General features: G+C 41.5%; 3 protein-coding genes across 3 annotated transcripts; 2 read left to right on the forward strand and 1 right to left on the reverse strand.

Annotated features, from left to right (window-relative positions):
* Window positions 1-5,931: 5,931 nt before the first annotated feature.
* rgra (retinal G protein coupled receptor a) lies at window positions 5,932-32,590 on the reverse strand. Its single transcript, XM_063070137.1, has 7 exons — window positions 32,461-32,590; window positions 29,123-29,279; window positions 23,346-23,467; window positions 14,276-14,429; window positions 13,688-13,805; window positions 8,553-8,666; window positions 5,932-6,367 (listed from the first exon to the last, which is right to left on the reverse strand). Exons 1-7 carry the CDS (start codon window positions 32,537-32,539, stop codon window positions 6,224-6,226), a joined length of 888 nt encoding a protein of 295 aa, XP_062926207.1. The 5' UTR covers window positions 32,540-32,590; the 3' UTR covers window positions 5,932-6,223.
* A 6,723-nt stretch (window positions 32,591-39,313) lies between these two features.
* lrit1a (leucine-rich repeat, immunoglobulin-like and transmembrane domains 1a) lies at window positions 39,314-57,116 on the forward strand. The gene is made up of 4 exons (XM_063070624.1): window positions 39,314-39,339; window positions 45,665-46,137; window positions 52,439-52,744; window positions 56,020-57,116. Exons 1-4 carry the CDS (start codon window positions 39,314-39,316, stop codon window positions 57,114-57,116), a joined length of 1,902 nt encoding a protein of 633 aa, XP_062926694.1.
* Window positions 57,117-60,131: 3,015 nt separating this feature from the next.
* Window positions 60,132-64,616, forward strand: lrit2 (leucine-rich repeat, immunoglobulin-like and transmembrane domains 2). The gene is made up of 3 exons (XM_063070625.1): window positions 60,132-60,232; window positions 60,427-61,208; window positions 63,811-64,616. Exons 1-3 carry the CDS (start codon window positions 60,132-60,134, stop codon window positions 64,614-64,616), a joined length of 1,689 nt encoding a protein of 562 aa, XP_062926695.1.
* The last annotated feature ends 7,473 nt before the right edge of the window (window positions 64,617-72,089 follow it).

Here is a 72,089-nt window from a genome sequence, read left to right on the forward strand (position 1 = left end):
AGGATGTACAGAAGCCTGAAGGCACACAATTAATGATTCAGGAACAGCTTCTTCCCATCTGCCATCCGATTTCTGAATGGACATTCAACCCATGAACACTACCTCAATACTTTTATTATTTCTATATGTTTGCACTACATATTTAATTTAACTATTATGTATAAATACTTACTGTAATCAAAGTTTTTTCTCCCTATTACTATGTATTGCATTGTGTTGCTGCTGCAAAGTGAACACGTTTCATAATATACGCTGGTGACATTAAATCTGATTCTGAATAACCTATCCAATGCTGTACTGTTCTACCTAAGAATTTTTTTTTTCAGTTTAATATGTCAAAGTCAAATGACAAATATTTATAGCTGCGTTTTGAATTGCTCTGGTGTTTACACAAGTATTTGAATAATCTTTTGTAAGTTCCATCAGGATGCCAGTCCACTTATCAAGGGATTTCAGTGAGCTTATGAATGTCTACAATTCATGCTAATGCTAAAACCTCTTCTGCTTAGATGCTCAACATGGAAACATTGAAGTAAAACATTGAAGCCTGAAGGCACACACTCAGTGATTGTGGAACAGCTTCTTCCCCTCTGCCATCAGATTCCTAAATGGGCATTGAACACTACTTCACTACTTCTGTTATTTCTATTTTTGCATCGCTTATTTAATTTAACTATATATATACTTACTGTAATTCACTGCTGCTTTTATATTATTATGTACTTCATTGTACTGCTGCTGCAAAGACAACAAATTTTACAACATATGCTGGTGATATTAAACCTGATTCTGATTCTGAAGATACTCCTGCTCAAGAACGACTTGTTTGGTTTGTGTTGGATTACAGAAGTTAGTAGGCTGCAGTTAATTAAAACCAGCAACACGAGGAAAATAATATTTCCTTTGCTGAATGTTGCTTCAACCTTTCTAATGTGTTTATAACATTGTGATATTTTAACACATTTTCTAAATTAATCTTAAGATTGTTTTGCCCTCTATTTGCATGGGTCATCAGTCCCCATTTTCATCTTTGAGTACACGTAGTAATTCTTTATTAGTGTGATACTGTGTGGTGACATTTAATTGAGATGCATTGTTGAAAGCCATAAGCAAAATTGGGTTGATGCTGTAAGTGAGAAATACTATAATATTGCATTTACTGCTCACAGTGAGTGGGTGGGTGCGACCTCTGTCCGTCTGGGTCGAGCATGGATGTTGCATCTAAGCTGTCTAGATACGCAAGCCAGGGCAGTACAATGTGGAGAACAAGCTGTTGCCCATGTAGCAAACTCCCTCTCTGAATCCAAGGGAACGGCAGAGAACGATACAGTTTGTCACCAGCGAAGTCGTGGGAGTTGCCAATCAGCATTGAACACAACATAGGACTGCCATAGGAACTCCATCTCTAGATTTTTACCTCAGGGTTTACTCCTGAAGCCTTCCCCATAAGTGGGTATAGTCACAAGGCAGCAGAGGTTTGAGATCAGAGCTTTCCTTCTTCTTGGTGAGCGGCCAACCACAGCCAACGAGCCCCATCTGCCCGATGCAACTGGTTTTAAGGTGCCAGTAACCCGGCTGTGAGTAAAAACACTTCCACCAGGTTTAGTAGCTGAGCCATGCATAAAGGGCAGGGTCCTGCCAAAGGGTTTCAGCCCAAAACGTCGACTGTACTCTTTTCCTAGATGCTGCCTGGCCTCCTGAGTTCCTCCAGCATTTTGTGTGTGTGACTCAGATTTCCAGCATCTGCAGATTTCCTCTCGTTCATGAAGAGCAGGAGCTGGACTTGGTTGTCAGAGGCTATTTGAAATGCACGCCACTGGGAGCATTTAATCTGTAGTGGGAGTTTGTCCCCACTACCACCCCAACCCCCTCCAGCCTTAAGGTCTGTTCTACAATGAGGAAAGCAATCATAGTTTGGGTAATCACTTTACAGAATATAGAGACATGAGAGACTACAGGGTAACACATAAAGCGATGGAGAAGCCAAACGGGTCAGGCATGAACAATGGAGGAAAATGGATATTTGATGCTTTAAGTCAAGATCCTTCATCTGGACTAAAAGAAAGAGGGGAGATAGCCAACAGAAAAAGGTGGTGGGAAGGGGAGGAGGAAGAGTTGCTCCAAATTTCCCACCTGTTCCCTTCTCCACCTCCCTCCCTTTTTTCCATACTCTGCCTTGCTCTCCAATCAGATTCCACCTTTGTCACCTCCACCTATCACATTGCAGCTTCTGACACCATTTGCATTTCATCCCTCCTCCTGTCTACCAACCACTCTCACCTGGGTCCACCTATCAATTGCCATCTCTTGGACCTGAAACAATGACTGTCCATTTCCCACCATAGACGTTGCTGGACTTACTGAATTCCACCAGCAATTTGTGTGTTGTTTTACGGAATAAACCTCCTGAGTCTAAAAGATGACCATGAGCCTGTAAATTCTATTGCATTCCTGTTTTCCCTGTAAATTCCTTTAAGAAAATGAATCTTAAGGTATTATATGGTAACATAGATGCCATCATCATCATCATCATCATCATCATCATCATCATCAGGTGCCGTGCCCAGATTGAGCTTTGACCGCCATGGCCCACACACTCCTGTTTCAGGTCAAGTGGATCAATTCATTGGTATTCATTTCCAGTTCTCTGGCTGCTGTCTCCATTATCATTTGTCTTTGTCTTCCTCTTGCTTTCTTCCCTTCAATCTTTCCCATAATTACCGTGCATTCTAACTCCTCTTTCCTCATCACATGTCCGATGAAGTTACGTTGCCTTTTCATGATCTCATACATTATTTCTCTTTTTGTGTTTGCTCTGTTCATGACATCCTCGTTAGATATTCGTTTCGACCATGATATTCTTTGCATCCTCCTCAAAAACTGCATCTCTGCTGCTACAGTTCATTTCCTCATGTTACTTGATATTGTCCAACATCCAACATAGATGTACTTAGTTTATAAACTTAATTGGAACTTTGAACTTTGCTCTCAGACTTGCTGAGGATTTCAGGCAAAGTGAGGAACTAATCAGGTAAATCCTCACAAGATCAGTGTGTAATTGCTGCTGTGCCGTTTATTGCCAATGCTAAGGAATATTGTAGAGGTACAGGGATAACATAACTTAAGACCATGAGACACAGGAGAAAAATTAGGCAATTCAGCCCATCTAGTTGGCTCCACCATTCCATCATGGCTAGTTTATTTTCCCTCTCAACACCATCCTCCCGCCTTCTCCTCTGTAACCTTTGACACCCTACTAATTGTGACCATCAGACCAGAAGACCACAAGAGCAGAATTAGGCCGTTCAGCTCATCGAGTCTGCTAAGTCATTTCATCATGGCTGATCCATTTTCCTCTCAACCCCATTCTCCTGCCTTCTCCCCATAACCTTTCACGCCCTGACTAATCAAGAACCTATCAATCTCTGCCTTAAATGCTCCCGGTGACCTGACACCCACAGCCCCTGTGGAAACGAATTCCACAGGTTCACCACCCCTCTAGCTAAATAAATTCCTCCTCACCTCTGTTCTAAAGGGGCAGCTTCCTAATATGAGGCTGAGTCCTTTGGTCCTGGACTCCCCCATTATATGAAACATCCTCTCCTCATCCATTCTAGGCCTTTCAATATTTCGTAGGTTTCAATGAGATCCCCCATTATTCTAAACTCCAGTGAGCACAGGCGCAAAGCCATCAGACATTTCTCATATGTTAAGTCTTGCATTCCCAGGATCATTCTCATGTACCTCCTCTGGACTCTCCAGTGCCAGTGCATCCTTTTTTAGATAAAAGGCCCAAAACTGCCCACAATACTCCAAATACACTTTGATCAACGCCTTATATAAATGTATAAATTCACTCAATAAAGCTCGTAGAACACCCTCAATCCCAATCTGTTTATGGCTCTTTCCGACAGATGTTACCAGTGACGAAATGTGTAAGTAGAAAACCTGCATAAGCTTCCTCACAGTGCAGGAAACATCAATTTGATTATTTTTCAAGGTAATACATATTGCTTTCCTCGAGTGATGTTCACATTAATTTATAAATCTGATTAAAAGTGTTACATTTATTTATATTGTCAGCAAACTATTTCTTAATGTGACAATGTTGTCGTACATTAATTTTGCATTATAGTCTCAGAAATTTGGACGAAAAGGGTATTACCCTCTGTAAATGTTTTATGTTGTAGGTTTTGTTCTCATGCCAGGGGTGGCTCAACTTTTTCATTCAGAGACACAACACGGTAGCAGGGCCAGCAAGTTCACACCACCCAGTTACACCCCTGTGACCAATTAACCTAGTCTTTGGAGTGAGGGAGGAAACCCCCACGGTCACAGGCCACAGTGGGATTGAACCCGGATTGCTGGAGCTGAATATTGTTACACTAACCACTGAGCTACTGAGCCACCATTTCATCCTCCAGTTCCCTCAGGCCACACTGCTGACAATTTAGAACATAGTACAGAACAGGTCCTTCAGCCCACACAAAGTCTACGCTAACCATGATGCAAATCTAACTAATTCCCTCTGCCTGCTCGTGATCTATGTCCTTCATTCCCTACCTACTCATGTCGAAATGCCACTTAAACATTGCCATTGTATCTGCTCCACCTCCCCCAGCACAACATATTCCAGGCACTTCCCAACCTCCATGTACGTAAAAAAAAACACTTGTCTCCTTTCTTAGATCAAACATTTCTTCCTCAATTTGGCAGATTTGTTGTGAAGACTAATTTCTAAATGGAGAGAAAATTCAAAAATCTGAGGTGCAAAGGGTCCTCATGGTTCCCTGAAGGTTGAATCAGAGCTGAGGAAGGCAAGTGCAATGTTAGTGTTCATTTCAAGAGGACCAGAATATAAAAGGAAGGATGTAATGTTGAGGATTTATAAAGTACAGGTGAGGTCTCACTTGGAGTATTGAGCAGTTTTGGACCCCTTATCTAAGAAAGGATGTGTTGACATTGGAGAGGGTTCAAAGGAGGTTCACAAAAATGATTCCAGGATTGAAGGGCTTATATGAGGAGCCTTTAATGGCACTGGGCCTGTACTCACTGGAATTCAGATGAATGAGGTGGGATCTCATTGAACCTATCGGATGTTGAAAGGCCTTAATAGAGTGGATGTGGAGAGGATGGTGGGGGAGTCTAGGACCAGAGGACACAGCCTCAGATTAGAGGGACGTCCATTTATGAAGGAGATGAGGAGGAATTTCTTTAGCCAGAGAGAGGAACTCATTGCCACAGGCAGCTGTGGAGCCCAAGTCATTGGGTTTATTTAAGGCAGAGGTTGACAGATTCTTGATTAGTCAGAGCATGAAGGGATACGGGAAGAAGGCAGAAGAAAAGGGAGAGAGGGAAATGGATCAGCCATGGTGAAATGGCAGAGCAGACTCGATGGGCCAAATGGCTTAATTCTGCTCCTATGTCTCATGGTCCTAATGCTAAGGAATTATTTAAATGAACCATGAAAATATAATGAAAACACCTGACTCTAAGGAAGAATTGAAATAATATCTGTGGCATGCTGGAATCCCTGCACTCGGTTTAATCTGAAGCTGTATCTGACAGTCTGTTTGCTGTGCTGGATGTCAAAGTCAACCAATTAGTCTGACATAAAAGGTACATCTATTCAAACTAGAATTAATGGTTGTGTAACGATGACTTAGAATATTTGTACGGTAGTATATTTTGCCCTTCTGACAACAATAGATTATCATTTTAAAAATAGCATGAAAAATAATTGAAACCCGTTTCTTAACATATAGAATTGAATCTGTTTAGGGCACTGCAGATAAACTTTAGCAAAAACCACATCATATACGGTATTTCTAATTGTGCACAGCTCCACCTGACATTAAAACAACAGTAGATATTTAACAAAACAAATGAAACACAGTATGCCAAAAGTCTTAAACACAAAGAGAACAAAAATCATTTATTTGAAATACTTGTAATCCTCTGGGTTTGAGGAAGGTTGAAGCCAAAAGGTATACATGCATATTCATGTTGTTTAACATGAAGTGGATGGGCTACAGCAAAAGCAGACCATGAACATACAATCAGTGGTCACATTATTAGGTACAGAAGGTAATAAGTGGCCACTCAATAACATGTCATTGATTTTGATACATTAAAGAATAAAAATGCTGAGGAAGTAATGTAATGTGCAGTTTTGTTTTACATTTTGATCATTTCCCATTGATTATTTTGTAACTAGTTTTATTTACTTAGATTTACCATCTATTTCCATAGGTTCCATTTTTTGTCCTGTTAGGAAGGACCAGATTCCTCCTCTGTAATTCGGATTTCCCAATGCATACACAAGAGCATTGGCTATGGGGGACGTCTTTGCAAGAATGGCAGGAAGCTGAAACACAGGAGTACATCAGGACATTGTTATATTTACGTCAGGCTTACAAAGTTATGAGATTCTTGAGGAAAATTAGATGAGCTTAATTTGTCACATGTACTTTGAAACATACAGGGAATTATATTGTATGCATCAATGACCAACAGAGTACGAAGAAATGCTTCCGGTGCCAACACGGCATCCTCACAACTTACAAATCCTAATCATACTTCTTTAGAATGTGGGAGGAAAGTAGAGCAGCCAGAGGAAATATGCGCTTTCGCTGGGAGAAAGTACAAACCTTTTACACACAGCAGTGGGAATTAACCCCCGATCTTCTGATTGCTGGCACTGCAAGGTGCTATGTGACCATGTCCAATTAACCCATGTGCTGTATCGCAAAACTGTGACTGTTCCAAACTAAATCTAGGAAATGACAGATTTCTTTACAATTTTACTAGTTTGTTTTGAAGTCCATGCATATTTCACCTTTCGTAATATGTACAATATTTTAAAGGTAAGGTCCAAAGGATTTTCAAACTTTCTCAATTGTTAACAAGGCAGGGATTTATTGCCCATCCCTAACTGTCCTTGAGAGTTACCTCCTTGACTCACTGCAATATTTCAAGTAAATGTCTTCTCATGGTGATTTTGGGAGGGGGATTCAAGGATTCAGACCCAAACTCCTATATATTTCCAATATGTTTCCAATATACACTCAGTGGCTGCATTTTTAGGTACACCTATACACCTGCTCATTAATGCAACGATTTGATCAACCAATCATGTGGCAGCAACTCAATGCATAAAAGCATGCAGATATCTTTCTTTTTCAGTATCTCTGATCACACACATTTCAAACATTGAAGTGGATGGGTTACAGCAACACAAGACCAAGAAGATGCACTGAGTGTATCTTTCCAAGTCAGAATGAAGTGTGACTTGGAGAGGAAAATGACGGTGCTAAGTGCCTGTCTGCCTGCAGTCCTTGTTCTTCTTGATTTGTGCCTGGAATGTACAATTAAATAAGTCTTGATAATAACTACAATATATTTTGTAGGTGGTACACACTGTAATGGTAAAAGATTGCGTGGAAGTTTTGTGTCAGGGACAGTCAGGCTACCAATTGTACCATCCAGCTGGTCTACTTGTAAGTATTCAATCTTGCAAGTAGATATTGGAAAACTTAAGGGAATTGTTTGCTGAATCTTTTGTGACAGGATACCCAGCTTCCAATAGCGGCAAAATTTCTGTGGATGGTTTGATTGTGGGACACGAGATGTTGATGGTGGGATCTTGGTGATGGGACTGCCATCAAGGGTGGACAGCTGTACTGAGCTGTGGACACTGAGAGTGGACAGCTGGACCGAGTTGTTCAATTGCTTGGCTCTTGTATGGGGGCAATTTTTAGTAGCAATTGATCATCTAGGTCTTTCTGCAGACATTTCTGAGGAGGTGGAATTGTTCAACCATCAGCAAAAAATACTAATTTCTGACATGACTGAAGAAAGATCAATTGAAGAGGCTTGGCCTTGATCACTGATCCGATGAACTCATGCTGTTATGTCCTGGACTGAGATTACTAACCCACTTTACTGGAGTCATTGGGTCATAGAGCACTGCAGAACAGAAACAGGCTCTTCTGCCCATCCAGTCGATGTCAAACTATTAATCTGCCTAATCCAATTGACCTGCACCTGGATGATAGCCCTCCATAACCCGCCCATTCATGGGCTTGTACAAAGCTCTGTTAAATGTTGAATTTGAACCCACCTCCACATCAACAGCAGGCAACTGATTCCACACACTCACCACCCTCCGACTGACCTGTCCAGTCCATATTGCACCAACTGTCGCCGCTGGGCTATAAATGTGCAGGAGCAATGTGTGGTTAAGTGCCTTGCTCAAGGACACAACACACTGCCTCAGCTGAGGCTCGAACTCACGACCTTCAGATCACTAGTCCAACGCCTTAACCACTTGGCCATGCGCCAACACATTGCGTTGAATGAAGAAGATCCCCCTCAAGTTTCCCTTAAATAATTTACCTTTTACCCTGAGCCAATGACCTTCAGTTCGAGTCTCATGCAAGCTCAGTGGAAAAAAGCCTGCTTGCATCTACCCATCTGTACCCCTCATAGTTTTGTGTATTTCTCTCCTGGACATTTGCCTTTTCAACATACCCATAAACAGTCTGACTTACCATTCTAATTTTAGGAGATAGGACGGTAACATTTTCAATGACAGCATATGTGCAGAGGAGGCTGTAAGGTCCCCAGCAAATCAGAATGATTTTAAAAGGCAGTCCTGTATTGAACTGTTCAGAAACAAAATAATTGTCAGAATGGTTCAGCTCAACAAACAATTATATCGCACAAAGCAAAGAGACAAATTTTTAACATCCAGATCAATAAATCTCTCTGGAAGTTATGCATACTCCCTTGAGCATCATTATTTGTTTTACCCCACATAATTTAAAACCAACTCATTATCATTGGCTAATCTGAGAACCTTTTATCAGTATAAGACCATAAAACATAGGAGCAGAATTTGGCCATTCAGCCCATCGAGTCTGCTCTGCTATTTCATCATGGCTGATCCCGGATCCCATTCAACCACATACACCTGCCCTCTCACCATATCCCTTGATGCCCCGACCTATCAGGAAACTATCAACTTTCACTTTAAATATACCCACGGACTGGGCCTCCACCACAGTCTGTGGCAGAGCATTCCACAGATTCACCACTCTTTGGCTGAAAAAATTTCCTCATTACTTCTGTTCAAAAAGGTCGCCCCTCAATTTTCAGGCTGTGCCCTCTAGTTCTGGATACCCCCACCAGATGGAACATCCCCGGAATCATCCTTGTGAACCTCCTCTGGACTCTCTCCAATGACAATATATCCCTTCTGAGATAAGGGGCCCAAAACTGTTGACAATACTCCAAGTGTGGCCTGACGTAGTGTCTTATAAATGATGCACTATCAATTACTCCAAAAGACTGGGAGTAGAGTAAATACTGAAAGGCTTTTATTAACAGTAAATGGACCAACGTCCATGCTGAGTATCTGTCTTGGACTGTGGGAGGAGCAGTGGCACAATCGCCTTTATTCAGGGGTCTGTGGGAGGAGCCACAGGAGCAGTCAGCAGAGGGGCGTGTCCAGACAGGTAACCCAGTTACAACCTATATATATATATATACCACAATAAAGCTTCAGCATTATCTCCTTGTTTTTATATTATATTCCCCTTGAATCTTTGCCACCTTTCTCTCTAAGCTTTCCCGTCTTCTTTTGACAGGATAGATTCCTTCCCAGACTTAAGGTCAATTAACTGAGATTCCCAAAATTCTTCTAAATATTCAGCTCCTTTATGTTGGTGATTTGGCATGAGATACCAGCATGCTACAAACTCAATAAAGCTGACGGAACTGTTATTTCAGAAGCAGAGTACAAGTGCAGATACAATTATGTTGTCTTAGAGCAGGGCTTCCCAAATTTTTTTTGTGCCATGGACCAATACCGTTAAGCAAGGGGTCTGTGGACCCCTGTCTGAAAGAGTATGCCTCAATAAGTATTTTACCCCCTTGAGGCTTGACCTCAGCAAGTGCAAGTGGAGAGCCTAGCAACTGAACTTAGCGTCACTGCATGACGAAGACTGACGGAAGCCAGGTTCACAACGCTATTTTTTTAATTTAGAGAAACAACGTGGGACAGGCCCTTTGGCCCAAAGAGCTGCACCGTCCAACAACCCACCTAATTAACCCTGCCATAACCACAGGACAATTTATAATGTCCAATTAATCTCCTAACCGGTACGTCTTTGGAACGTGGGAAGAAACTGGAGCACCCAGAGGAAACCCACACGTTCATGGGAAGGACGTACAGACTTCCTACAGATGCTGACAGAGTTCAACTCCAAACTCCGATGGCTTGAGCTATAGAAGTGTTGGGCGTTTATACACAGTAACAATAGGCTCAGTAGCCCACAGGATATCTATTTATTTATGTAGAAAATATTTGTCTAATTTGTTTCCTCCCACAGTCCAATGGCATACCGGTTGGTAGGTTGGTCGTTGTAAATTGTCCCGTGATTAGGCTAGGATGAAATTGGTGGATTGCTGGGCATTACGGTTCAAAAGGCCAGAAAGGCCTATTTCATGCTGGATCTCAATAAAATTAAACATAAAATCTAATTAATTAATTCAAATCATCAATCAATGGCCATTTACACATATTAGATTGGGATAATATGCTGATGGTTTTAGGCATTTAAGATCACCAGGCTTTTTCATTAATAATAATACGTTAGGCTTTTTTTAAGTTTTCCTCTCTGGTGCAAGGAAGGATGTTGCATCAACGTACAGCTGACCAAACATGGAACAATCATTACACTAGAGTTTTGATAGTTAAAGACGTTAAATTTACTTCAATACAGTGAGAGTTTACTCGGAGTACGGTCTGAAATTTTGATTTCAATTGAAAGGTAATAAGAGTCCTTGCCTAAAATGCTCTTAGAAGGAAAAGCCTTCACTACTTTTAAAAGGCACTTGAATGAGCATTTGAAGTGCTGTAGCCTGTAGGTCTGTGGACATGAGTTTCCATGTGAATGAGCCAAGAAGAAACCGGGCTAATTACAAAATGAGAGCCAGCGTACGCAAATTTTCATCCTTTGCTGATGACATTAGCCATGTCAAAGGATGAGACCTGAGGGAAATACATTCAATTCTCAGAACCATGTAAAATGCCCTGATGGAGCAGCTGGGAAGAGGAACATGATGGTTTCTAAATCCTCAAGAATCCATGCTTCACCAATCAAAAGATATCCCCAGGACACTGATGTCTTGCGACCTAATGTTTCTGACATCTTTGGATCTTAATGGAGTGTAAGTGCTTCACCTTGAATCTTCTCTACAAAGCCAGAGGGATTGACATTTCTCCTGTCAGTTGTATCTGGCATTATTAGAAACTTCAGCTACTTTATCTCTGGGTCATATTAAAACCAGATGATTTCCTTTTGACTTTCTGAGACCCCTTGGGCTTCTCTCTCTAGTTAGGAGAGTTTTCACTCTCAACGGCTCCGCGTTTAAGTAAGTTTCACCTATTACATACAGCAACGGTGATGGAATAGATGTGGATATAGCAAGTTTGAGAATATGAATGTAGGACAGACCCGTCAGCTTCAGATCTCTTAATTGTAATCTGAGATAAGAATGGTGATAGCTCAGGTTCTGCTCATGTGTGGAGTCGTTCAGCCAGAGAGATCAGAAACAGGTAGTCACCCTTTCACTCAGAAGATGGCCGAATAATGTCTGCAATGTGGTTAGACATAGAAATAAGAAATAAAACTATGAGGTTGGGTTGAGCTAGCCAGAGCTTTTTTCTTTGGAACAAAGGATGAGAGGTTACTTGATAGAGATATATAACATGATAAGATACATAGATAGAGTGGGCAGCCAGGGACTTTTCCCCAAAGTGAAAATGGGTAATACAACATGGCATAAGTTTAAGGCGATTGGGGGATATCAGGGGTAGTTTTTTTTTTAACGTAGTGTGTGGTGGATACATGGAATGCAATGCCAGGGTGGAGGGGAGGTGGTAGAGGCAGGTATATTAGGAACAATTAAGAGACTCATAGACGGGCACATGGATGAAAAAAAAGTGGAGGTCTATGTGGGAGGGAAGTACTAGATTGATCTTGAAGTAGGTTAAAATGTTGGCACAACATTGTGGGGCAAAGGGCCAGTACTGTGCTATTCTGTTCTATTTTAAAACTTGCCTTTCTCAATAGTACATCATCATTGCCTCTCTTAACTCTATCTAGTTTAGCTCTTTTGAAGACACCCCAACATATTGTGTTGGCCATTACATAAAATGGTCAACCATTTTATGTGGTCATGTTTTCAGCTATCATTGAATTTAAAATCATTCTCCTGTCACAGCTAACCTTAAAGGGATGTATAAAAAGGCAAACCTCTGCAAAATAATTCTCTGTTTTCAAGAGTTTCATGAATTACCCACAAACTCAAACTATGTGCTATCCAGTTTGTCAATCACTTACACTTCTGGGCTCTATAATAGTTCAAAACTGGTCCAGTTGCTTTGGAATTTGAACCCAGGTTTGATCCAAATTAATAGGATGAAAGTTTGCTCTCTTTTTCTTATGGGTGAAATGCTCAAACTACCTCTAGGTAAATGATCAGTAAGATGTAAGACTGATAAACAAAAAGATACTTAATGTGAAAAGATGATTAATATTGTAATAAACTATCATTTGAATCGTGCTACTGTATTTAGAGAACTTTCCTCATGATGTGATAAAGCAGTTTCCAACCTTGGCATGGGAAAGGTTAGATAAAGATTAGCTTTATTTGCCAGGCGTACACTGAAACATCACAACATACAGTAAAATGTGTTGCTTTTGCATCAATGACCCATACAGTTCGAGGATGTGCTGGGGGCAGCCACCAGTACCAACGTAACATGCCCAGAACTTACCAGCCTTAACCTATACATCTTTAATGGTAGTGTCAAGCAACACACACAAAAAATGCTGGTGAACACAGCAGGCCAGGCAGCATCTATAGGAAGCGGTACAGTCGACGTTTCGGGCCGAGACCCTTCATCAGGACGTTTAATGGTAGTGTAGTGGTTAGCACAGTACAGGCAGCCTGGGTTCAATTCCCGCCACTCCCTGTAAGGAGTTTGTATGTTCTCCCCGTGACCGCGTGGGTTTCCTCTGGGTGCTCTGGTTTCCTCCCACAGTCCAAAGACGTACTAGTTGGTAGGTTAATTTGTCATTGTAAATTAGTAATGAGACTAGGAATAAATCGGGATTGCTGGGTGGCATTGCTCGAAGAGCAGGAAGGGCCTATTCCACATAAATAAAAATAAATAAATAGAATGTGGTGGCATCTAGAGAAAACAAACATGATCATGGGGAGAATATACAAGCTCCTTACAAGCAGTGGTGGGAATTGAACCCAGGTCTTACAGCCTGCACTATAAAGCATTATACCAACTGCTAGACTACCATGTCAGGTGCTAAACATTGAATACTTTTCTTCCTCAGGGTTAACTGAATCCTCTTACTCACAAAGGAATCATTTAGAAATTGTTAGTAATTCACATTTTACTCACGGGAGATTTAAAATATGAGCCAGAAATGTAATTTCCATCAAAAAAAATGGTGGGTTTCAAACCCAAAAGATTATGATTATGCACTGAGAGTACACAGAAGAAAACCATCATAAAATTAAAATGTGTACTATGATGGTGAAAAACTTGAAAGGTTATTGGTTATAATCTTACTAACATCATGTGTTGTTTTTTCTTTACCTTGGTTTGTCCAGTTTTCCTGAACTTATTCGCACAAGATTGGTAAGAAGTCAACAAGATGAAAAGTGGAAGGCCAAATTCAAAAAGTGCCAATGGAATGAAGAATGAGACAAAATTTCTGGAAAGAATAAAGGATGGAGTTATACATCGGTTTCCAAGATACTTAACACAGTGTAACGATCTTCAGTATTCTGCAGATTGTATCCTTCTGATACTGGTTTGATTTCACATAATTCGAGATCATTTTGTCAAGATATCCTCAATAATACTTTCCCATGTTTCGTTTTCCAAAGGAACAGGTACTTTATTCTAACAACAAAACTGACTATGCTAAGGATGATTTATAAACAAAAGAAATTCTATAAATGCTGGAAATGCTGAACAATATGCACAAAGTGCAAGAGGAACTCAGCAAGTCAGGCAGCATCTATGGAGGGGAATAAACAGTCAACATTTCTGGGGGAAACCCTTCGTCCGAATCTATGCAATTCTTTTGCAGGACATTTGGAAATGGATAACAAGTACTGGCTTTGCTAGCCAGAACAACTTCCAGGGAACGAATTGTGCTAAAGGAAGTCGTGCACCAACCTGTCGCCTTTCGAGTAGTCCAAAGTGCAGCAGGTTCTCAATGGCTCGTAGTCATATTCACCCCAGCCCAGCAATGGCATGACTGACCAGAATCCAGCGAAAGCCCAGTTAAACCATATAACAAATACGGTGCTGCTCCATTGTAATCTCGATCCTAAAGTATAAAGCATCAATGCTCCAGCTTGGTGAATAAGAAATTTAAGTCCTACTGCTACATGCCAACTGGAATTTTAATATCATAAACCAACATCATAGCTTCCTTCTTCTTCTTGCTGCCTGAGTAAAACAGCCAGCATAATCAGAGACCCTGCCAGCCCCGGATATTCTCTCTCCACCCCTCTCCATTCAGGCAGAAGATTTAAAAGCCTGAACGTACATACCACACCATAAGGCTCAAGGACAGCTTCTGTACCACTGTTATCAGACTCTTGTACATTACCTGGGACTCTTGACACCACAGTCTATCTCCTTATGATGTTGCATTTTATTGTTTACCTACACTGCACTTTCTCTATAGCCGTTATTGTTTTACCTGGTTCTGCCTCTGTGCGATGTGTAATGATTTAATCAGTACGAACAGTATGCATGACAGGCTTTTCACTCCATCTGATTGTAACGTGAACAGTTTGTTTACTTGTTGATCAAAAGACGTTTCTGCTGTGCCCAGCATCGATTGGCCTGATCAAAGGATGCAGCAGCTCTTTCCGATTGGTTGCCTTATATACCACGGCACCGGTGTCCGGTCCCAGGCTTTCCTTTATCTCCGGGCACTCAACTGCACATTGTGGTCATTACCAGTGCTGAAGATCCATTGGGAAAGTATGCTGCAGATACAGGAGGGCCCACGCACACACACACACATCTAAGTATATGTTTGTTGAATGTTCAGATTTCTAGTTGTGTAACTTGGAGAGACTTAATGAGGTACCCGCTGAGTTTGAAATGTTACTGAAGGTTAAGTATCATAGTGTGTGTAACCTATGGTTCCTTAGATGTTTGATTGAATGTTCCATTGTTTGTCTCTAAATAAATAGCTAATGTGCTTATTTGGAATCAGTGTCTTCTATCTCACTTACCAAATCTGTGAACCTGCTTCCTTTTAACACTGTTGCATATGACAATAATTTCAAACCAAAACAATGCTTTCAGGTCATGAGCCAGGCAGCATCATACTGTAATTCTGGAGCATCAATATGAAGTGTTAGGACCTCAAGTGTTAATTAACTATATTCACTTATCAGCCAAATGCTGTCAAAAATAAAACAGAACTGAGCATGTCGATATTAAGAAAGAGGATGTGCTGGAGCTTTTGGAAAGCATCAAGTTGGATAAGTTGGCAGGACGGGATGAGATGTACCCCAGTCTACTGTGGGACGTGAGGGAGGAGTTTGCTGAGACTCAGGCGATGATCTTTGAATCATCAATGGGGATGGGAGAGGTTCCAGAAGATTGGAGGGTTTCGGATGTTGTTCCCTTATTCAAGAAAGGAAGTAGAGATAGCCCAGGAAATTATAGACCCCAGAGTCTTACTTCAGTGGTTGGTAAGTTGATGGAGAAGATCCTAAGAGGCAGGATTTATGAACATTTGGAGGGATATAATATGATTAGGAATAGTCAGCATGACTTTGTCAAGGGCAGGTCATGCCTTATGAGCCTGATTGAACTTTTTGAGGATGTGACTAAACACATTGATGAAGAAAGAGCAGTAGATGTAGTGTATATGGATTTCAGCAAGGCATTTGATAAGGTACCCCATGCCAGGCTTATTGAGAAAGTAAGGAGGCATGGGATCCAAGGGGACATTGCTTTATGGATCCAGAACTGCCTTGCCCACAGAAGGCAAAGAGTGGTTGTAGACAGGTCATATTCTGCATGGAGGTCAGTGACCAATGGTGTGCCTCAGGGATCTGTTCTGGGACCCTTGCCCTTTGTGATTTTTATAAATGACCTGGATGAGGAAGTGGAGGGATTGATTAGTAAGTTTGCTGATGACACAAAGGTTGGGGTGTTGCGGATAGTGTGGAGGGCTGTCAGAGGTTACAACGAGACATTGATAGGATGCAAAATTGGGCTGAGAAGTGGCAGATGGAGTTCAACCCAGATAAGTGTGAAGTGGTTTATTTTGGTAAGTCAAATATGATGGCAGAATATAGTATTAATGGTAAGACGCTTGGCAGTGTGGGGGATCAGCGAGATCTTGGGGTCTGAGTCCATAGGACGTTCAAAGCAGCTGCGCAGGTTGACTCTATGGTTAAGAAGGCATATGGTGTATTGGCCTTCATCAATCGTGGAATTGAATTTAGGAGCCAAGAGGTAATGTTGCAGCTATATAGGACCCTGGTCAGATCCCACTTGGAGTACTGTGCTCAGTTCTGGTCACCTCACTACAGGAAGGATGTGGAAACCATAGAAAGGGTGCAGAGGAGATTTATAAGGATGTTGCCTGGATTGGGGAGCATGCCTTATGAAAACAGGTTGAGTGAACTCGGCCTTTTCTCCTTGAAGCGACGGAGGATGAGAGGTGACCTGATAGAGGTGTATAAGATGATGAGAGGCAAGAGGGCATAGGTTTAAGGTGCTTGGGAGTAGGTATAGAGGAGATGTCAGGGGTAAGTTTTTTAAGCAGAGAGTGGTGAGTGCGTGGAATGGGCTGCTGGCAATGGTGGTGGAGGTGGATACGATAGGGTCTTTTCAGAGACTTTTGGATAGGTACATGGAGCTTAGAAAAATAGAGGGCTATGGGTAACTCTAGTAATTTCTAAGATAGGGACATGTTTGGCATAACTTTGTGGGCTGAATGGCCTGTATTGTGCTGTAGGTTTTCTATGTTTCTAGAACTATCAATGCTGGAAATCTGAAATAAAAACAAAAATGCTGGAAATGACACCATTATTTGCAAAGAGATGCGGTATTATCATGTTAAGTTGGAGAGTCTTCATCAGAATTTGGAATAAGAAAAATAGAGATTACTATAGGATGTAGAGGACATGCAGAAAGCATGATGGAACAAAGAGAATATCAGCGATAGGGTGAGGACAACTAAAAAAAAAATGTCTCTTTGTATTAGAGAGGGTCCCAAGGAGGTTCACGAGAATTATCCCAGGTATGAAAGGGTTAATGTATGAGGACCGTTTGATGGCCCTGAGCCTTTGCTTGCTGGAGTTTAGAAGAATGAGAGGAGATCTCACTGAAGTCTATCAAATATTGAAGTATCTATCGAATAGGCCTAGGTAGAGTGGACATGAAGAGGATGCTTCCTCCAGTGGGGAAACAAAGACCAGAGGGCAGATCCTTAGAATACAAGGACTCCCCTTTAGAACAGAGATGAGGCATTTCTTCAGTCAGGGGGTGGAACTCATTGTCACAGACAGCTGTGGAGGCCAAGTCATTGGGTATATTTAAAGCGAAGGTTGATAGGTTCTTAATTATTCAGGGTGTCAAAGTTTACGGGGGAAAGGCAGGAGACTGGGGTTGAGTGGGATAATAAATCAGCCATGATAGAATGGTAGAGCAGACTCAATGGCCTAATTCTGTTCCTGTGTCTTATGTTCTTTGTCTGTACAATCATTCTTTAGCTGCCCTACTTGTGCTAACTCTATTCCCTCTGTTCTACCCATCCTTCTCGGCAACGTAAAAACACTTTTTTTAAATCTCTTTCCCAGCTCTGTAGAAAGACCTCTAACCCAAAATGTTAACTATATTTCTCTTTCCACAGACCTGTTGAATATTTCCAGCCCAAGTGTTTTTTTTAACCTATGCTACGTAGTAGCCCTGGATGGATAAACTAGGGTCAGTTAAGGTGAATTTAAGCAAGATTCCTATTCCTAACAGTTCTCTCGCAAGGTTCTTTAAAAGAACAAATGTGAACAGTCTCAAGGTTGGCCATGAATTTATCCCTGTTATAGCTTGCTAATGATTCGCTGGCACATTTCACATGGGAATAGAGGTCCCTTGACTGACTGCACAATATAGAGAGAGCATCCATGTGGCAGGAATGAAGAATGATGCTAATGTACAACAGAAATCAGCCTTAGCAATCAGCTGAGGAAAGGAATGGGATTATTTCCGCAAGCTTTACAGAACTGAAGAGCTTTCAGACTGCTGGGAATCACATACCTTATTTAATTAAATCAATAAAGTGATGAAAACAAAGCTTCCATCTATGTGGCAAAAATAAATTCAGAGATTATTAGAACAAAGGCAAACTCCACAAAGTGTTATAGTCAGTCTTTCACTAATCTTTAATGTGCTCACAAAGAGTACATTCAAATGAGCCTGTCTGTGAAGTCCATTTTAAGGTCTCGCTGACCACAGCATCAATAGACTCAGTGGGTTTAGACTTCTTTCAGCTTTTTGTTTTACAACGTATTCACATCTCTGATATTCAGATAAATAAAGTTGTTTTTCTTCCCTGAGATTTCAATAAGGCTCAGCACACTGTTACACAAGTCGTCATGTGCTTCCCTCAGCTTCACTCACCCCAACGCTGAACTGATTCCACACACGATGGACTCACTTTCAAGGACTCTATATCTCATGTTCTCAATATTTATTGCTCATTTATTTATTATAATTATCTTTGTTTTTTTCTTTTTACATTTGCACAGTTTGTTGTTTTTTGCACATTGATTGTTTGTCCGACTTCGTTATATGCATTTTTTGGTGATTTTTTTGTGTTTCGTTTTATTTACTGTGAATGTCTGCAAGAAAATGAATCTCAGGATTATATATGGTGACATATTTATACTTTTATAATAAATATACTTTGAACTTTAAACATAATATACAAAATTATGAGGGGTATAGGTAGGATATAAGCAAGCGGGATTTTTCCACTGAGGTTCTATGAGACCCAACTCGAGTTCACAGGTTAAGGATGAAAGATGAAAAGTTTAAGGGGAACATGAGGGGGGACATCTTCACTTAGAGGGTGGTGAGAGTGTGGAAATGCCAGTGGAAGTGGTGTATGCGGGTTCAATTTCAACATTTAAGAGAAGTTTAGATATGTACTTGCAAGGGAGGAGTATGGAGGGCTATGGTCTGGGTGCAGGTCGATGGACCTAGGTAGATTAATGGTTCAGCACAGACTAGATGGGCCAAAGGGCCTATTTCTGTGCTGTGGTTTTCTATGATTTTATAACTTTGAACTTTGAAATACTTAACAGTACTTTGAAATGCTTATGTTCTTGACTGTTTTTGAAGGGTTTTTTTGTCTTCCCTAAAGTAAAACTCTTATTAAAATAACATAGGTACAGTATGTGATGATTCCTTTTAGTTTCAAAGTTTCCTGAAATTTTCCCCTGAAATTAAATTTGCAAAAAGCAAACTAAAAATAAAGTTAAAGAGCTTTAGCTAATTTAATCAGAGAAACCTATGGTTTAGTATGTAGACCTATCAGCTCCTGTCTGAGTGGCGATGTGGATCTGCTCCAATTTGCCTACCAAAGCACCAGGTCTACAGCAGATGCTATCTGGTTGGCTCTTCACACAACCCTGGAACATATGGACAGCAAAGATGCATACATCAGGATGCTCTTTATCAATTACAGCTCAGCATTTAACACCATCATCCCTCTAAACTAATCAGTAAACTCCAAGACCTGGGCCTCAAAACCCCGTTGTGCAATGGGATCCTGGATTTCCTCACTTGTGCATCCTAGTTCATTCGGAATGGCAAAAACATCTCCTCCACAATCTCCATCAGCACAAAAGCACCACAGGGATGTGTGCTTAGCCCCTGCTCTTCTCGCTTTACACCTATGACTGTGTGGCTAAGTACAGCTCCAACACCATATAGAAGATTGCTGATGACACCACTGTTGTGGGCCGTTTGAAAGTTGGTGATGAATCAGCATACAAGAGGGAGGCTGAAAATTTGACTGAGTGGTGTAATAACAACAACCTCTCACTCAAATGTCAATAAGACCAAGGAACTGATAGTAGACTTTCAGAGAGGGAAACCAGAGGTCCATGAGCCAGTAATCATCAGAGAATCAGAGGTGGAGAGGGTCAGTAACTTTAAATTGCTGGGCGTTGCTATCTCAGAGGACATGTTCTGGACTCATCATATAAGTATAATTGCAAAGAAGGCACAACAGCGTCTCTGCTTCCTCAGGAGTCTGCGGAGATTCGTCATATCATCAAAAACCTTGGCAAACTTCTATAGATGTGTGGTGGAAAGTGTGCTGACTGGCTGCATTATGGTCTGGTATGGGAACACCAATGCCTTTGAGTGGAAAACCCTACAATAGGTAGTGGATTCGGCCCAGTACATCATGGGTAAAATCCTCCCAACTATTGAGCACATCTACATGAAACGTTGCCATAGAAAAGCAACATCCATCTTCAAAGATCCTCACCACCCAGGCCATGCTCTTGCCTCACTGCTGCCATCAGGTAGAAGGTACAAGAGCCTCAGGACTCACACCACCAGGTTCAAAAACAGTTACTAACCCTCAACCATCAGGCTCTTGAACAAAAGGGGATACCTATACTCATTTAAGGACTCTTTTATCGTGTTATTTCATGCTCGTTAATTTTTGTTATTTATTTATTATCTGCATTTGCAGAGTTTGTTTACAGTTTACAGATCCTGATTACAGTTACTATTCTACAGATTTCCTAAGTATGCCCCCACAAAAATAATCTCAGGATTGTATGTGGTGACATGTATGGACTCTGATAATAAATTTTACTTTTGAACTTTGAACTTTAATATTTTTGGAAATTTACAACACAAATGAAGGCTAATTTACCTATCCTTTCTGTGCTATTTGAAACTGAGATACCTGCCTAATCCCAGCTCCCAGCACTAGCTTCATAGCCCAATGGTTGTACGTGTTCAAGCATACCTCCATTGTTTAATTGTGATGATGGTTTTTCCGCCTCCACCACACTTCCAAACAGCTGGATAACTTGATACAGCACTGCGCAAGAGTCTTAGGGACCCTAGATTTTTTTAATATGGTTTCAGATGGTATGGAGCCCTGATCTCATTATCATCAAGGCTGTCTGGTATTACCTGGAAAGCCAGAAGCAAGTGAGACATCCAAAGTCTGCAGAAGAACTGTGGCAAGTTCTCCAAGGTGCTTGGCACAACCTACCAGCTGATTTTCTTATAAAACTGCATGACAGTGTACCTATGAGAACTGATAGCAATTTTAAAGGCAAAGGGTAGTCACGCCAAATATTGATTTGATTTAAGTTTTTTTTTACTGTTTACTGTACTTTACGGTAACTTTTTTGATATTTAGAAAATTTTCATTTCATTATTTTTGAAAGTTTCTTCATTTTACAGAGTTTTTTTTACATGCGCTTAAGACTTTTGCACAGTATTGTATTTTAATGTTGATTTAGACTGAAGTATCAGCCAGGACACAAGGTATAATTTTTATGCTCTTCCTTGAAAGAGTGAGACACCTACTACCCTCATGGTGAAAGTTTGTCCTCATCTCCCCTTTACTTCTTCAATGAATCATTTTAAACCCCTACGTATATTCGTGGTGTCTCGTCCAAAGGAACTAGGTCTTTCCGATAACAAGGCCTGTCATAAAATTATGTACCATAACTAGATCTCTCCTCAAACTCTTTTGTTCTCAAGAAAATAAGCCGAGCATGTCCAACCTGTTTACATACCACAGTTCTCCAGTGCTGTTGGAACATTTGCACATCTCCTCTACACTCTCTCCAGAGTTATCAAAGTTGGAAGTACATTTATTATCAAAGTATGTATACTTTAGATGTTATCACAACTTTGGAACTGGTTTATTATTGGTTCATGTACAAAGATACAATGAAAAGCTGGTCTTGCGTACTTTTTTTACAGAACAAATCATTGCACTGTGTATTGAACTAAAATAGGGCGAAACAATAACAATGCCGATTAAAGTGTAAAAGCTATCGAAAGAAAACAATGCAACTAAACGAGAAATCTAGAAGATATTTAAAGAACATTATTTCTAATTCGTAGAAATAGAGAATTTCGAATTAAGTGAGTAAAACAGTAATAATAGAGTAGATCTGCAAGCAGAAATGTGCAATGAGTCAGCATGCTTCAGAACACTCGAGCTAATTTGTAATTTGTGTCTTAGCTAACAAAGGAAAGCATCCATATGCCTTTTTAATTACATTATTGAATAGTCCCAACCAGGGATGAATGTACATAAATTTCCTCCCTGTATAGCTGCCCCATTAAATACTGCCTATTTACTCACTATTACACCTCCTCTTTGGTTGGTCACTCCAACCCCCATTCTGACTTATTTACACCTGTGGCTCTACCTTTAAGGGCTATGCGCAAGTGATCCAAAGTTCCTCTGGCCCTGCCCATTACTCAATATCCTGCAATACCCACAAAATGTTGGAGAAACCTAGCAGGTCAGGCAGCATCTATGAAGGGGAATAAACATTTGATGTTTCAGACTGAGACTTCTCACTCTTGTACTTCCCCTCCTCCCACCTTCTTATCCTGGCTTCTTCCCCTTTCCTTTCTGAATAAGCCTGAGATGTTGACTCTTTATTCCTTTCCATAGATGATGCCCAATCTACAGAGTTCCTCCTGCATTCTGCGTGTGTTGCTCGAGGTTTCCAGCATCTGCAGAATCTATTGTTATAATAGAATATCCTGCAGGTTATTATATCTGCCCTTACTTCACATTTATGTTGGTGAAATTCCATTGCCACGTGGTCAGGCTCTCTGTATCGTCCTGCAGTCTGAACCTTTTGTTATCACCGCCAACCAAGTGGCCAATTCAGCTGTCATGGGGTAAGGATGAAAGGTGAAATGTTTAAGGAGAATGGGCTGATGAGTGGGCTACCAGCAGAAGTGTTGGATGTGGGTTTGTTTGCGACATTTAAGAGAAATTTGTATATGTACATGGATGGGAGGGATATGGAGGAATATGGTCTAGGTGCAATTCAATGGGACTAGGCAGATTAATAGTTCAGCACAGACTAGATGGTCTAAAAGGCCTGTTTCTATGCTGTCCTGCTCTAGGATTCTGTGACACAATCTGCAAACTTCTTCATCATGGTCCCTTTTGTTTCGGCTGGAAATGGCCAGAATTACTTACTGCTGCAGTTTAGATGATATCTGTCCCAGGCAATGGCCGCACAGGCATTAATGCTGGCCAAGGCCGTTAGAAAACCTTGGAAGCCATGGGTCTGGCATCCCTCTGATCCATAAGGCCAGTACCTGTGAGAGAGGCAAGCAGGAGAGGTGATGTGGTGGGAAAGTGGGGTTGTTAAAGTCCGTTTTTGGGCAGTGCAGGTACACTTAAAGATCCAAAAAAGTACATTTTTATTCAAATTCAGATTCAGAATCATTTTATTTACATGCAGTGGGATGCATCATTTGCATTCATAACCACCACCACATAAGAATGTGCTGGGAGCAGGCCCCAGGTGTTGCCACACATTCTAAGATTCAAGACTCAAGTTCACTTATCACATGTACATCAAAACAAACAATGAAATGTGTTGGTTATGTTAACAAGCAACACATCCAAGGATGTACTGGGGACAGCCCTCGAGTGTTGCTACACGTTCTGGCGCCAACATTGCATGCCCACCAGGCTCAGCAGGACAACACACAACACAACAAACAACAAAGCAACAACAGCAAAACAAGCAACTTGCCTCCCTCACACCCAGCCACCTGCCTACCCACGCACACACTCTGTCCTCCAAACCAAGGCCAGGTATTTCCAGCCTCCAGCGGGCTTGCAGATTCACCGACATTGGGCTTCAGCTTCCTAATTGGACTTGCACACCCAGGGCTCTGGTCGACTGAATTTGAGTACATCCAATCGACCTTCGGTATGAACCCCAGGACTTCCTGATGGCATGTGATCTGTTAGTACAATATCGATGGAGGCTTCATGTTCAGAGATGCTGTTCAGGAAGATCATGACATATGGTTTGTAAGACTAATGAAACTCAATACCACAGCCACTGTTCTCTCTTTCAAAGAGCATAAAAGTTATAAAAGGATTAAAAGTTAAAAGTTATAAAGGATACTCCACTCAACATCAATATTAAATTATCTGGTCATCCAGCCATAGTGACAGGCAGTCAATAAGTTTCAAGGCTATGAAAGGGCAGATTGTGAGGTCAATAGATTTCAATAGGTACATTTAATATCAGAGAAATGTATGCAATTGTCCTTCTTATTATGAGGACCGGCTGTTCAATTGTGTTATAACAGAGGGATAAAAGCTGTATTTGAGCCTGGTGCTCATGCTTTCAGGCTTTTCTATCTTCTGCCTGATGGGAAAGGGGAGATAAAAATGTCTTGTGTGGGTGGGTGGGGTGGGTCTTTGATTATTTTGGTTGTTTTACCGAAACGGTGAGGAGTGTAGAGTCCATGGTTTCTATGATGTGCTGAGCTGTGTCCACAACTTCCTGAAGTTCTAATGGATGAAGCAAATGGAGAAATTCCTCTGATTAATATCCAACCTACAGGATGTGGGATCTGATAAATTCACTAACCTCAACTACGTGTGAAAGGTCATTGAACTCTTTGGGAACTAATTCATCATCTGTGGAGCTGACCTCTGCTCCGTCTGTATAAGATGATAAGAGGAATAGATGGAGCAGGCAGCCTGCACCTGTTTCTCAGGACATCACTGGCTAATATGTTAAGGAAATTTGAGGAAAGTATGGTGCGGATGTCAGAAGTATGGCTTTATGTGTCAATGCAAGGAGCATTCGTAATAAGGTGGATGAATTGAAAGTGCAGATTGTTATTAATGATTATGATATAGTTGGGATCACAGAGACATGGCTCCAGGGTGACCAGGGATGGGAGCTCAACGTTCAGGGATATTCAATATTCAGGAGGGATAGACACGAAGGAAGGGGAGGTGGGGTGGCGTTGCTGGTTAAAAAAGAGATTAACGCAATAGAAAGGAAGGACATAAGCCGGGAAGATGTGGAATCGATATGGGTAGAGCTGCGTAACACTAAGGGGCAGAAGACGCTGGTGGGAGTTGTGTACAGGCCACCTAACAGTAGTAGTGAGGTCGGAGATGGTATTAAACAGGAAATTAGAAATGTGTGCAATAAAGGAACAGCAGTTATAATGGGTGACTTCAATCTACATGTAGACTGGGTGAACCAAATTGGTAAAGGTGCTGAGGAAGAGGATTTCTTGGAATGTATGCGGGATGGTTTTTTGAACCAACATGTCGAGGAACCGACTAGAGAGCAGGCTATTCTGGACTGGGTTTTGAGCAATGAGGAAGGGTTAATTAGCGATCTTGTCGTGAGAGGCCCCTTGGGTAAGAGTGACCATAATATGGTGGAATTCTTCATTAACATGGAGAGTGACGTAGTTAATTCAGAAACAAAGGTTCTGAACTTAAAGAGGGGTAACTTTGAAGGTATGAGACATGAATTAGCTAAGATAGACTGGCAAATGACACTTCAAGGATTGACGGTGGATATGCAATGGCAGGCATTTAAAGGTTGCATGGATGAACTACAACAATTGTTCATCCCAGTTTGGCAAAAGAATAAATCAAGGAAGGTAGTGCACCCGTGGCTGACAAGAGAAATTAGGGATAGCATCAATTCCAAAGAAGTAGCATACAAATTAGCCAGAGAAAGTGGCTCACCTGAGGACTGGGAGAAATTCAGAGTTCAGCAGAGGAGGACAAAGGGCTTAATTAGGAAGGGGAAAAAAGATTATGAGAGAAAACTGGCAGAGAACATAAAAACGGACTGTAAAAGCTTTTATAGATATGTAAAAAGGAAAAGACTGATAAAGACAAATGTAGGTCCCCTGCAAACAGAAACAGGTGAATTGATTATGGGGAGCAAGGACATGGCAGACCAATTGAATAATTACTTTGGTTCTGTCTTCACTAAGGAGGACATAAATAATCTTCCAGAAATAGTAAGGGACAGAGGGTCCAGTGAGATGGAGGAACTGAGCGAAATACATGTTAGTAGGGAAGTGGTGTTAGGTAAATTGAAGGGATTGAAGGCAGATAAATCCCCAGGGCCAGATGGTCTGCATCCCAGAGTGCTTAAGGAAGTGGCCCAAGAAATAGTGGATGCATTACTGATAATTTTTCAAAACTCGTTAGATTCTGGACTAGTTCCTGAGGATTGGAGGGTGGCTAATGTAACCCCACTTTTTAAAAAAGGAGGGAGAGAGAAACCGGGGAATTATAGGCCGGTTAGCCTAACGTCGGTGGTGGGGAAACTGCTGGAGTCAGTTATCAAGGATGTGATAACAGCACATTTGGAAAGCGGTGAAATGATCGGACAAAGTCAGCATGGATTTGTGAAAGGAAAATCATGTCTGACGAATCTCATAGAATTTTTTGAGGATGTAACTAGTAGAGTGGATAGGGGAGAACCAGTGGATGTGGTATATTTGGATTTTCAAAAGGCTTTTGACAAGGTCCCACATAGGAGATTAGTGTGCAAACTTAAAGCACACGGTATTGGGGGTAAGGTATTGGTGTGGGTGGAGAATTGGTTAGCAGACAGGAAGCAAAGAGTGGGAATAAACGGGACCTTTTCAGAATGGCAGGCGGTGACTAGTGGGGTACCGCAAGGCTCAGTGCTGGGACCCCAGTTGTTTACAATATATATTAATGACTTGGATGAGGGAATTAAATGCAGCATCTCCAAGTTTGCGGATGACACGAAGCTGGGTGGCAGTGTTAGCAGTGAGGAGGATGCTAAGAGGATGCAGGGTGACTTGGATAGGTTGGGTGAGTGGGCAAACTCATGGCAGATGCAATTTAATGTGGATAAATGTGAAGTTATCCACTTTGGTGGCAAAAATAGGAAAACAGATTATTATCTGAATGGTGGCCGATTAGGAAAAGGGGAGGTGCAACGAGACCTGGGTGTCATTATACACCAGTCATTGAAAGTGGGCATGCAGGTACAGCAGGCGGTGAAAAAGGCGAACGGTATGCTGGCATTTATAGCGAGAGGATTCGAGTACAGGAGCAGGGAGGTACTACTGCAGTTGTACAAGGCCTTGGTGAGACCACACCTGGAGTATTGTGTGCAGTTTTGGTCCCCTAATCTGAGGAAAGACATCTTTGCCATAGAGGGAGTACAAAGAAGGTTCACCAGATTGATTCCTAGGATGGCAGGTCTTTCATATGAAGAAAGACTGGATGAACTGGGCTTGTACTCGTTGGAATTTAGAAGATTGAGGGGGGATCTGATTGAAACGTATAAGATCCTAAAGGGATTGGACAGGCTAGATGCAGGAAGATTGTTCCCGATGTTGGGGAGGTCTAGAACGAGGGGTCACAGTTTGAGGATAGAGGGGAAGCCTTTTAGGACCGAGATTAGGAAAAACTTCTTCACACAGAGAGTGGTGAATCTGTGGAATTCTCTGCCGCAGCAAACTGTTGAGGCCAGTTCATTAGCTATGTTTAAAAGGAAGTTAGATATGGCCCTTGTGGCTACAGGGGTCAGGGGGTATGGAGGGAAGGCTGGGTTCTGAGTTGGATGATCAGCCATGATCATAATAAATGGCGGTGCAGGCTCGAAGGGCCGAATGGCCTACTCCTGCACCTATTTTCTATGTTTCTATGTTTCTATGTTTCTAAGTAGGTTTTTTACACAGAGTGGTAGGTGTGTGGAATGTACTGCCAGGTGTGATAGTACAGGTAGCTATGTTGAGGACATATAAGAGACTCTTAGATAGGCACACAGATGAAAGAGAAATGCAGAGCTACTGTATGTGGGAAGGAAGGGTTATATTGATCTTGGAGCAGGTTAAAAGGTCAGCACAGCATTGTGGTCAAAGGCCTGTACTGTGCTGTTCTGTGTTCTTTGCTCCCACCGATTTTTCAACATATCCCCTGGTGAACCACTAATAAACCCAGTAAGAAGTTCAAGAGGAATTCATTTATGCAGAGCTTCATTAAAGTATAGAAAACAGCACCAAAGGAATAATTGCAGTCAGTGGTCTAGATCAGGGGTTCCCAGCCCGGGGTCTACAGACCCTTCGGTCAATCGTAAGGGTCCATGGCACAGAAAAGGCTGGGATCCTCTGGTCTACAGATACTTCGGGGTAAAATGGATAAGCAAAAGAGGAAGATGGAACACAAGGTTATGCTGGGAAGAAATAGTACATGAGGATGTGAGTTGGGAACATAGTTAAAGTTCAAAGTTCAAAGTAAATGTATTATTAATGTACATACACTCAGTGGCCACTTTATTTGATACACCTGCTTGTTAATGCAAATACCCAAGTATGTGGCAGCAATCCAAAGCATAAAAGTATGCAGACACGGTCAAGAGGTTCAGACCAAACATCAGAATGGGAATGAAATGTGATCTAAGTGACTTTGACCATGGAATGATTGTTGGTGCCAGGCGGGGTTGTTTGAGTATTTCAGAAACTGTGGATCTACTGGGATTTTCACGACCAGCAGTCTCTAAAGCTTACAGAGAACGGTGCATGAAACAAAAGAAATATCCGGTGAGCGGCAGTTCTGCTTTGTTAATGAGAGAGGTCAGAGAATGGCCAGACTGGCTTACTCTGACAGGAAGACGACCAGTCACTCAAATAACTACACGTTATAACAGTGGTGTGCAGAAGAGCATCTCTGAATGCACAAAACATCAAACTTTGAAGTGGATGAACTTCAGCAACAGAAGACCACACACATACAGAAATACACTCAGTGGCCGCTTTATTAGATACAGGAGGTGTATGTGTATGTGTAGACACTGAGTGTATGTATCACCATATATTATCTTGAGGTCCCTTTGGTGGCATAAACACTGGTGTGGATTACTTTGCCCAAGTGGCTTGCTTCTGTGCTACATATTCTACACATTCATGTTCAATCCAAACTGTTTTTACCTCAGAAAGCTTGAAAATGCAGCGATTAATGCATTCACACAGATGCCTGAGTCAGATACAGCCAAACTGGCGACCAGGAGATTACTTGGTGTCTGGATTTCCTTTATCTTATAAAAGGACAAAAGTGTTATGCCGTTCAGGATTAGTCCAATGAGTGCTGCGGAGCAGAGCAGAGAAAAACACAACGTGAGTGTGGGTCGAACTCCTGCAATGTAAAGCATTCCTGTCACCGTGAGGTTTGATTATAAAATTCCAGTCAAAATATCTTATCTAGCTTTGATGAGAAACAGAAATTGCTTCAGCCCATTGAAGGATAGATGCAACCAACTGAGATCTTGGGAAATGGGTATCAGAACACCGCAGTATGCACGTTAAACCTGCACTCAGTAGCCTTTATTAGATTAATGCAAATATCTAATCAGCCAGACATGTGGCAGCAGCTCAGTGCATGAAAGCATGCGGACCTGGTCAAGAGGTTCATTTGTTGTTCAGACCAAACATCAGAATGGGGAACACAACTCTCACAACACGCTGGAGGAACTCAGCAGGTCGGGCAGCATCCGGGGAAAAGATCGGTCGATGCTTTGGGCCGGAACCCTTCGTCAGGACTGTAGAGGGAAGGGCAGAGGCTCTATAAAGAAGGTGGGGGGAGGGTGGGAAGGAGAAGGCTGGTAGGTTCCAGGTGAAAAACCAGTAAGGGAAAGATAAAGGGGTGGGGGAGGGGAAGCAGGGGGGAGGTGATAGGCAGGAAAGGTGAAGAAAGAATAGGGGAAAACACAATGGGTAGTAGAAGGAGGCGGAACCATGAGGGAGGTGATAGGCAGCTGGGGGAGGGGGCAGAGTGAAATAGGGATAGGGGAAGGGAGGAGGAGGGAATTACCAGAAGTTGGAGAATTCTATGTTCATATCAAAGGGCTGGAGACTCCCTAGATGGTATATGAGGTGTTGCTCCTCCAACCTGAGTTTAGCCTCATCATGGCAGTAGAGTGACTTTCACTGTGGAATGATTGTTGGTGCCAGTTGGGGTGGTGTGAATATGTCAGGAACTGCTGGTCTCCTCTGATTTTCACACACAACCGTCTCTAGAGTTTACAGAGACTGGTGTGAGAAACAAAACATCAAGTGAGCGGCAGTTCTGTGGCCAAAAATGCCTTGTTAACAAGAGGGGTCAGAGGAGAATGGCCAGACAGGTTCAAGCTGACAGGAAGGTGACAGTAACTCAAATAACCACACATTACAATAATGTCGTGCAGAACAGCAACCAGAATCCACATGTTGAACCTTGAAGTGGATGGGCGACAGCAGCAGAAAACCACGAACATACACTGAGTGGCTATTTCAACAGGCACAAGAGGTCACTAATAAAATAGACTCTGAGTTTATATTTTAATATGGAAGCAGAAGATTTTGAGTTGCTTTCAAACTAGTTCTACCTCTTACACACATAGACACAACAGCAATCATGCTTTTATTTTATTTAGGTATTATTGAGGTACAGCACAAAACAGGCCCTTCCAGTCCTTCAAGATGCACCACCTAGCAATCTACCAATTTAACCCTAGCCTAACCACAGGAAAATTTGCAATGACTAATTAACCTACTGAACGGTATGTCTTTGGACTGTGCGAGGAAACCGCAGAAACTAGAGCACCCAGAGGAAGCCCACACACTCGTGGGAAGGAACAGACAAACTTGCTTACAGAGGATGCTGGAATTGAATGCTGTACTCCGACGCCCCGAATTTTAATAGCAGTACACTTACAGCTGCAACCTTGCTGTTGCACACCGGAATATTGAAAATGCTTGCAATACCTGACAGTTATGAAAGGCAAGTATTTAGCTTGCTGTATAACCAGTCCACAAATCCACCTAAAGTGAACCAGAAATGTTACCTTGCTTATACTGAAATATGTCTGCACATATTGGTATCAGACACATTGCATTATGATAATGACCACATAAATATTCTATAAAACAGAAAAAGAAAGTGAAAATAAATATGATAGATCTGACATAAGATTGATATTATCGATTATACCATTAGGTAGGATTATATCATACAAATATGACTGCACCTAATCAAAGTACATTTATTTAACCTACAACTGGAAAATCAAATATAAAATCCTCTTCCTCTCTTGAACACCCAGCTCTGGTTCTCTGCTTGCTCTGGATCTTTCCATCTCTAGTTGCCAACGAGACATCAACCAGTTTGACTTCACTCCTTTCTCTTCCTCGAACCTTACCCCCTTTGAACGTAGAGTACTGCCCTCCACTCTCTCCACACCAATCTCAACCTTACTATCGAACTGGTAGACAAAAGGGGTGCTGATGTAGCTTGGTGAACTGACGCCTACCTTGCTGAAGCCAGCCAGCAACTCTCAGACACTTCTTCTTACTTACCCCTTGAAAGGGACGCCACTTGGGAAATTATCTCTGACACCATTACTAACCTCATCAACTCTAGAGAACCCCCATCCACTGCCACCAAACCCATAGTTCCCTTATCCAGCACTGCTCATTTCTACCTCCTACCCAGGACCCAGGATCCACAAACCTGACTATCCAGTAGGCCCATTGTCTCTGTCTGCTCCTGCCCCCTGAACTTGTGTCTGCATATCTAGACTCCATTCTATCCCCCTTGGTTCAGACCCTTCCCACCTACATGCGCAACACTTTACATGCTTTTGATCTCTTCAACAACTTTCAATTCTCTGGCCCTGACTGCCTCATTTTCACCATGGATGTCCTGTCCATATACACTTCTATCTCCCATTAAGAAGGCTTTAAAGCTCTCTGCTTCTTTATCAACAAAAGACCCAACCAGTTCCTGTTGGCCAGCCATTTTAATTCCTTTCCCCATTACTACTCCAACATGACAGTCCTTAACTTCCTTTTTTGCCACAATGAAGCCACTCTTAGGGTGAAGGAGCAACACCTGATATTTCTTCTAGGTAACCTCCAACCTGATACCATGAATATCAGTTTCTCCTTCTGATAATAATCTTTTTCCCTCCCCCTTCACCACTCTGGCCTCTTATCTCTTCTCCTCACCTGCCTATCACATTCCACCCCCCCCCGAGATTCCTTCTTCTCCAGCCCATTACCTTTCCCACCCACCTGACTTCACCTGTCACCTTCCAGCTAGTCCTCCTTACCCTCCCCCCCACCTCCTTATTCTGATGTCTTCCTTCTTCCTTTCCAGTCCTGAAGGAGGGTCTCGGCCCGAAACGTCGACTATTAAATCATTTCCATGGATGCTCCCTGGCCTGCTGAGTTCCTCCAGCATTTTGCACGTGTTGCTCAGGTTTTCCAGCATATCTTGTGTTTAAAATTACCTTCCAGTAGCAGAGCAGTTCCCAGTGCAAAGACTTCCAACTCAGTGAACCCCTCAGTCAATGGCTGGGAAGTTACCATCTTTACACTCTGTAACACTGCTTATCAAGAAGAGAGAGCTGCTTCTTAAATACAATTTGTTGAGCTTGAAAATGTGCCAAAGGTTTATGTAAACTCTGAGGGGGTGGAGCAAAGGGACTTCTTAATCCTGAGAAAAATGTCTCATGACTGCTTTGTACTTTAGGCAATTAAGTCATGTTTTTTTTAAGTCTGAAATGTATTTTTGTTACAACAAGGTCTTTGTGAAGAAGTGTAAATCACATCTGCTGTGGGAAGGGTTGAAGACTGCTTCAGTTCAGATGCTCCCCTGCCACTTTTGTACAAAGTCAATCTCCATGAGTAATTCTTGATGGCATGGTAAAGTTATATGTCATATGGTCACCATGTGACCTAGTTCTTAGCAGCCATCAAAGACATTTATGTAAATAATATGCACAGGAGCATGTGCAGCAAATTCAATCTCACTGCTTTTAAGGGTAAACCTTTGAAAGATGCATATTTTATGCGTGTATTCAAATACACATACCATTTGTCAGACGTGCCTTATGTACAGACAGTTCTGTGCCTAGCGTCGCTTTATAGAGATTCCGTCAGTCTATGTATATAAGCTAATGTCTTGTATTCATATTTATTGATTTTTTAATTATTGTGTTTTATTTGTGCTGCATCAGATCTGAGATAGCAATTATTTTGCACTTGTGTACTGGAAATGACATTAAACAATCTTGACCTGTCAAGAACTGTGTGGAATACTACCCTTTTGCTATGCGTACTGCTGAATTAATTGGTTTTATTCCTAAACTATCAGTGTTGATGATTGGTGAAGAAACAACTTGTGAAAGAAGTCTTTGACTCCGCTCCATGTTTGTTGTGCTTGGTAAACCTTCAGTAACATTGGTGTTTTACTCTATGCCTTCTCTAAGCCCTGCTAATTTACACATGCCATTATGGACGTGTGCCTATTAATCAAGTGCCCAATGCAGAATGGGCTGTAGGTCACACCTCTGTAATATTAACTCAGCTTCTCTTCCTCTACTCGTACTGCCTGATCTGACAAGCATTTCCTGCAATTTTGACCCATATTTGACACATTTCCATGTGCCTTTGCTTGTTTACTCTCTCTAACTCTCTTCATCACTCTACTGCGGCATGGTAGTGCAATGCGTTACAGTACGAGCGACCCAGGTTCAATTCCCACGGCTGCCTGTAAGGATTTTATACACTCTCCTTGTGACCGTCTGGGTTTCCTCCGGTTTTCTCCCACAGTCCACGGATGTACCAATAGGTAGGTTAACTTGTCATTGTAAATTGTCCCATGATTAAGCTAGGATTAAATCGGAGCATTGCTGGGCGGTGCGGCTCGAAGGGCTGGAAGGGCCTATACCGCATTGTATCTGAATACATAAATAAGTAATAAAAAGCTAGATTAAAATTTAAATGTAACTTGGTTTAACTCTTTCCTAGTTCAAAAGAAAGGTTTTCAGCTCGAAACCTTTAACCCCCTTTCTTTTTTCACAGATATTTCCTGACCTGCTGAGTGCTTCCATTTTTAAATTAAATTAATTTTATTTAATTATTTGTATTATAATCATTATAAAAATAATACAACTATTATATTATAAAATTTCTTATGATCACAAGACCCTGTTGGATATTAATAATACAAAGTACAAAATACTGATAAGTCCGGTTCATTATCAAGACCGTCAGCAGAGGAGCTGGATAGCCTTGGGTTAATGCAAGGACCAGGCCTTCCAGGCCCTCATACTGCGGAGTCACCTGTTACAGCCACCCAAGGGAGGAGGTGACAAAAGCTGTGTGAGGGAGTGCTCTGAAATTGATTCTAGGTTAAAAAGCTAAACCCTGCAAGCTGGCTTTCCCGCCAATACTGCTCTACAATATATATATTTTTGTGTGACTGTGTGTTTGCTGCTATCTTTACGTGCTCTATGTGCCTTGTGCTGTGTCTGACTGTCGGTGCTGTGTTTTACAACCTGGCCCCAGAGTAACACTGTCTCATTTGGCTGTATTCATGTGAAATGAGGTACTACTGCTTCCCTGTTCTTACAGAAACATGACAACATCCCATGCACCATTAAGATTTGGCCCCCACAGCTGCCTGTGGCAAAGAATTCCAGATTTACCACTCTCTGGGTAAAGAAATTCCTCCTTGTCTCTGTTCTAAAAGGATGCTCCTCTATTCTGAGGCCATGCCTTAGACTCTCCTACCATAGGAAACATCCTCTCCACATCCACTCTATCAAGGGCTTTCACTATTCGATAGGTTTCAATGAGGTCACCCCTCTTTCTTCTGAGTTCTGGTGAACACAGGCCCAGAGCCATTAAACGCTCTTCATATGACAAGTCATTCAAACCTGGACTCATTTTCATGAATCTCCTTGGAACCTTCTCCAGTTTTAGCACATCCTTTCTAACATACAAGGCACCCAAACCTGCTCACAATACTCCAAGTGAGGCCTCACCAGTGCTTTATAAAGTCTCAACATTACATCCTTGCTTTTGTATTCTAGTCCTCTTGAAATGAATGCTAACATTGTATTTCCTTTCTTCACCACAGACTCAACCTGCAAATTAACCTTCAGGGAATCCTGCCCAAGGACTCACCAGTCCTTTTACACCTCAGTGTTTTTGTATTTTCTCTCAATTTAGAAAATAACCCTTTCATTCTTCTACCAAAGTGCATGACCATACACTTCCTGACACTGTATTTTACCTGCCATTTCTTTACCCATTCTCCTAAACTGTCTAAGACTCTCTGCTTCTTCAAAACCACCTGCCCCTGCACCTATCTTCATACTGTCTATAATCTTTGCAAGAAAGCCAGCAATTCCATCATCCAAATCATTAACATATAATGTAAGAAGAACTGGTCCCAACACAGACCCCTGTGAAACACCTGTAGTCACCTGCAGCCAGTTAGAAAAAGCTCCCTTTATTCCCACTCTTTGCCTCCTGCCAATCAGTTATTACTTTATCTATGCTACAATTTTTCCAGTAATACCAGCTTGTTAAGCAGTGGCACCTTGTCAAAGGCCTTCTGAAAATTCAAGTACACAACATCAACTGATTCTCCATTGCCTATCCTGCTTGTTACCTCTTCAAAGAATTCCAACAGATTTGTCAGGCAAGATTTTCCCTTGAGGAAATCAGGCTGACTACTGCCTATTTTATCATGTGGCTCTAAGTCCACTGAGACCTCTTCCTTAACAATCAACTCCAACATCTTCCCAACCACTGAGGTCAGACTAACTGGCCTATAGTTTCCTTTCTTCTGCCTCTCTCCCTTCTTGAAGAATGGAGTAACATTTGAAATTATCCAGTCTTCTGGAACCATTCCAGAATCTGGCGATTGTTAAAAGATCATTACTAATGCCTCCACAATCTCTTCAGCCACCTCTTTCAGAACTTTTGGGTGTACACCATCTAGTCCAGGTGACTTACCTACCTTCAGATCTTTCAGTTTCCCAAGGATCTTTTCTCTAGTCATGGTAACTTCACACACTTCATGTCCCCTGACACCTGGAACTTCCACTATACAGTTAGTGTCTTCCACAGTGAAGTCTGATGCAAATTACTTATTCAGTTCATCTGCTATTTCACTGTCCCTCATTGTTACCTCTCCAGCATCATCTTTGCAGTGGTCCAATATCCACTCTCACCGCTCTTTTACACTTTATGTATCTGAAAAAACTTTTGGTATCCTCTTTAATATTATTGACTAGCTTACTTTTGTATTCCATCTTTACCTTCTTAATGATTTTGTTAGTTGCCTTCTGTAGGTTTTTAAAAGCTTCCCAATCCACTAACTTCCCACTAATCTTTGCTCTATTATATGCCCTTTCTGTGGTGAAGGCACATCATCTTTTCCAAGGGAAAGGGAATTAAAAACTAGGTATAAGTTTTAGCTGAGAGGGGAAAGACTTAAAATAGACCTAAGGAGCAACTTCTTCATGCAGAGAGAGGTGCATATATGGAACAAGCTGATAAAGGAAGTGCTTGAGACAAGTATTATAGAAACATAGAAACATAGAAACATAGAAAATAGGTGCAGGAGTAGGCCGTTCGGCCCTTCGAGCCTGCACCGCCATTTATTATGATCATGGCTGATCATCCAACTCAGAACCCAGCCTTCCCTCCATACCCCCTGACCCCTGTAGCCACAAGGGCCATATCTAACTTCCTTTTAAACATAGCTAATGAACTGGCCTCAACAGTTTGCTGTGGCAGAGAATTCCACAGATTCACCACTCTCTGTGTGAAGAAGTTTTTCCTAATCTCGGTCCTAAAAGGCTTCCCCTCTATCCTCAAACTGTGACCCCTCGTCCTGGACCTCCCCAACATCGGGAACAATCTTCCCGCATCTAGCCTGTCCAATCCCTTTAGGATCTTATACGTTTCAATCAGATCTCCCCTCAATCTTCTAAATTCCAACGAGTACAAGCCCAGTTCATCCAGTCTTTCTTCATATGAAAGACCTGCCATCCCAGGAATCAATCTGGTGAACCTTCTTTGTACTCCCTCTATGGCAAAGATGTCTTTCCTCAGATTAGGGGACCAAAACTGCACACAATACTCCAGGTGTGGTCTCACCAAGGCCTTGTACAACTGCAGTAGTACCTCCCTGCTCCTGTACTCGAATCCTCTCGCTATAAATGCCAGCATACCATTCGCCTTTTTCACCGCCTGCTGTACCTGCATGCCCACTTTCAATGACTGGTGTATAATGACACCCAGGTCTCGTTGCACCTCCCCTTTTCCTAATCGGCCACCATTCAGATAATAATCTGTTTTCCTATTTTTGCCACCAAAGTGGATAACTTCACATTTATCCACATTAAATTGCATCTGCCATGAGTTTGCCCACTCACCCAACCTATCCAAGTCACCCTGCATCCTCTTAGCATCCTCCTCACTGCTAACACTGCCACCCAGCTTCGTGTCTTTTATATAAAATATAAAAGAAACTCGGGCAGGTACATGGATAGGAAAGGTGCAATGGGTTCCTAACCTGGGGTCCACAGAGCCCTCAGTTAATGGTAGAGGTTCATGTCTTTAAAAAGGCTGGGAACTGTCATGATCCTTATCATCATCTCTCCCGCATTTAGCCAACATTCCACCTCTATTTATTTATCTCTGCTCCGGCTGGCTCTGTCTTGCAATCTAAACACTAAAACTTAATGACTGCTCTGCTCTACTAATATGACTATTAAACCACCCCCAGCCTTTTTCAGTTTGTATGATGCTTAAGTTGACCATTTTACAAACTTTCCCAATTTTCTTATGATTCCTTGAAATTTCTTCTTCAATTGGTATCAAGGGTTAATGTTTTCTCTGACTTTGATAGACTCCATTTGATGATTGCATTGGAGTGTGTTAAGGAGCTTCCAATGAACCCTACTTACTATATAGACTAGGGGTGGCAAACATATGGCACAGGTACCCAAGGTGGCACACTCAGAAGTTTTTTCGACTCATGGCACGCAGTACTGCCCTTAATTCTAGAAACCCCACCCATAATAGAAAGACACATAATGATTATCTTTACTGACAGATGAAGCAGCAAATGATTTTTTACACTCCAAGAGCAGTGAGATGCTTTCATATGAAATGTCTCACGCCAGCTAGACAGTGGTGAAAACATGTGACATTGGTTGATATGTTTTCAATCCTCACAAACTTTGTGTACACATCAGTATTTAAATAGTAAATGGTTACAACTACATTTCTATTGAGAAATTATGTTATTTTTCAATTGTATTTTAAAAGATTAGTATTAATTTGTACTCCAGGGAGCACGAAGAGCAGAATCAAATATCGCTGTGATGATTGTACGCTCTAGTATCAATTGTTTGGCGACAATAAAGTATAAAGCATAAGGTATAAAGTATAATGTTTTGAGCAGATTTTCTGAAGTGTTTCATTTATTTCGATCTGTCTCCATTATACTTCTATTAGCAACAAAACAGTGAATACACAGAAATAAGCAACACGACTCATTCCTTTTCCCTAAAAAGTCCCCCCTTGGCACCCCAGTCCAGGTGCAGAGGCAACCAATGCTCCCTCAACACCAATACTTCCCCTCCTACCTTCCTCCCCCTCCAATTCAACATGTGGATGAACAACACAGGCTACCACTGTCTACATCCCTTCTTTACCCTGCACCTATCATCCACACCTTCACATACCAACTGCTATCATCCCGATCTTCACCTCCCCCAGCCCCCACCTACCACCAACTCCCCAGTCATCACGGACTCACCTTCACTACTGAGCAGGTGAGAAGGGCTCTGGGGAAACACAGACACGGCAAAGCATTGGAACCGGATGGTGTGAACCCCAAGGTCCTGAAGGAGTGTGCTGAGCGACTGTGTGCAGTTCTCCAGCGCAGTTTCACTCTGAGTCTCAGCTGCAAAGGGTCCTGACCATGTGGAAAACATCATGTCTGGTCCCAGTACCCAAAAAGGGTCAAGCAAAAGTCTTGAATGACTACCATCCAGTGACTCTAACCTCACACATAATGAAGACCCTAGGGAGGCTTGTCCTGGCTCATCTCGACTCCTGATCAGCTCAGCCCTCAACCGTCTGCAGTTGGAGTTGATTGGCAATGCTGTCATCTACCTGCTGAACAGAGCCTACTCCCATCTGGATAAGCAGGGCAGCACTGTGAGGATCACTTATTTTGATTTCTCAAGCGCCTTCAATATCATACAGCCCTCATTGCTGGGGGAAGAGCTCCATTCAATGCAGGCTGGCATTTTCATTGCATCCTGGATAATGGGCTACCTGGCTGATAGACCACAGTATGTATGGCTTCAGAGCTGTGTGTCAGACATGGCTATAAGCAGCACTGAGGCCCCACTGGGGACTGTATTGGCTCCCTTCCTGTTTACTCTCTGTACCTCAGACTTTAGATGCAACACTGAGTCATGTCATCCGCAGAAATTCTCTGATGACTCAGCAAAAGTTGGATGAAAAAGGAAGGACGAGAGGATGAATACAGGGCCCTGGTGGAGGACTTCACCAAATGGTGCAAGCTGAATCATCTGCACTCAACATCAGTGAGAGAACAGAGATGGCGATGGACTTTAGGGAGACTAACCCTGCATTGGTCCCTGTTACTATTGGTGATGAGGACATGGATGTGGTGTGGACGCGGGGGTGCACCTGGATGACAGACTTGAGTGGAGCACCAACACAGAGGCTGTGTACAAGGGCCAGAGTCGCCTCTACTCTCTGAGGAGACTGAGGTCCGTTAGAGTACGCAGGCCTCTCCTTCGCATGTTCTACAATCTGTTGTTGGCAGTACACAGTGGTGTGCTGGGGCAATGACACCAACATGGGTGATGCCAAAAAGCTGAATAAACGGATTAGAAAGGCTGGCTCTGTTATAGGAGTCAAACTGGACACACTGGAGGCTGTGATAGAACAAAGGACCCTACAGAAAATCCTGACAATTCTGGACAATGTTTCTCACCCTCTGCCTGCCACCTTGACTGAACAGAGGAGCATTTTTAGTAACAGACTAAGACAACTATGCTGCTTCAAAGAGTGCAATATGAGGTCATTCTTACCCTTGGCCATTAGCCTCTATAACGAATCAATCCATAGCTGGGGAAGTGATGAACCCCCCCCCCCCCGGTTAAACTGTTTGTGTTAATTCATTTTTTAATCTTTCTACTTCTCTTCTAGTATTTATGTCTGTGCACTTGTAATGCTACTGTGACACTGTAATTTCCTTTGGGATCAATAAAGTGTCTATCTATCTGTCTAATTATTGTACTAATTCATTAATCAATGATAATCTCTGCTTAAAATTACCATGACACACCAGAGAATTTTTTAGTGGATTATTGCCAATTTGGGTATATGCTCTCAAACAGGTCCACCACTCCTGAATAGACACATGTATGATTAGAGCTATTTAGTCTGGTTATCCACAGGAACAAAAGCCAAGAAGAACCATAACAAGACATTGGCCTTCAGGAAAAGCTGAATGGAGAAAATTGGCAGCTAAATAATTGATTAAAACCTGAAAAAATATGCAATATTTTATTGAATGAAGTGCCATTCTCATAAAATTAGAAAGACTTTGAGGTAGAAACCAAACGAATATTACGGTCAATGGGAATGTTCCTACAACCATATCATGTGAATGAGATAATCCATCTCCACAATATATCTCAGTGAAATCAGATTTCACTAAAATTAATAATGCTTTCTATATATTTCAGAATAACAGATGACGAAGAATGCTTAATATGTGAACCATCATCTGGTTTGGATTTTCAGATATTCCTGAGCAATGAGCTAGATTAAGGAAATTGGAAGGAGATGCAGTTTGTGATAGGATTCTGTACTATATTTATATGCCTCCTCAATTAAATGCAACATATCAATGATTGTTTGAAAATCTGGCCCATAATCACCTTAGGCAGAGAAGGAGAAGTCGGAATGTTATTGAGAACCTTAGCACGGCAGCGTAGTGGTTAGCACAACACTTTACAGCACAGGTGACTGGGGTTCAATTCCTGCCGCAACCTGTAAGGACTTTTTATGTTCCCCACATGGGTTTCCTCCAGCAACCAACGGTCCCAAGATGTTCCAGCTGGTAGATTAATTGGTCATTGTAATTTGTGCTATGATTAAATCGGAGGATTGCTGGGCTTGAAGGGCTGGACGTACATACATACAAAAATAGATAGATAGGTAGATAGATAGATTGATTGATAGATAAATAAATAAAATGAACAGTGGAAGGAGTGACCCACATTGCGAACTACCCCCTGCACAGCTCTGCCAGGCACTTCCTGCCCACCTGTTGAAAGGTCTGTATTTACAGCTTCCACAGGAGCTCAGAGTGACAGCCAGTCTTCCTCAATCATAGGTAGTTACCTAAGAAGAAGGCGTTTACAAAAGATACAGCTCTTTAAAACATATCTAATCAGGCTCTGTCTTCCTTCCCTAGCTCCCATGGTCCCCTCTCCTCTCCTATCGGATTCCTTCTTCTTCTTCAGTCCCTTACTTCTTCCACCTATCACCTCCCAGCTTCTCACTTCATTCCCTCCTCCCCCAGCCACTTACTTTTCCCTTCATCTGACCTCACCTATCACCTGCCAGCTTGTACTCCTTCCCTCCCACACCTTCTTATTCTTGCTTCCCCCCCCCCACCACCTTTCTAGTCCTGATGAAAGGTCTCAACCCAAAACGCCGAATGTTTATTCCCCTCCCTTGATGCTGCCTGACATATCGAGTTCCTCCAGAGTTTACAGAGAATGATGTGAAAAACGAAAAGGCATCCAGTGAGCAACATTCTGTGGGCAAAAATAACTTATTAACCAGAGAGGTCAGAGGAGGATTCCAGGAGTCCAGCAGTTTCTGAAATACTTAAGCTACCCTGTCTGGCACCCATAATCATTCCACAGTCAAAGTTACTGAGATCACATTTCTTCCCCATTCTGATGATTCCTCTAAACATCAACTGAACCTCTTGACCATGTCTGCGTGCTTTTATGCATTGAGTTGCTGCCATATGATTGGTTGATCAGATATTTGTATTAACGAGCAGGTGTACAGCCTTCCATACCCCTCACATCCATGCACCTGTCCAAGTATCTCCTAAATGTTGAAATTGAACCCGTATCCACCACTTGCACAAGCAGCTCGCTCCACACTCTCTCCACCCTCTCCGTGAAGAAGTTCTCCCTCATGTTCCCCTTACACATTTCACCTTTCACCCTTAACCCATGACCTCTAGTTCTAGTCTCACCCAACCTCATTGTCCTGCTGTGCTTAGGCCACATGGCATTTGTACATTTGCAGGAAGCAATAAGCATCTAAGTGAAAATATCTAAAGAGCCCTCCTTAATCCCCTTCTATCCTTTTGATCTCGGGATTCACTGTGCGGCAAACGAGCACTGTGGGACTGTAAACAGTGAAGACAGGAGATACTAGTGATACAGAGTTCAGCCGGAGAGACCTCTGAATCACTGGCGCTGAGAGCAGCTAGGAAAATGTTGCTCAACGTCTGGTTGCTTTCTTGTTTGTGCTTTGGTCGTCTAGCTGTAGGATTCTGTCTGTGTCCTCCCCAATGCATCTGTACCTTCCAGAGTGGCAAAGACCAGGCAAGGTATCCCAGCAGCTTAAAATTGGTCTTAGATAAGAATGGAGAGTATAAGTCAGTGACTGTTTGGAAGCTAATCATCTATACTATTATATTATATTAAATTATTAATACAAACGTAATCATTTGCAATTCAGTTCATTTTGATTGTGCTCTTTAAAATAGCTATAACTGATGATCTGGAATAACGTCTGTGTAAATATGCTCTGTAGTATGCTAAATTATAAACATATTTTTGAAAACATTTCGCAAGCTCCAAACAATGTTTCTCATAAGCTTAATTCAAACTTCAAATTTCTGCACTCTGTGCAGAATACTTGATAGTTTGTTTTTTATAACACGGAGTTCTGTATAAAGTCAAATGGTAACAGTAACGTACAGTTTTGGAAAATGATAAGCAGGTTCTCCGTTGTTGGCATATATGTATATTATCACAATAACACAGGATCAAAAGTAATTTCTGCTCCAGCTGTTAGTTTCATGCATTTGCTTTTAATGATCAATAGAGATCTTACTCATTAAATATGAGGTGATCTATTCATTCCTCAAGATTCGGTTGAGTTATTCTATGATCTTGATAGTCTATTTGCATGTTTTGTCACCATACAAGTAAACGTAATCCGGTAGTGCTGAGGAAACAGAGAGTCTGCAAAGAGATTTAGATAGATTGGGAGAATCGGCAAAGAAGTGGCAAATGAAATACAATGTTGGAAAGTGTATGGTCATGCACTTTGGTAGAAGAAATAAACGGGCAGACTATTATTTAAATGGGGGAGAGAATTCAAAGTTCTGAGATGCAACGGGACTTGGGAGTCCTCGTGCAGGATACCTTTAAGGTTAACCTTCAGGTTGAATCGGTGGTGAAGAAAGCGAATGCAATGTTGGCATTCATTTCTAGAGGAATAGAGTATAGGAGCAGGGATGTGATGTTGAGGCTCTGTAAGGCACTGGTAAGACCCCACTTGGAGTACTGTGTGCAGTTTTGGTCTCCTAATTTAAGAAAGGATGTGCTGACATTGGAGAGGGTTCAGAAAAGATTCACTAGAATGATTCTGGGAATGAGAGGGTTAACATATGAGGAACGTTTGACCGCTTTTGGACTGTACTCCTTGGAGTTTAGAAGAATGAGGGGGACCTCATAGAAACATTTTGAATGTTGAAAGGCATGGACAGAGTGGAAGTGGCAAAGTTGTTTCCCATGGTAGGGGAGTCTAGAACGAAAGAGCATGACTTAAGAATTAAAGGGCGCCCATTCAGAACAGAAATGTGAAGAAATTTTTTTAGTCAGAGGGTGGTAAATCTATGGAATTTGTTGCCACGGGCAGCAGTGGAGGCCAAGTCATTGGGTGTATTTAAGGCAGAGATTGATAGGTATCTGAGTAGCCAGGGCATCAAAGGTTATGGTGAGAAGGCAGGGGAGTGGAACTAAATGGGAGAATGGATCAGCTCATGATAAAATGGCGGAGCAGACTCGATGGGCCGAATGGCTGACTTCTGCTCCTTTGTCTTATGGTCTTATGGTCTTATGGTCTTATAATCAGAGCACTTTTCCCACAGTGCACGAATGATGTCTCCTCATACAGCGATGAAACATTTGCAAATGGATTGCCAAGCTCAGAGAACAACTCAGCCCATCCATCAATCACCAGAGCTACACTTTTTCTGAGTTATTTTCATTCATTAAGATGCTGGACTTTAGATTGTACCATGTGTAGTACATAAACTGTTGAATACAATTCACACAGGGATCCCATGTGCTCTCAACAGAACTCCAGATGATAAAACTCTTCCCGTTCCTCTTCCTGTTTGCTCCTCCAAACCCCGACCCTCACCAAAAGAAGGTCTACTCATTGACGTTCTCGAAGCTGGCTATCTCCTGCCCACCATGACCCACTCAGTGTTGTGACGCTGATGTGAAGGTATCTGACAGGACAATAATTAAGTCTGTTACTGCCGGTCCTAACATTCCAGGTCTTAAGTTTTAGTTTGTGGAGAAGAATTAGCCTGTGGTGTGGTTTCTAAGACTGTGGGGTAACCCTTATACTTCAGTTGTCACATAGCCTTCACGGAACAATGTTTTGATCCAATAGCAAGAGGGACAAAGGTCAGCAAACAATATACTGGAGGAATTCAACAAGCCAAATGGCATTCTAAGAAGAGACTAATAGACTTCTCGACATTACATGAGTTAAGGAATATGGGGATGGTGCTGCAAATTGGTGCTGAGCAAGATTAAGCAAGAGTTTGAGGAAAGGTGGTACAAGCTCAAGGGGTTGGGTAGCTTACTCCCGCTCCTCCTTCTGGTGTTCAAAGACTTGATTGAGGACAATACGATTGACTTCTTCTCTGGCAGCAAAGATTGTCACTGGATGTTGTTGTTCATCATTGCAGTAGGGATTTAAAAAATGGTTATTTATTTATTGATTGATTGGCATACAACACGGGATAAGCCCTTCTGGCCCTTTGAGCCACACTGCCCAGTAACCACCAATTTAACCCTGGCCTAATCATAGGACAACTTACAATGACCAATTATCCTACCAAATGGTACTTCTTTGGACTGTGGGAGGAAACCAGAGAACCCGGAGGAAACCACGGGATCACACAGTACAAATTCCCTGTAGGCAGCTGTAGGAACTGAACACGGGCCACTGGAACTGTGAAGTGTTGTGCTAACCACTATGCCCATGGTGTTCAAAATTATCAGCCCTTGTTTCATGGTACTCACCCATTATAACAGGGAAAAAATTGCCACTGCTGACCGTCTGGGTCTAAAATTTAATATGATTATCAAGACTGAAAACAAGAGGATTAATATAGCCATATCTTATATTAGTATATATGATAATTATAGATCTCTCTTGCATGGAGCAGTTTTCAAAGCAGAAGGATAAAAATTTGAATGGCGACCACAATGTTTTCAGTTATTTTAAATGCTTATTGAATTATTTGACAATCTATCAAGAATAATTAAACAAGCAGCAGATTTTCTTTTTTATTTTCAGGACTGTGCTCTGCAACAATCCAGAAATGACTTTGATTCCCAGTAACATTCCTCCTGACACGATAAAACTGGTAATCGAGAAAACATTCATCAGAGAAGTGTCCGCAGAAGCATTCTCTTCTGCTTCCAGTTTGGAGTGTCTGAGGGTCTCCTTCAATCCCATCAGCTACTTCAGTGGGGACTGCCTTCGTGGTCTGAGCAAGCTGAGGGAACTTCGCCTGAACAACAATGCAATTTCAAGCTTTCCGTGGGAAGCCCTGTCCCACCTGCCACATCTCTGGCTGCTTGATCTACATGGAAATTACCTTCCTTCAGTGCCCACCCAAGCAGCCACTTACTTCCAAAACATCTCCTACCTGGATTTATCAAATAACAGGTTGACAACACTCTCATCCAGCGTGATCTCAACATGGCTCACGGTTCCACAGGCGGCCAAAGTGATCTCATCCACTGGTAATTCAAAACTGATCGTAGGTAGGCAGAAATAACACTGACCTGATTATGTCTTACTCATGATGTTTGGTAGGAACATCTATAAACAAATCCATCAATGATTCAATATCCAAGTGGATTTCTAGCTGAATTATTGGCAAACAGGCTTTTTCCATTGAGGTTGAGTGAGACTAGAGCAGGGGTCGGCAACCTTTTTGCCTCTGTGGGCCGGATCGCGTATTAATGAGCGGACGGTGGGCCAGATAAATGCCATAAAAAACTTGAAATATGGGAATTATCCACTTAAATACATCTAGTTATCTTTTGCCTCAAATTAATGAATAACGCATGCTAGAAAATCATTTGTGCTTAAGGTTGTCTATCCCTGGACTAGAACAAGAGGTTGTAGGTCAAGGGTGAAAGGTAAAATATTGAAGGGGAACTTCTTCACTCAGAGGATGGTGAGATTGCGGAATGAGCTACCAGCAGAGGTGGTGGATGTGGGTTCAATTTCAGCATTTAGGATAAATTTGGATAGTTACACAGATGGGAAGGGTATGGAGAGTTATGGTCCTGGAGCACGAGTAAGGCATGTGATTAGGTCCTTCATGGTAGGTTAATTCAGAAGATAAAGATGCATATGATCCAGGGTGAATTATAAGTATGGATTCAGAACTGGCTTGTCCATAGAAGACAAAGACCAGGAATGGAAGGATGGTATTTTGGCTGGAGGAACAGGACCAGTAGGATTATTGTTGGGATCTCTGATGTCTGTGTTTTATATCAATGATTTGGATGAAAGTGGGGGAATCTAAGACAGAAGACACAGCCTCAGAACAGAGGGACATCCATTTAGAATGGAGATGAGGAGGAATTTCTTTTGTCAGGGAGTGGTGAATCAGTGGAATTCATTGCCATGGCTAGCTGTGGAGGCCAAGTCATTGGGTATATTTAAGGCAGAGGTTGATAGACTTTTGATTATTCAGGGCATGAAGGGATACAGGGAGAAGCAGGAGATATTGGATCAGTCATGTTGGTATGGTGGAGCAAACTTTGGCCAAATGGTATAATTCTGCTCCTATATTTTATGGTATTATGGAAAGTACCGATGGGTGGATTAGCATGTTTGTGGATGACACCAAAATTGCTGAAGTTATGGACAGTGTAAAGGACTATCCAAGAATACAGTGGGGTATAGATCAGTAATAGATGTGGACAGAGAAGTGGCAAATCGGATGAAATCTGGGCAAACGTGATGTTTTGCACTTCAAGAGGTCAAATGAAAGGAGAAAGTGAAAGTGGCTGCAAGTGGATAAGGTAGATAGGGTAGTTAAGAAAGCTTATGTGGTGTTAGCTTTCATAAGTCGAGAGATAGAGTTTAAGAGTCGGGATGTAATGATGCAGCTCTATAAAACTCTGGTTAGGTCACACTTGGAGTACTGTGTCCAGTTCTGGTCACCTCACTATAGGAAGGATGTGGAAGCATTGGAAAGGGTACAGAGGAGATTTACCAGGATGCTGCCTGGTTTAGAGAGTATGCATTATGATCAGAGATTAAGGGAGCTAGGGCTTTACTCTCTGGAGAGAAGGAGAATGAGAGGAGACCTGATAAAGGTGTACAAGATAATAAAAGGAATAGATAGAGTGGACAGCCAGCGCCTCTTCCCCAGGGCACCACTGCTCAATACAGGAGGCCATGGCTTTAAGGTAAGGGGTGGGAAGTTCAAGGGGGATATTAGAGGAAGGTTTTTTACTCAGAGAGTGGTTGGTGTGTGGAATGCACTGCCTGAGTCAGTGGTGGAGGCAGATACACTGGTGAAATTTAAGAGACTACTAGACAGGTATATGGAGGAATTTAAGGTGGGGGGTTATATGGGAGGCAGTGTTTGAGGGTTGGCACAACATTGTGGGTCAAAGGGCCTGTACTGTGCTGTACTATTCTATGTTAGATGTTCTATGTGGTAAAGAAGGCACTTGGCATGCTTGCCCTCATTGATAGAGTTGTTGAATATAAGAGTAAGGAAGTCATGCTGTAGCTATATAAAACTTTAGTCAGACCACACCTGGAGTATAGTGCTTACCTGTTGTAAGAAAGATGTGGAGACTGCGGAGAGGAAGCAGTAGAGGTTCACCAGAATGCTGCCTGGATTAGAGGGTATAACCTATAAGGAAAAGCTGGACAAATGTGGGTTGCTCTCCCAAGAGTACTGCAGACTAAAGGAGAACGTTATAGAGTTTCAAAATACATGAGCAGGATAGATCGGGTACATAGTCATCATTTTTTCCTTGTGACAGAAACTTCAAGATCAATGGAAGTTTAAAAGGTGACATGAGGGTGAGGAGTAGATTTTATTATCCAGAGTGATAGGAGCCTGGAATAGGCTGCCAGGGGTTGCAGTGCAAACAGGCAGTTTGGTGGAGGCTTATAGGTAGACACAAGGGAATAGAGGGATATGGATGATACATAGGAGGACATTTAGTATAAATTGGTGTCAAGGTTGGCAAAACATCATGGACCAAGTGGGCTATATTGTTCTATATTCTACTATGTGCCTGTGGGATTTCGAAGTTAATGGCAAGGCCAGCATGTAGCGCCTGCTCCAAATTTCCTTTGGGAATTGGCCAATTACTTCAAGGAACGGTTACAAGATATCCACAGTTGTTGCTACACATAGTAACATAACAGGTACAGATATTCTTCAGTAAACCACACGCAGAATGCTGGAGGAACTTAGTAAGTTAGGCAGCATCTACGGAAAGGAATAAATAGTCAACGTTTTGACCTGAGACCCTTCATCAGTTCTAGAAAGGAAAGGGGAAGAAACCAGAATAAGGGGGTGGCGAGAAGGGAAGGAGTACAAGCTGGCAGGTAATAGGTGAGACCAGGTGAAGGGGAAGGTAGGTGGTTGGGGGATGGGGATGGAGGATGAGGTGAGAAGCTGGGATGTGATAGGGTAGGAGCTAAGGAAGAAGAAATCTGATAGGACAAGACAGTGGATTAAAGAAAGAGAGGGATCTGACGGGCAGGTGAGGAGAAGGGGTAATAGGTGAACCAGAATGAGAAATGGAAAAGGGGAGAAGGGGGGAGAGTGGAAAAATTACCAAAATTTAGAGAAATTGTAAGATCGGTAAGGCAGGATTTTATGACAACCCAGTGCTCACCATTACTGAGACTAGCTTCTCAATTCGGCAATGAATTTAGTTAACTTAATTTAAAATCTTCAGCTGCCTTGGTGCAGATTCCTGGATCATCAAACATCAGGGTTAAAACTCCAATAAGTTAACCCCTGGCTTGCTTTGATTAAAAATGTCTCTCGCTTGTTACTTGTTACTGCCTTCACAATGATAACTGTTAAAGAACTTTTCAACATTTTAATTATCAAACTCAAGTCAATCAGCAGTAATTTTGTCTTTGGCGAAACTACTGACCTTCCAATCTTTGTACTTACCGTCAGAGTTTCCTGCATGCCTCTCTGCTATTTATAATCTGAAATAAATTCATTTTAACTAAGAACCCTCCAGGAGGACCACAACTTTGTCGTGGTTTGGAGGCTTGCGTGTCTCAATGGCCCAGAGGGCTAATCCGGCTGGAGTCAGGGCTTCATGATTTGGCTCTTGCTTGGGTCACCAATGCCAAACAGGTCAAAGGGTAGAGGCCAGGCTAAGAGTGGTTCACCAGTCCTCTAGGTTCAGTGGTTCAGCTCAGGGCTAATAACCCGATTGGTAAAATAAAACTGTTACAGAAACAGCAATGAAGAATCCTTCTACATCTGTTTGTGAGAGTATTCCTGAGTCTCCACCCAGGAATTGCATGGCTAACAGTAGTGAAAACCGAGAGGAAGCTACCGGCACGAAGGAAGCCCTGAACAATGCTAGAAGGTGGCTGAGAACAGACAGAAATAGAGGACCTTCATTACTGCCCTAAATGCCAGCAATCATAACAAGCATTAAGAAACTAAGAAGACGCGAGTTGTCATCATTCTGTCCAAGTTCTGAAGGTTGTTGGTTCATCACTGGGTTATCCTGCCATCTAATGGCTGCTTATGGGAGAATACCTACAACATATTGAACTCAGTAAAATATCTCCCTCTTCGCTTAACACAATGGGGTTTAATACTCTTTTTTTTTCACCTGGGTGAGATAAGAATCTGACAGGTGCTTCACCCCCCTATTGCCTGATTCTGATCAGTTGCCAGTTTTACACTGAGACATCTGTAGCATATACAGAGAGCAGCTGGTCAGATGCTGCAATTCTGTACAAAGAGGTACTATATACACCCATTATTACATGAGACACGAATACTGCCAAATATGAAAAAGGTCTATGTTCTGTCTTTTAATCATCAATTCATGGTCATAACACCTTAATGTAACAACTTTAAGTGTTTTTTGTTACAAAAATCTATCCATCATTGCGCACATCTACAAAAAGTGCTACTACAAGAAAGCAGCATCTATCATCAAGGACCCCCACAATCCAGGCCATGCTCTCTCTTCAGTACGACCATCAGACAGGAGGTAGAGCAACCTTAGGTCCCACACCACTAGTTCTAGGTTATCACTCTGCAACCATCAGGCTCCTGAACTGGCAATGATAACATCACTCACCACTGCTCTGAACTGATTCTACGACCGACAGACTCACTTTCAAGGACTCTTTTCAACTCATGTTCTCAGATATTATATTTTTGTTTGCAACCAATAAACAAGCCAGCTCTTGTTTATATACTGTTTTACATAGATTCTTTATTTTCATATAAATGCCTGCAAGAAGATGAATCTCAGGGTCGTATATGGTAACATCTATGTACTTTAAACTTTCTTTCTTTTTCAATCTTTTTATTAATTTCAGCATCATAAACATTACAGAAAATAGATACAGAGAAATTGGGATTACAATATTGATAAATAGTTTATACAAGTATAAGCTCAATTGACACAAAATTAATGAGCCTCCCAAAACCTCAAAAAGTACAAATATAATATAGGAAAATATAAAGTGAAAATACAAAAATATCATGAAAAAAGAAAAAAAAATTATACCCCAAAAGGAAAAAAACACTAAACCAACTAAAAGAAAACTAAACTAAAGAAAAAAAAGAAAAAGGAACGGCTATTATGATACCTCAGATAAGAACATCAGCGATGTTAACTCTGCTCCTCTCCCCGTATATGGAGTAACAAAATAGAATTGGAAAGGGTCAAATTACATCATATGAAAATATTGAATAAATGGTCTCCAAATCTCTTCAAATTTAATAGAAGGGGCATAAATGACGCTTCTAATTATTTCTAAATTTAAGCAAGATATAGTTTGAGAGAACCATTGAAATGTAGTAGGAGGATTAATCTCTTTCCAATTCAACAATATGGATCTTCTAGCCATTAGTGTAACAAAAGCAATCATCCGACAAGCTGAGGAGGTCAGATGACGTTGTTCTATCATTGGTAACCAAAGATTGCAGTAATTGGATGAGGTTGTAGATCAATATTCAAAACAGTTGAAATGATATCAAAGATGTTGTCCCAGTACTTCTTCAGCAAAGGGCAAAGAACTTACTGCTTCCTGTGAAAATCTTCCTCGTTGGCACCATAGTGGAGTGGTGGTTGGCACCATGGTGGAGCAGTGGTTGGCACAATGCTGTTACAGCTCGGGGCATTCCAGAGTTCGGAGATCAGTTCCGGCACAATTCTGTAAGGAGTCTGGACGTCCTCTCTGGAATGTGTGGGTTTTCTTTGGTGCTGTGTTTCCTCCCACAGTCTAAAGCCTTACTGGGCAGGTTAATTGGTCATTGTCAATTGTCCCATGATTAGGTTAGGGTTGATCGGGTTTCTCAGGGGTTTCTGGGGCGGCGTGGCTCACAGGGCTGGAAGGGCCTACCCTGCGCTATATTGCTAAATTAATTAATTAATTAATACTTGTTGGCTTTAGGTCAAATGCCATGGGCTACCTCCAGTACATTGACAATAAATAATATTGATAAGAGGTAATCTATTATTTAGGCAGAGTGGACAGCCGGCACCTTTTTCGCAGGGTGGCAATGGCTGGGTTAAAATACTTACTAGATAATTTATCGTCAGCACCATATCCATGTTCTGGAGGTAGCCTAAGCGGTTGATCGAAAGCCAACAAGTCTTGTACGCAGCAAAAAAAGATTTACTCAGGAAGCAGAAAGAAGAAAAACAGTAGCAACATCTACTAACAACATTGTGGGCCAAGGGGCCTGTACTGTTCTATGTTCTATAAATTATAATAATGCTAAAATGCTAAGATTTACAGCTGATATTGCATAGCATGGCAATTTTAATGTAATGAATTATGCAAACCTATTCTCTTCAACAGGATTGCATAACAACCCTTGGGAATGTGACTGCAGATTATCAGAACTAGTTAATTTTGCTAAGATGCACAATCCAACAGCAGCACTGATGGATCCTCGATTAGAATGCTTCAGGCCGGAACATCTCTCTGGCGCCCCCTTCAGCAACGTAAAGCTCAATGAATGCCAAAGCCCAAGCATACACACTACAGAAGGTAAAGTGGTGGTAGTCACAGGGAGCACTGTCTCACTTTGCTGTGCAGCCACAGGAGTTCCTACCCCTACCGTCAGCTGGAACAGGCTGGATAACAAACTACTGAATGGGACAGGTAGGTATCTGGTCATCAAAGACAATTTAAAGACACTTTGCAGCTTGATAGTTCATTGCTAAAGGTTCACAAGGTTGAAAGCCAGTCAACTCAAGTCACGTTTGTTGCCTGGTCCTAATACGAGGGGGCATAAGGTGATTGGAGGAAAGTATAGGGAGAATGTCAGAGGTAACAGTTTTACATCAAGTGTTGCTATGCTTCCGGCACCAACATAGCATGCCCGTAGCTTGCTAACTCTAACCGTTTGTCTTTGGAATGTGGGAGGAAAACGCTGCATCCGGGGGAAGCCCATGCAATCACGGGGAGAACATAAAACATCCTTACAGTCAACGGTGGGAATCAAACCCCAATCAAAATGTCAGGAGGGCTTCACTTTTTTGCAAGAGAATAGTTGAGGTATAATTTCGACATCCCTGCTGTAAGACAGAAACTCCCTCATCACTGCCCTAATGCAAACACACTAATCTTGGGAAAAACTCCAAAGCTTCTTTCCTGTAGCTATCCAGATTCTCAACAAAACTCACTCAAGTGTAATACCCTCACAGTCCCTGCATAAAATCTGTTAAAAGGTCTTTCTTGCTCTCCTTATTCTGTTGATAATTATTGAGTCTGTTCATATGTTCACAGTTATTTAAATTTGATTACTGATGTTTGCACATGAGATTGTTGATTGCTCATGGCTGTCGGCACTATTGGCTTGTAAATTGTTGGTTATTATTGTATTGTCTGTTATGGCATTGTCCTGCGTTTCACGCTTGGCACCGAACCACAATCAATTTTGGAATGTTTCTTATACTGACAGTAAAGTAATTCTGATTCTGAACAAGGTGCTCAAGGAACTCAATGGCTGAGGCTGCATCTGTATAGAGAAATGGACAGTTGATGTTTGGGCCAGAGATGTGAAAAACCACAACCTGAAATATCCATTTCCATCTACACATACTTCCTGACCTGCTAAGTTCCTGCACTGTCTTGCCCCAGATTCCAGCATCTGTAATCTCTGGTCATAATTTTAGCTGTGCTGGTGTCAGTTGTGACACAATGTTTGATCTCTTAAAGATTCCAGGTTAGATTCCTGCTTCAGAGACCTGAGCAAAGAGAATGTAGTGCTGAGAGAGCTTCTGTCTTGCGGAACAGATACCAAACTAGACCTTATTAGATCTTGCAAGATGGAGAAGCCCTCATGATACTTTGATTGGGGTACAATTCCCTCCACTGTCTGGTTAGCACTTTGTAAATTCTCCGTGTGACTGAGTAGGTTTCCTCCGGGTGCTCCTGTTTCCACCCACCTTCCAAATATGTATGGCTAGGGTTCATGATTTGTGGGTACACTACGCTGTTGCCAGAATCATGGTGATACTTGGTGGGCTGCCCCCAACACATCACAAAAACAATCACGCAAATGACGTATTTCACTGTACATTTTGACGTTGTGATGTACATATGACAAATAAAGCTAATCTTTAATCTTTAATGTCATGGCCTGGTCAACTCGATCCCTCACTTATGATTACTATAACAGATATCTGAACACTGTTCATTTCTGCCAATCTGGATTGGCTGCTGCATTTCCCTTGAGAGTGATATGCTTCTAAATTACTTTAGAACATTCTTACAGGGCCTGACCATTGCAGTAGAAATATAAATCTCTACTTCTTTCATCCAGCATGCTTTCAATATTATTTTGTCTGCAAACATGGCTTTACTTGCAAAACTATTCCCAGCTAATGTAAGAGGCAAAGATTGTTTCTACTGTTATAAGAAAGTCATAAAGGTGTTGGGGTGGAAATATGTCTCTACCAAAGGAGGTGTAAGGTGATCCCTCCCTCTGCCAGTCTGCGAGTCACTCCTGGGCAAGGTGTAGCACCTGCTTAGCGCCCCCGATCAGGGTCCCGTGAAGTCATGGGAACAGGTAGTGGATGGTCATATGAGCAGCTGGTGCATATCACAAGTCCTGGTTATGTGACCACTGATGCAAGGCAGACAAGCTCTGAAAACCATTGATAATGGCTGGGGTCACCCATTCTCAAAGCCACTGCCTAGAAGAAGGCAATGGCAAACCACTTCTGTGGAAAAATTTGCCAAGAGCAATCATGGTTCCAAGAACAATCTTGGAAAGACCATGATTGCCCACATCATATGACACAGCACATAACTAATGAACAATAGCTCAAGATATTCTTCCTTAATCTGGTTACATACGATTAGGTGTGTTGTAATTTAGAATGGGCACTTAAGTACCGGAGCCCCATGATTCAATTCAATCAATGCTCATCTATGTGCAAACTCAGTTAGTTGTCCAGTGGAATTTATGTGTAGGATTTAATGAAACATGCCAAATATGGCAAATGTGTGAAACTTTTAACACATAAAAAAAAAGGACAAACCAGATTTATTTGTCATTTTGGCCAGATGTTCAACCTATCAATTCAGGATCACTGTTCAGATACACTCAGAGGCAGCTTTATTAGATAGCTTATGTACACTGAGTCTACGTCCATGGTCTTCTGCTGCTGTAGCCCATCTGCTTCGAGGTTCGATGTGTTGATCATTCAGAGATGCTCTTCTTCACACCATTGTTGTAATGCATTGTTATTTGAGTTACCTTTCTCATTAACAAGGCACTTTTACCCAAAGAAAAGCTGCTCACTGTATTTTCTTTTATTTCTTGCACGATTCTCTGTAAATTCTAGAGACCGTTGTGCACAAAAATCCCAGGAGATCAGCACTTTCTGAAATACTCAAACCACCCTGTCTGGCACCAACAATCATTTCCACGGTCAAAGTCACTTGGATAATAGTTCTTCCACATTCTGATGTTTGGCCTGAACAAAAACCGAACTTGTTGACCATGTCTTCATACTTTATGCATTGAGTTGCTGTCACATGTTTGGCTGATTAGATATTTGCATCAACAAGTAAGTGTACAGGTGTACCTAATAAAGTAGCCACTAAGTGTATGTGTTATAAAATGTGCAAAATATGAAAAATATTTAAAATCTTCTGCATACAAACAAAATTTATTTGTTATTTTAGCCAGTTGTTCATCCTGTACTTTCAGGAACACCATCCAAATATTTATTGTAGGAAAGTGGTTTCAACAGGTGAATATGTCAAAATAATTGTAACTACTTTTAAGATTTATCCAACAATAGTTACATACAAAACATCAGTGTAAAAAAGTAAACAATGGCCATATTCCATTGCTTCAACCTTAAATTAGAATTATATTTTCTGGAGTTCATACCATACATTGCAATCATTGTGTTTTGCAGTGATACTGGACAATACTGACAGGACACTAAAGCTGTCTACACTCAGCCTAGCAGATGTATCCTATCAGGACTCTGGTGAATATTTGTGTCGAGCCAGTAATTTGATGGGAATATCTAATGCTACAATTTCCCTTCTTGTGGTTGAGTCGGGGGTGACAACGGAACTGGTCAAAAGCACATCAGGAAGGAGATGTCTGAGGAAAATGAGAAATCAGAAAGCTGCCACACGCAGTAGGAAGCTGATGACCAGGTACTTGAGTACCATAATCTCCACTGCATCACCAACAGTGATGCCAAGGAGCTCCTACACTATTGATAGGACTGACTACTTCGTCCTGCGTCGTAATCAGATGAATCCAAATGAAAATGTCCCAGACATTGTTTCCCTGAAGATGAAACGTTCCAAAATCAGTAGTTTTTTGCAAAATCAGAGAAGCACCAATGATTCCTGGAATATAACAATGAGTCCTGCTCCAACCCAACCTGAGGCAGACTGCTTAGTAAGATCCGTCAGAGTCATTGGGGGTACCCATCATAGTGTGTCCTTAGCTTGGAGGTCACCCAAGGCAACAAATATCACTCTTTTTAGTATTTTATACACCACGTTTGGTGAAAGGGACATGAGCAGGATAAACGTGGGTCCCGGGAAGACCAAGATCACCATTGATGGTTTGATGCCACAGACCAAGTACATCGTCTGTGTTTGCGTCAAAGGAATCATACCCAAAAAAGAGCAATGTGTGATTTTCTCCACTGATGAGGTGGCTCATGCAAGTGGGACTCAGAAACTGATTAACGCCGTGGTGATCACTGTGGCCTGTGTAATTGTGGTTCCTCTCACCCTCATTGTCTGCTGTGGGGCCTTAAAGAGACGCTGCAGAAAGTTTCTGATTAAACCCCCGGAAGACGATTACCAAAACAACTCATTTGTTACACTTGAAAGTCTAGCAGTGGCACCCGGGACAAACGTCACTGAAGAAGAATATATGACTCATCACAATAAAGATGAGGTCAACAAACTACTGTCTCCAAGGTCCAGTTTGGATTCTGAGGAAGCACTTAGCAATGAAGCACACCAACATGAATATTTCTGTTGACTGGATCAGAACCAAGTGGGGTGTTTGGACATCATCAAATTAGAAATGCCCATGTGAAAAGACAAGGATCTCCCCATTTCTCTTGTGGGAAACATATTTGACATGCTCTGTTCATAGTTTTCCAAACCAATAATTGTTTTAGATTGTTTCAGGAATCTCAGGATCTATTCCTTGGAGCCCTGCAAAAAAAACAAATATTTTCAAAGAAATTTTGTAATTGAGCGGAAACCTGGTGGGTAATTAAATTTGGTGTATAAAGAGCAGTCAGGGTGATCACATGTTTCAGAAGGGAACTTTGATAACAAATTTACTTTGAACTTTGAACTTGCTTCATGTAATCAAAAGGTCCTAATAAATGTTAGGTTATTTTTTGGAAATTAGTGGCTGAGACCTATGTAGTCAGGCACATGGATATTTTCCTACAAGCACTTTTTGTTTTCTGTTGTGTAAGATATAGTATGGAAGCCATTTCTAATCATCCAGGGTGCATATTATACATGTATTATATGCAGAATTATATTTGCAGCCTTTTTCTTCCCTACAGGCAGTCTATACTTCATTCAAATTTCACGTTCCTTAATTACCGTGCAAGTAGTTGCATTCAAGATCTTTGGATAGAATTAATGTCTACTTGGTTAAACCATTAATTAAAACATTTATCAACTGCAGTTTCAACTATAAATCAAATTACATATTGATCAGTTAATGAGGAGTTGAATTAATGTTCAACCAGCATGTAGAACTTAGGTGGCTTAATAAAGTCAATGTAATTGAAGTGTTTTTTTTTCAATGTATGGCAACTTAGTTCAGATAGTAGAAATATATTAAATATATTTATATATTAAATAAATAAGTATTGTGACACAGCCATATCTCAAGTCTTTGTTGTGAATAAGAGAGTGGGAAAACATCACAGATTACAAGATGTTTGGATAAGCTGAAGGAAAAACATGAAGAGACTTTCATCAGTGCGTGGTGAGTGAGAATGATACATCCCATTTCACTGCTGTTGAGTCATCCATGGTGTTATTTGTTTTGTAATGATTATGAAGGAAAACTGATGTGTTTTACAGAGAGACCCTGCACCATAGCCGTTGAAGAAAGAGTTAGATTCTTATACCCCATGTGTTGCCTTGTAAGTATAGTTTGTCAAAAATTTTGTAAGTCCATAAGACATAGAAACAGAATTAAGCCATTCGGCCCATTGTGTCTGCTCTATTATTCAATCATGGCTGATTTATTATTCCTCACAACCCCATTCTCCTGCCTTCTTTCCATAAACTTTGATGCTCTGACTACTCAAGAGCATATTGTCCTCCACTTTAAATATACCCAATGACATGGCCTCCACAGCTGTCCATGACAATGAATTCCACATTTTCACCACCCTCTGGCTAAAGAAATTCCTCTTCATCTCTGTTCAAAACAGACGTCCTTCTATTCTGAGGCTACACCCTCTGGTCCTAGTCTTCTCCACTATGGGAAACATCCTCTCCACATCCACTCTATCTTGGCCTTCCAATATAGGTGGGGAGGAGAAGGTGGCGGCGCGACGCAGCGCGCGCGGCCACTCCAAAATGATACTGTATTTGTTAAGTAGGTACCATGCACAATCCTGATTTGATGGAGACAGACGTGAGAAGCACAGAGGAACATCTGGAGAAACTTCTGAAATGCCTGCTTCGCTGCCGTTGCTACTGTGCGATCGAGAATCTCCGGAGGGGAAGGCCCCAAATCCTCAGCTTTACCTATTGCCTGTTGCTGGGGCCGGGGTTGAAGTGTTCGGCAGAGATGGTGCTCGGTGCTCGATGTCGGAAGGCTGGTTGGAGGCTCGAATTTTTCAGATGGACTCTAGAGTCGGCTGTGGTCGGGTGCTTCCAGGGTACTGCATCAGCAAATTTGCGGCGCTGGAGGTTCATGGCAGGAAGAGAGTTTCTCTTCCTTCTATTGTCTGCGTAAGATGATGGGACTTTCGAGAGACTTTGAGACTTTTTTTTACCGTGCCCATGGTCTGTTCTTTATCAGATTACGGTATTGCTTTGCACTGTTGTAACTGTATGTTATAATTATGTGGTTTTTGTCAGTTTTTTTAGTCTTGGTTTATCTTGTGTTTCTGTGATATCATTCTGGAGGAACATTGTATCATTTCTTAATGCATGCATTACTAAATGACAATAAAAGAGAACTGCATGTCCTCATAATCTAATCTAATCTAATATTCAGTCAGTTTCAATGAGATCCCCCCTCATTCTTCTAAACTGAAGTGAGTACAGGCCCAGAACCATCAAATACTTCTCATACATTAACCCTTTTATTCCCAGGATCATCCTCAAAAACCTCCTCTAGACCTTCTCCAATACCAACAGCCCACCGTGTCCCTGCCATCCCTCTTTATTACTGATTGTCAATATTTGGCATTACTCAGTTGTATGATTGCAGGACATGTCCAAACAATGCTAAATCAAGACCTCTTGATGATTGCTTCCTTTTTATTTTGCTCTGATTATTTCAGAGCTGAAGAAATAAACGTTATGGTGGATAATCTTTTCCGGAAGACATTAATACATGATTTAAGCATTACACAGTCTAAACACACATATCTTTTAATGCATTGGATAAAAATGATACAGCAAATTTCAGATATATATACTATGGCCAGCTTTGCCCTGCTAGGTATCTTCCAACTCTACGTATTAAAGCTCAATACGTAATTGACATTAATTATATATATCACACTAATTTAGTTTTAGAATGACTTCTTTTTCAAATCTGGATATTTTCTAATTAATTTAAACATATTTCACAAAGATGGCTCTAATTTGATTTCCTGCTGATTTCTCCATGTACCATAGATAGGACTTTAGTGCCTTCTTTGACCTACCTTACCTGACTGTCTGTTCAATAGTTACGTCAAAAGAGATTACTGTTAATGTGATTAAAGTTAATCTCAAATTCTTGATCCACACACTTTCAGTTGGTAACCAATGCCTTGCCTACGGTTAAGTAAATATGGGCATGAAGTGGAATGTTTTCTGTCTTTTCCTCATCTGTTGTACTGAACGGACAATTGCATCCTGCGTAATAGAGTGTTCCTGCAGAAATGAGAGCTTTGGAAGGTAAGAATGAGATCCGTTCATTTATACATTGTATTTCTGATACATACAGTACACTGTGAAATACATGTACACAAGCTATGAGCTCGATTAACGCAAACCATGTTTGAATTATATATAACATTGATATTTACAATGCAGTATGTATTTGTAACTGCATTAAACATCTGTCACAAAGACTATGTTTTATTTTTCAGGAGTCTGATTTGTGTGACTTCAGCTCTGGGAAGAATACCAAAGGATGTCCCATCAGATGTTAAGAAAATCAGGATAGAAAATTCTCACTTAGCTGAATTGCCCCAGGGAGCATTCTCCACAGCCCCTGACTTGGAATACCTGTGGCTGAATTTTAATGGAATTACAGTCATGCACACAAGATGCATGCAGGGCCTGAGCAAACTATCCGAGTTGCGTCTACAAGGGAATAAACTGCATTCAGTACCATGGACAGCGTTCCAGGACTGTCCGGCTTTGAAAATCTTGGATTTGAAGCACAATAGACTTGATGCTCTTCCAGAATATGCGCTGGGGTACCTTACCAACTTGACTTATTTGGATCTATCCTTCAATAGGCTAACAGTGGTTTCTGGAGATGTGTTCTTAAACTGGCCAGTCTATCTGAGAACACGGCAGCATGATGACCCGGGAGATGGGGTCTCCAATGTTGTCCTAGCCCTCCATGATAATCCATGGTTCTGTGATTGTCGTCTTGAAGGTCTCATAGACTTCTTCAAATCCGTGAGCCGCCCTATTATTCTGATGAATTCTTACCTAACCTGTTCAGGACCTGATTCCAGGGCGGGGAGCTTTTTCTACGATGTGGAACTAAAGAGTTGTTTTAAAGCATTAGTCATCTCTGAAAACACAAACATTAGTGTTCCACTTGGACAGAAAGTACATCTATCCTGTACAGCTAAAGGAAATCCTACTCCTACAGTGTGGTGGACAAATGGTGTGAAGATCATTCGGAAATTTAACGGTATGTTATAGAGCTGCACAGCACAGGAAAGAGCTCTTTGGCCCACCATGTTCATCCTGACCCTTTCACCCATTGACTCTCATCCTATTTGCTCGTATTAGGACTTTATCTTTTCTTTCATGCCTATTTAAATATGTCTAAGTGCTACTTAAATGTAATAAATGTCTCTGATTTCATCACTGCCACTGTTTTTGTGTTCCAAATAATAAACCATATCCCTAACTCTCACCTTAAATCTATGTCCTGTTGTTTTGATTCCCCTACAAAAGGAAGAAGATTTGGACCATTTACCTTATCTACTCCTCTCATTATTTTATGTACACCTTCATTTCAGGGAAAACAAGTCCAGCTTATCCAATTTGCCCATTATTAAAGTACTCCAATCTGGGCAACATCCTGGTGAATCTCCACTGCACTCTCTCCATTGCAATCATGTTCTTCCTATAGTGTGGCAATAGCATTCCACACAATACTTCAAATGTGGCCTAACTTGTGTTTTGTATTCTCAACATAATGTCCCAACTCTGTTATTGTATGCCCTGACCTATGAAGGCAAACCTGACATCTGCTTCTTCACCTCATATCTTGTGTTGCCACTTCCAACTTGGTGTCTCTGTTCATTAACATTCCCTACAATTTGCTGCATAAGTCCTATCCCAGTTTGATCTTTCAAAATCACCTCTCACCTGTCTAGATTAAATTCCACCTGCCAATGCTCCAACAGATCAATACCCTACAGTTTCCTTCGACAGTTGTCTTCATTACCCACAACACAACTAGTCTTCATGTCATCCACAAATTCATTAATTGTTCCTCCTAGACTGGTATGGCATATAAGTTATTATCCCTCTGAAAGTTCTACTTCTTCTCCAAATGTGGTCTGGCCAATGCCTTATAAAGCTTGGCATCCTTGCTTTTATATTCTAATCCCCTTGAGACAAATGCTAACATTCCCTTTTCCTTCCTAACTACTGACACTAGGTGGTGGGCCGGGGATATGTCTCTACCAAAGGAGGTTTAATGCACTCCTTCACTCTGTTACCCTGCAGATCACCCTTAGGCAAGGTGTAGCACCTACTTATCCCCCCCAGCCCCCCATCAGGGTCATGTGAAGCCATGGGAGAAAGTTGTGGATGGTCATATGAGCAGCAGGTGCATATCATGTACACTGATGAAAATTTAGCCAAGAACAATCAAGATCATTGACTATGATTGCCTATGTCACAGGACACTCTATATAATGGTGATGACTACTGACTCAACCTGCAAGTTAACCTTTAGGGAATCCTGCACAAGGACTCACAAGTCCCTTTGCACCTCTGATTTCTGAATTTGTTCCTTATTTAGAAAATGATCTATGCCTTTATTATTTTAGTCAAAACCAATCATCAAGACATTTTAGGGTTTCACCTGAAACATCAACTATTCCTTCTCCCCAGTTGAAAACACAGGCTTTCTTTTAGACATTTACGTAACACCAGTGGGGCTACATTTATTGTCTTATCTGTAGTTACTCATAAGTTTTAAAACAATAGATTTGCTTTAGCATCACTGAAAAGAGGGTAAGTAAATGCATTTTATAAATATATGAAAAGATTATAAATATCTTTTATAATGAAGTTGATTTGAACAATTATGTCCCAGTACAAATTTATATTTCAATTTTATTTTTCTATGTGACATCTTTCTACCCTGAAGAGCATTGAAATACGAACTATCTTGAGGTTGTTGTTCTCTCAGGTGACAACCTTGCCATTTCTTTAGCATTTGCCTGTTTTTTAAGAGGCCAATTTCTAGCTTGACATGGATGGAAAGCATGCAAGGTGCCGGACAATTTTGAATCCGGCACTACTCCCCTCTAAGTCTGGTAGAGGATTTCACTACACCACCGGCCAGCAATCTCAAGATACAGCGGTTTGAAATTCACTTGTGTGTTCGGTCCGCGCCGACCTGAAGGTTGAAATTCTCCACTCTTACAATGAATGCAATTTTTCCAGGGGACTGACTCCTGCCTTGGACAGGAATGAAGTCATGGGAGGGACAGGGTACGTTTTAAATTAGTGAAGGAATACTTCACTAATTACAACTGTCATGCAACATAACGTAATTCCTAAAAGATGTGTGTGATATACACCCTGAACTAAAGTAGGTCCTGATTGGGAATTGAGGCCATAAGACCATAGATATAGAAGCAGAATTTAGAACACAAAAGATTCTGCAGACGCTGGAAATCCAGATCAACACATGAAATGCTGGAGGACCTCACAGATGGTGCCTGACCTCCTGAGGTCCCTCAGCATTGTGTGTGGGGCAGAAATTAGGCTATTTGGCCCATCGGATCTGCTCCAGCATTCAATCACGGCTGATTAAAGGAAAGACTGCTGGCTTCTCTTTTAGGGAAGCAGTTACGTTGGAGTTTAATGAAATGGAGAGGAACTGGCCATACTGATCATCTTGATGATTGTGTGAAGTCAGTTGCTTGCTACTACCAACTTTACCTTAGTGCTTAAGGTAGGGATTCAAGCAAACCTTGTACAAAAACTAATGTGAATATTTTCCATTATTACACTATTACTTAACAAATTATTTGCATTAATTACAGTAACACTCACAAATATTGATGAAGAAACTGTGAAATCCGAGCTGGTCATTCCATCAGCGCAGGGCGCAGACAAAGGAAACTACAGCTGCATTGCTGCTAATTACCTCGGAAACTCATCTGTGCAGATCCTGGTGAAAGTTCTGACTTCAATAACTTTTCCCACCCCCTCTTCCTTGCCCCCATCACCCTCCTCCGAGGAGAATGTTTACATAGATCTCAGGATTGCAAAGCAGACGGTATATGGGATAACCCTTCAGTGGCATGCAGTAACACAGAAACCTGATGAGACTTCGTACACCCTACACTTTGGGAAGTTTGAAGATACTAAAAGGGAGAAGATTTACATAGGGCCGGGGGTGAATACTTACTCAGTGAATGATCTGTTTCCAGCAACCAAGTACAAAGTGTGTGTGACGCTAAGGAACCAATCCCCAAAGAGAGGTCAGTGCATTGTGTTTGTTACGGGCACCGATATCAGTGAAATGGAACAGCGGGAGAAGCTTATCCACATCATCGTCATTGTCTGCGCCATGGTTCTGGCGGTCCCGGCCGGAATGTACGCGTGCACCGCTGACACTCGTTTCAGCTGCTTTGACAAATGCACCAACGCTTGCCGGCGGCAAAGACGCAGAGACCGGACGCTGAGGAAAGGGGCGCCGAACGTCACCTTCGACAGCTTGCAGACAGGGAGCGATGCTGAGCTTTGCAACAGAGAGTCCAAGGAGGACAGGAAGAGACATAAAAAGTCAGACGATAAAGCCCACAAGACCAAAACGGATGTTAAGAACAGTGATGAATTGTATTAGATAATCTTTAAAGTTCAAAGTAAATATATTATCAAAGTGCGAACGTATATGTCACCACATACTACCCTTGTGCTTCACTTATTTATAAAAAACTATACATCAACAAAGACTGACTTTGCAAAAGAAGGCAAATCGTATAAATAACTAAAAAGTAAATAAATAATACAGAATAATACTAGAATCCGATCATTAAACAAAACTTATTAAATGCTTAGGGGATATTTTCTGTCTAGTGCTTAAAGACCAGTGAATATTTCACTGCTGCTGACAATATGGGGCAGTTAGTGGGGTCTGTGTTATTACCACTTACAGTCACTCGTGGAGTATTAAAATTAAATTCCTGTTGATTTTCTGGAAATTGCAGCTAGGGACTTAAAACAAGTGTGTTCAGGTGAAGTGACTTTGGAGGGTGGAGTGACAAGAGTGTGCAGACATAACACAAACCCCACTTTAACGATTTGTATATTATATTTTGATGTGATTTTATTCCAATAACCATAATAGAATCAATGAAAGACCTCACCAAAAGGGTGGACAACCAGTGTGCAAAAGACAACAAACTGCAAATACAAAACAAAAAGAAAAAAAAAGAAATAATTTGAATAGTAATAATAAATAAGTAAGCAATAAATATTGAGAACATAAGATGAAGAGTCCTTGAAAATGAGTCCAGAGGTTTCAGGAATAATTCAGTGATGGGGCAAGTGAAGTTGAATGACGTTATCCCCTCTGGTTCAGGAGCCTGATGGTTGAGGAGAGATTACTGTTCCTGAACCTGGTGGTGTATTGTGTGAATTGTAATGTGCCCCCTTCCTTTCCAGTCCTGATGAAAAGTCTTGGCTTAAAACATCAACTGTTTATTTCCCCTCCATAGATGCTGCCTGACCTGCTGGGTTTCTACAGCATTGTGTTGCTCCAAATTTTCTACATCTACAGAATATCTCATGTCCTTGTTGTGATGTTGCATGCTTATTTGAGCAGGTTAAATGTTAAGTGTGGACATAGACATTCAGGCATTCACTTTATTGATAACGAAAACCAATTTCCCTCGGGATCAATAAAGTAGACTATGACTAGGATGGAATGAATTTTGTCACCTATAGATGTAATATTATCTTTCGGCCATAAATACATGGGTGAAGTTTTTCTTGCATCCAAGGTCTTGAATTATTAATACAGAAGAGTGTTCAAAGAGCTAGGCAATTTATATTAAGTTAATTAAGTAATCTGGAATTGAAAAAAGTTATGTCCACATAACTCTTATCAGATTGTCCTTAAAACCCATCTGGTTCACTAATGCCTTCCATCCTTATTAGGCTCTAGACTCATTAATGTGATTGATTCTGAAGGGTGGGAGAAACAGCTTCAAAATAATTTGGGATGGACAATTAAAATGGACTGTCCAATGAAGCCTATTGTTTTATGACAAAGGATTAACCTTTTCTCTGACACTGAATCTTGTTAATATTACTTTGGTGCCAATAAGTGCTGCCTAAAGAAATTTTCCTTCAAAATACAAATTTTACATTTCCTGTTCAATGATAGTGCCAAAAACAATCAGATGTAGCAGATACAAAATCCTGAAGGAATTCAGCAAGTCAGGCAGCATCTATGAAAGGGAATAAATGGTCAACATTTTGGGCTGAGACCCTTCATCAGGAGTCAATCAGTTGTAATGTAAAATAATTAACAAATAATGGTTTGTGCTTGTAAACTAAAATTAATAAAAATAAATTAATAGATGCAAATAAGTGAGTTAAATTTAAATTAGCATATAAAAAAAGATGATCACAGTACTTTTTGAATAGAACTGTTTTATTTACAGCGTGACTGTATGATTTTTAATTTGATCAAACCAATCCTAGGAATTTAGTCAATCTTAGGTATAAAAAGGAAAACTAACTATTCTAAACATTGTAGCTCACATATTAATAAGAGGTTTATGTCATATTAAGACCCAGCAGCTACCATAACCAAGGACAGAAACCCAGACCAAATGTCTGAAGCATGCCGCATGGAGCTTTAATCCAGCTATAGCCTAGATTTTAGCTGGATCAATGAGATGACACTTTATAAGCAGCTTTTGTGTCCTTTGCTCTCAATATGCTCCTCTTACATAAAATTTTCATCTTCCATTTGATAGAAATTGATTTTTAGCTAGACTGCACTTGCTCTGTACTTTTTGTTTTGAGATATGAGCATTACTGACATGACCAGCAACTACTCACCTTGAAAAGGAGATGCCATTAGCCACCTCACTGAATAACTGCAGTCCTTCTGGTAAAGTTAGATCCACAATGAGGTTAGGAAGAGAGTTCCAGGATTTATGAAAGGATGTCAAAATATTTCCAGATCAACATTGTGCATAACTTTTAGGGGAAGCTGCTAGAGGATGTTCTGATGTGTTTGTTGCCCCTGTTCTTATGAGGGGAGATGTCACAGGTTTGGGAGAATTTTGCTATCAGATTAGCTGAGATGGTAACTATAGTGCATTTTGTAGGTGGTATACACTGCGATTGCACAAGAGGGGTGGGAGGATACGAATATCTTGGATGCGGATGGGGTACCAATTAAGTTGGCTATTATGGCTTAGAGCTTCGTGAGAATTGTTGCATCTACAAATGGGCATATTCCATAACTCTCCTGACTTGGCTTTGGAATGCCAGCTGTTGAGTCTGTTATTAAATTCTGACCTCCTAGAGTATCTGTTATAGCTGTCCTGATGAAGGGTCTCCGCCTGAAATGTCAACTATTAATTTTCCTCCATAGATGCTGGCTGACTCGTTGAGTTCCTCCAGCACTTTCTGTGTGTTGCTCAAGAATCAGAATCAGGTTTAATATCACTGACATATTTCATGAAATTTGTTGCCTTGCAACAGAATTTTAGTACAGTGCAATAAAATAATATTATATATTATTGTGGATAATGAGGTAGGTTTTCAAAGCTTGCAGAGAGATTTAGGCCAGTTAGAAGAGTGGGCTGAAAGATGGCAGATGGAGTTTAATGCTGATAAATGTGAGGTGCTACATTTTGGTAGGACTAATCAAAATAGGACATACATGGTAAATGGTGGGGTATTGAAGAATGCAGTAGAACAGAGGGATCTAGGAATAATGGTGCATAGTTCCCTGAAGGTGGAATCTCATGTGGATAGGGTGGTGAAGAAAGCTTTTGGTATGCTGGCCTTTATAAATCAGAGCATTGAGTATAGGAGTTGGGATGTAATGTTAAAATTGTACAAGGCATTGGCCAAATTTGGAGTATTGTGTACAGTTCTGGTCACCGAATTATAGGAAAGATGTCAACAAAATAGAGAGAGTACAGAGAAGATTTACTAGAATGTTACCTGGGTTTCATCACCTAAGTTACAGAGAAAGGTTGAGCAAGTTCTTTGGAGCGTAGAAGGTTGAGGGGGGACTTGATAGAGGTATTTAAAATTATGAGGGGGATAGATAGAGTTGACGTGGATAGGCTTTTTCCATTGAGAGTAGGGAGATTCAAACAAGAGGACATGAGTTGAGAGCTAAAGGGCAAAAGTTTAGGGGTAACATGAGGGGGAGATTCTTTACTCAGAGAGTGGTAGCTGTGTGGAACGAGCTTTCAGCAGAAGTGGTTGAGGCAGGTTCGATATTGTCATTTAAAGTTAAATTGGATAGCTATATGGACAGGAAAGGAATGGAGGGTTATGGGCTGAGTGCAGGTCAGTGGGACTAGGTGAGAGTAAGCGTTCGGCACGGACTGGAAGGGCCAAGATGGCCTGTTTCTGTGCTGTAATTATTATATGGTTAAATATAATAATAATAAATTAAAATGAGACTTCCAGCATCTGCAGAGTTTCTTATGACTTATATAGCTAGTCCAAGTGAATTTCTGGTCAATGGTGACTGTCTAACATATTAAGAGTGGGTGATTTGCTGATGGGAATGGATTTAATTTAAAGGGTCATGGTTGGAGTCCCTCTTGTTGGAAATAGCCTTTGCCTGGTTCTTTCGGAGTGCAAAAATTATTGCTGCATTTGATCCTCAGTTATCTAATTCTTGCTATGTGCAGGCGATATCTTCAATAAGCAGTTGTGAACAAAATAGCATATGCAATTTAGAAATAGGTTTTAAAAGTGGGTTCCCTTCTGCTGCAATGGATGGAGTTAATCTTCAGAATGTTAACTGGAAGTTAATCTGTTCTTGTTGGTCTAAAAACAGTTCAGATTAATGGAATAAAAGCCTCTTTTTCTGGCTGGTCATAATGGTCTGAAATGAATGTAGTATAGCTGTCTCACCTTATTCAAGTTACTATGAAACAATGGCATAAATCTGCTGGTATCCTGATATAACTTGGCCTTTGCTAGAAATAATAGATGATTATTTTGGTGTAATTATGTTTATCAATCAATAGATGGTTGAACAGGGTGGTTAGGAAGATGTTTGTAATGGGGGATCAATTTCCTCCCATAATTATCATGTGAACTTCCATACTTCAAAATCAGAACAATGGGTCCAAATTCAAGGGAGTCTTTATTGCGCATGTCTTAGTGAATGGTGCTAATGATGATATTTAGAGTTATAGAGTTCTCCTGTGCTGATACAGGATTTTTTGCACAACCAATTCACACTGACCAGGGTGCCTTCCTGGGCTATTTCCATCTGCCTACTTTTGGCCCCAGCTTCCTCTAAACTTTTCTTATCCATAAACCTGTCCAATGCTATATTTAAGAGAGGATGATTTGCTGATGGGAGTGAACTTAATTTAAAGGGTAGTGGTTGGATGCTCTCTTGTTGGAGATGGCTATTGCCTGATCCTTTTGGACTACAAAAAACCTGTTAAATATTGCAATTGTACCCATCACTACCACCTCCCCTGACACTTCCTCTGTGTTCAAAATCTTTCCCCTCTGGTCCCCTTTCATTCTTTCCTCTCTCACCTTAAACCCACAGTTTATATAAAATCCTCGAAACTCTCTACTTTAGGCTCCTATACCCTGGGAAAAAGACTGTAACCATCCACCTTATCTAAGCCTATCATGATTTTATCAACATTTATAAGGTCACCCCTCAGCCTTCTTTGCTCCAAGAAAAGTGTCCCAGCCTTTGAAATCTTATAATTCAAGCAGTCCTGTCCTGTGACATCCTTGTGAATCTTTTCTGCATCCTTGCTAATCAGATCACATCGTTCTTGTTTTGTGACCAGAACTGTAGAAAATATTGGAGGTCCGGTCTCCCCATCGTCCGAAGGAGTTGTAACATGATGTCCCAACTCTTGTACCATTCAGAGCCCCAAAACAGTGAGGCAACATTTCATCTGTGAATCTCCTGGGGTCGTCTATTGTGTCTGGTGCTCCCAATGAGGAGTCCTCTACTTTGGTGAGACCTGTCGTAAATTGCAGGAGTGCTTCATCAAACACCTCCACTTCATGCACCACAGCAGAACTTCCTGATGACCAAACATTTTAATTCTGATTTCCATTTTCGTTCTGACATGTCGATGCATGGCCTCCTCTTATTGCAAGGTGAGGCCACCCTCAGGGTGAAGGAGCAACACCTTATATTCCATCTGGGTAGCCTCCAACCTGATGGCATGAATTTCAATTTATACTACCGGTAAAAAAAAGTTCCTACCCCTCCCTTCTTCGTCTATTCCCTACTTTGGCTTTTACCTCTTCTCACCTGCCTATTGCCTCCCCCTGGTGCCCTTTCACCTTTCTCCTATGTACCCCTCTCCTCTCCTATCAGATTCCTCCCACTCCACCCCTTTACCTTTCCCACGCACCTGGCTTCACCTATCACCTTCCAGCTAACCTCCTTCCCCTCCCGCCACCTTTATATTCTGGCATATTCCCCCTTCTTTTTCAGTCCTGAAGGAGGTTCATAACATTGACTGTTTATTCATTTCCACTGATGACGCCTGACCCGCTGAGTTCCTCCAGTATTTTGTGTGTGTTGCCTTGTACTCTTTATCCTATCTGATGAAGACAAGTGTGCCTTCTTCACCACCCAATCTACCAGTGCTGCCATTTTCAGGAAACTATCCACTTGTACCCCCAGGCCTTTCTCTTCTGCAACATCCTGCCAATTACTGTGTAATTTCTTCCCTAGTGTAATTGCCCAAAATGCATCACTTTGCACTTGCCTGAATTAAAGTTCATCTGCATTGCTTCGTCCATTCACACTAGATCTAGATCATGTTTAACCTTAGATGACCCTTTTCACTGCCCACTACACCACCAACTTTGGTGTCACCTGCAAACTTACTAATCATTGCACCAATTGTCTCATCCAAAACAATACATATATATAATGAACAATAAGGGCCCAGAACTGATTCCTGTGGCACACCACTGATCACAGGCCTCCAAGATGGAGAACAACTCTTCACCAACTATGTCTGACTCCTTTCAACAAGCCAATTTTGTTTCATTTGGGTAGCTCACCATGGGTCTCATGTGATCTCACATTCCAGATCAGTCTTCCATGTGGGACTGTATTAAAAACCTTACCAGAGGTCACTTAGGCAGTGTCTATGGTCCTGCCCTCACCAAACCTCCTGCTCAGCTCTTCAAAAGACTTCATTAGATACAGGTAAATCCTGTCTCTCGGAATCCATTCTGTTACGTACCCCGTAACTGGGTTGCCAAACCAGCAGAAATGGATCACTCAGTTGGAGTCTGGAGTACTAGAACTAAGAAAGTTTTATTAAAGGAACAAGCAACACAGTAATCGAAAGGATAATAAATGCAACAGTTCAGCGATGATAAACACACATGTGCACAGAATTAAGATAACAGCATCAATCAAGCTCTATCGTTGTCTAGGGGTAAATGACCAAATTTCAAAATGACTCAAAGTTCAGTCCAGTTCAGTTCACAGTAATCGTTGCCATGGCGATGGACAACGTGGGGGAAGAGAGACAGAGAGAACAGGAACAACTGATCATTCAGAACACTGCTTCACTCACAGACCTGCGAGATTGCTCACAAGCAGCTTTTGGGCGGGTCCTTGGTGATGTCACCTGAGGTCACCGACTGTGACCCCTCCTCCAGATGCGGTCGATCCTCTGCAGTGAACCCGGCACCCAGGCAAGGGCAGACACACACCGGGTTCCCGCTGATCGTACCTTTCCACCCTGGTCGTTGTCTGATACTTCTCACCCACTCGTGAGAGGCGCACCGCTTCCAGGATCTCGTTACCTCGGGTGGCGTGTGTGTCTTAGCGAACCTGTCCCTTTTTATCCCCCTGCTGGGGTATCACCTGTCCATCACTTCAAACAGTTCAGGGTTCAAAGGGGGAGCCGCTCCAGACAGCTCTCTCTCTCCCACGTCCCTTCATTACACATCTCCAGACGCTGCTCCATTGTTCCTTATCTCTCCTTCCCCTGAGGGCAGGTGGCAGACCAACTGCTGATGTCACTGATGCTAACCCAGGCCAGCAAACATCTTAATTTTATGTGTATTCTCGTAACAATTCCAAGAACTTACCTGC

The sequence above is a fragment of the Mobula hypostoma genome, chromosome 18, assembly GCF_963921235.1.
Source record: "Mobula hypostoma chromosome 18, sMobHyp1.1, whole genome shotgun sequence".
Lineage (NCBI taxonomy): Eukaryota > Metazoa > Chordata > Chondrichthyes > Myliobatiformes > Myliobatidae > Mobula > Mobula hypostoma.

Excerpts from the sequence above, each read along its gene's own strand:
- rgra (XM_063070137.1), bottom strand. The coding sequence starts at position 32,539 with ATGGTAACTTCCCAGCCATTGACTGAGGGGTTCACTGAGTTGGAAGTC. Across the intron at positions 13,806-14,275 it reads GACTACTCGAAAGGCGACAG|AAATTTTGTCTCATTCTTCA; the intron begins GTTGGTGCACGA and ends TATTCTTTCCAG. Across the intron at positions 8,667-13,687 it reads GGAAAACTGGACAAACCAAG|TTCAATACAGGACTGCCTTT; the intron begins GTAAAGAAAAAA and ends GTTTCTGAACAG.
- lrit1a (XM_063070624.1), top strand. The coding sequence starts at position 39,314 with ATGGGCTACCTGGCTGATAGACCACA. Across the intron at positions 39,340-45,664 it reads TACCTGGCTGATAGACCACA|GACTGTGCTCTGCAACAATC; the intron begins GTATGTATGGCT and ends TTTTATTTTCAG. Across the intron at positions 52,745-56,019 it reads CAAACTACTGAATGGGACAG|TGATACTGGACAATACTGAC; the intron begins GTAGGTATCTGG and ends TGTGTTTTGCAG.
- lrit2 (XM_063070625.1), top strand. The coding sequence starts at position 60,132 with ATGAAGTGGAATGTTTTCTGTCTTTTCCTCATCTGTTGTACTGAACGG. Across the intron at positions 60,233-60,426 it reads AGAAATGAGAGCTTTGGAAG|GAGTCTGATTTGTGTGACTT; the intron begins GTAAGAATGAGA and ends TTTATTTTTCAG. Across the intron at positions 61,209-63,810 it reads GATCATTCGGAAATTTAACG|TAACACTCACAAATATTGAT; the intron begins GTATGTTATAGA and ends CATTAATTACAG.